General features: G+C 37.7%; 1 protein-coding gene and 1 pseudogene across 3 annotated transcripts; both read right to left on the reverse strand.

Annotated features, from left to right (window-relative positions):
* Positions 1–14,658: 14,658 nt before the first annotated feature.
* aqp4 (aquaporin 4) lies at positions 14,659–27,036 on the reverse strand. 3 transcript variants are annotated; one of them, XM_034920576.2, is made up of 6 exons: positions 25,261–25,681; positions 24,896–24,972; positions 23,441–23,855; positions 22,978–23,142; positions 18,710–18,790; positions 14,659–17,180 (listed from the first exon to the last, which is right to left on the reverse strand). In XM_034920576.2, the coding sequence occupies exons 1-6, from the start codon at positions 25,381–25,383 to the stop codon at positions 16,908–16,910; spliced, it is 1,134 nt and encodes a 377-aa protein (XP_034776467.2). In that variant the 5' UTR covers positions 25,384–25,681; the 3' UTR covers positions 14,659–16,907. The 3 variants fall into 3 exon arrangements, with proteins under 3 accessions (XP_034776467.2, XP_033857010.2, XP_033857011.1); XM_034001119.3 differs by lacking the exons at positions 24,896–24,972; positions 25,261–25,681 and adding an exon at positions 26,925–27,036; XM_034001120.3 differs by lacking the exon at positions 24,896–24,972 and having other exon boundaries at positions 25,261–25,342.
* Positions 27,037–31,105: 4,069 nt separating this feature from the next.
* Positions 31,106–38,049, reverse strand: LOC117972262 (carbohydrate sulfotransferase 9-like; annotated as a pseudogene).
* Between the last annotated feature and the right edge of the window lie 34,040 nt (positions 38,050–72,089).

Raw genomic sequence — 72,089 nt, forward strand, 5'->3', positions numbered from 1 at the left:
CTAGGAATAATAATTGTTAAATTTGAAAAAGATTCTGAAAAAAAAAGTTCCTCAGTTATTTTGGATCACATGCCCTTCATCTATACATACACTTAGTGCAGTGACGAAACAAAATAATAAAATCAATTGCACAAATAAACCGTTGGTCATGTATTTCCCCCTTTTTTCCATTACTTCAAACACAATGTCAAAGGTCTTTGGAAGGATAGACATTATTTTATCATGGTGATCAAGATAAGCTGTACATCACAGTTATGCAACTCATTTCTATAGGTGCAAAACTAGCCTGGATGTCAATTTAAACTGTCTGAATTATGCTTTTAAAATCAGCATACATGTATATTGTATTTGTGATTGAAAGTTCAAGTGTGGTAAAGGTGTAGTTGGCAGCAGTTTGGTACAGCATATAAAGTCTGAGCCAGGGATATAAAGGGTGTGATGCAAATTACAGATAACAAGTAAAGTACAAAATAGTTGGGATAGAATTGAAAATGGTTCTCAACTATACCTGTAAGACAGAGTTCCTATAATTTAAAACCTCAAGCATTAAAACACTGTCAGCGGTCAATGCTAACTCCTTTTCCATATTTTTGCGCCTGTCCTTATTTGAAAAGTTGGTTTTATGCCGTTCCAGTCACATGACTTCAGACTATAAGGAACATTCAAGTCTTCCAGCCCTGTTTGATTTCGTAAATAGGGTATCTTTGTAAACAAATTTAGTCCCCCCCCAAGCCATCAATTTGCAAAATGTACATGCTATTAAGGGTTTCTTTACTACTACTTAACAGCAAATTGCACTTTTTTATTTATATAATATTTTCTGTATTTTGTGGTGCTTTTGAAAAATGCTGGATATGCACCACTGCTGACTGAAGTCAGATTTGTTTAGTGTATAGAGCAGGAATAGCACATGCAGTTTGTTTCAAGCTTGCCCTGAGGAGACCACCTTCTTAGGGGGCGAGGGAGCATTTAAGTCTGTTGGCTATCCAATCCTTGGCCTCTCTTTAGACATTGACTTCAAAGTGACTAGCCGAATGTGGAGTGGGGTTCAGTCCACTGAGGGCTAGGTTCACAATCAGACTATCTTGAGATCCAAGCCCAATTCAAAAGCAGGGGTGAAAGGCAATGGATATATAACACATTGCAAGCTGTTTAATTCAAATCCTCAAAGAACCTTTTTTTTGTTTGTTTGTTTTAATTGATCAGCAAAATTCAATCATATGCATAAATGATTGTCTGATAATCATGGGATATTGAAGACCTTGCAGAACTAATAGAGTTTATTGTGGAGTTTTCACTTTAACAAGATCAGCAGAAAACATGATGTGATGGTTCAATGATCTGTATTTCTTGTCCCACCATGTGATTATGCCACCTTGTGGAGATATAGGAATTAGTCATGGCCCAAATATGAAAATAACCCCAATCACAAAATATTAAATACTGTGCTCTCTTGTTTTTTTTTTTTTTACTTAGATCTTTATTTGTCATGCTTACCAACTGTTCCACCTTTCTACATTACACAACTTTGTGTTGTGTACTGCTTAGTAGTGTAATAAATGTGCAGTAATATCCAATTGAAAGGAAACTTATTATTATTATTTTTTGTAATTTAATATGTCAGTATTTTTTTTCTTGACAATGCCTTTCTGTTTACTACAGGTAGTTTACATGTTTACAAAAAATGTGTCCCTTTAATGCACTGGTCTAATGCACTTTCTACACATATAAATTAACACTTGGCAGACTTTATTAACAGGTGGCAACAAAAATGGGACATACAGTAAATAGCCCATATGTTCTATATACTAGTCATCAGTGCAGATAATACGTTGTGCAAAGAGTTGAAAGAGCATACCTCTATTGTTCTTTACAACCATTTCCAACTTTAAATAAACAGGAAGAGAATAGATTTTGTGCAATAATTATCAGAAGGAAAGGAACAATAGCTGGCTGTGCATAGGAGGGTGATGTGGCATTCTAGAAGACGCTGTGTCTAAAACATTTATGAAATTTCCTTTTATTGCCTGGAGCAGTCCTCTTTATGGTTTAAATCAAAGTGGATGGAATAGGGTTAATACAATTAGATATTTTAATAGCTGCAGTTTTATTCTCTTCAGCATAACAAAGGGAAGAGCTCCAGCGCATAAAAAATAATATTTAAATAGTTCTCTTTGAAATGTCTTCCTCTATTTATTCCAGGATTCAGGGACATCCCCACAGAACTGCCAAACGCTTATTACAAATACATTATTTTTTAAAAATGAGTGCAGCTTTATTACAGGCTCAGTTAGGTGAGGCTAAGCCCACAAGTGTCTGCTTCAATGTGCATCTGTAAATTTGAAAATGTGTTGCTTGCGTAACTTCCTTTGGAATTATTTAAGACGTCTGGGCTCTATCACTCTTTACAACATCCAAGGTTGAACAACCAAAACAAAAATCTTGGTTGATGAAATATTTCAGTTTGACCACTTCTGTTGCTTACACATTGATTTGATACATGATACATGATAGTCTATCTGACCAGTCACAGAGATAGGTATTTCTTGGTTGGGAGCTACAGTAGCACCGTTAAGTGCACACAGGTACTTATTTAATCTGTGAATCATAGAATCCGATTTTCCCCCATAAATTCCTCTGATTTAGAATAATATGGGTGAAAACCAAAAGGGTAGGTATTTTTTATTTTTATTCCTTGAAAATGTATGGAATCATTCCAAGTGCAATTGCAAGTTCAAAAGAATACAACAGAATTTACATATTTGGAGTCATTTAAAAGTATAGTTACATGACAAAGCATATGCAAAAGCACTGCTGGATGCAAAAAAAAAAGGTTTAATATTCCAGAGATTTAGCCAGCTAACAAAACGGTAGTCTCAACAGACCTTATCAGCATGTGCTGATAATTTTTTTGGATTATGAGCTCTTTCACGTTTTAAACATTCTGTTGATTTTGACTGTGTATGGGGTTAGATAGCTTAGGTATAATGTCCTTATATTTTATCCAAATCTTAATTTAAATAGCAATCTTATAATAATTATTATTGTAAATATATATATAAAAATTCCTTTATCTGTTTTGATAGTAGTAATATATATATATATATATATACACACTACCAGTCAAAAGTTTTAGAACACCTCCATTTTTCCAGTTTTTATTGAAATTTATGCAGTTTAATGTCTCAATGTACTCTGAAATTAAAGCATAGAACAAATAAACAATTGGAGATAAAAAAGAAATCATGGAATCGTTTTGTTTAACAAAATTTAATCTAAATTTTTGACTCATCAAAGTAGCCACCTTTTGCAGATATAACAGCCGAACACAGTCGAGGCATTCTTTCTACAATGGAAATCAAATATTGTTCGGAAAGTTCTTCCCAACACTGTTGCAGAAGTTCCCACAAATGTGTTGCACTTGTAGGTTGCTTTGCTTTCACCCTTCTGTCCAGTTCATCCCAAACCAGCTCGATGGGGTTTAAGTCTGGAGACTGTGCTGGCCATTCCATGATTTGAAGCCTACCGTCTTGTTCTTTTCTTCTAAGGTAGTTCTGACATAGCCTGGAGGTATGTTTTGGGTCATTATCTTGCTGTAGGATGAACCCCTGACCAACTAGGCGTATACCAGAGGGTATTGCATGGCGCTGCAAAATGCTGTGGTAGCAGTTTTGGTTCAGGGTGCCACTCACTCTGTGCAAGTCGCCGACTCTGTATCCAGCAAAAGAGCCCCAGACCATCACGCTTCCTCCTCTATGTTTGACGGTTGGTGTCACACACCGAGGAACCATCCTTTCGCCTACTCGACGGCGTACAAAAACCCTGCGTGATGAACCGAAGATTTCAAATTTTGATTCATCGGTCCATAAGACCTTCTTCCAGTCTTCAGTAGTCCACTGGCGGTGCTTCATGGCCCAGGCAAGCCTCTTTTTCTTATTTTGCCATCTTAGCAATGGCTTTCTTACTGCCACTCGACCTGTCAAACCTGCAGCTCGAAGTCTTCTCTTCACAGTTGAAACTGAGACTTGCTTACTTCGACCAGCGTTAAGCTGTGCTTGAAGCTGTTGTCCTGTGAGCCGCCTATCACGCAAGCTGTTGACTTTCAGAAACTTGTCTTCTGATTCTGTTGTGGTTTTGGGTCTACCAGACCTCTTCCTGTCAGAGTTTCCTCCAGTTTCCAAGTGCCTTTTGATGGTGTAGGAAACTGTACTCACTGACACCTTGGCTTTCTTTGCAATTTCTCTAAAGGAAAGACCTACACTTTTAAGGGTTATAATGGTCTGTCTGTCTTCCTTTGTTAATTGCCTTTTTCTCGCCATTATGAGAGCAATATACTACTTCCTGCAGTACAATACTATCCAAATAATGCTTAAGAGGGTGTAGTAACACAGTCTGTTCCAACACTGCTTTTATACAGACACAGAGGGTTTGTAAGTAATCAACAAAAGTTGGGACACCTGTAGGAATTGTTAGCATCAACTTTCAAGGCTTAATTTACTTCCATTGCTGCAGAACAGCTGTAAGTTGTTAACCCATTACTTGTTCCCTGAAAAAGGCCTTTTTGTATAACTCTGAAATGTACATTATTTTTCAGTTTTTGGTAACCTAAACTTTTTTTTTTAACCTCTGGCAGTTTACCGCTTACCTTTGTACCATTTCAGGTTATTCACTGGACTTGAACTGCTTAAATTTCAATAAAAACTGGAAAAATGGGGGTGTTCTAAAACTTTTGACCGGTAGTGTATATATATATATTGTGAAGGTCTTATATTTATTTTGATTCTTATATATATACACACACTGCTGTACAAAAGTCTCTTAGACATATTGCATATTTCTACTATTATAACAACCTTGACTTGCATAAAGAAGGAAAAACATTTAGCGAAATAGCTCGCATCACTTGACTTTCAAGGTGTGGTATCCGAAGCATAATCAACAAGTACAGAGAAACATCTGTAATTGACAAACCCAGGACTGGAAGACCCAAAAAGCTGTCTAACAAGGATGAGCACTACTTGAAGATAATATCCTTAAGGAATAGAAAGAAGACAAGTGTTGAAATGACAACAGAACTGGCAAAAGGCACAGGTGTCTTGTCCATCCATCAACAGTCCAAAGCACCTTTGACCATTGTTCCATAGTCCAGTTTCTGTGTTCTTGTGCATATTTTAGCCTTTTAGTCTTGTTCCCCTTTCTTAACGGGTATTCTTACTGCAACACATCCTTTAAGTCCTGATTTCAAGTGTGACCTTTGTACTGTTGATTTGATGGACAGTGACATCTATTTCTTGTAACTTTTTTTCGTCATCCACAAAAGCAAAACTTTTGATACAAACGATTTTTCCTATAATTATTTGTTTTCGAGAAACTTCTGGAAATTATGAATTTCCATTGGGGTATGTAAAATTTTGACTACAACTGTATATAAAGAAAGTGCCCTCCGTACACTATATATAATGTCAGAATGCACTACAGAGTACAGATTATACCATTCATGCCAAATGGAAAAGGTGATATGTTATGTGAGAACCAATCAGTAGAAAATTATTGTTATACCCCTTTGGCAAATTACCCTTGATTTGTCTCCTCAAATATTCATCATACAATTTAACCAAATGAATATTAAAAAATACTGTTAAAGCTATGATTAATATAAATACTTCCTTGGTGAAATGTTTCAGCTCAATGAGAGATTTACATTTAGTTGAAGAAGCTAAATTTTGGCTGCATTACCTATCCCATGGTAAGAAACAAGAACTGGAAAATGACCGATCCTAATGGGACGCTAAAAGCATTTATATACTGAGCACTGGTGTGATAAACGGGTGATGAAAACACCAGGAGCAGTGAATCTGAGTAGGAGGATGCCCAAGCTGTTGTTCCACATCCTCTTTGACTAGGCTGCTGTGGAAAATTAATTTTTAAACAGACTAACTGGATTTTTTTTTTTCACACCAATTAATTTAAGTGGAGCAATTAAGTTTTAAAGTTTAATAAATAGCTACAGGAAACGGATGAGAACGGAATGAAAGACAGCACACATTCTTACACCAGAGTATGTCAAGGGATTTTAAGAACGTTTTTAATTCCACAGCATTTTCTAATTAGGAGTCTAAGCATTTGTATATCTAGCTACCTTTTAAATTAATCTAACCCATTTTCTATTGTATGACTCAGGAAATCATTAGAATAAACCTGATGAATGAGGCAGGGCTGGATCCACATCTGCTGACTGTAAATGCCTTCTTCACTGCAGAGGTAACTGTATATTCTAGCTTGAGCTAGTTAGAAATTTTAGCTCAGTTTATCCCTAAAATATCAAGTGTCCTTCACACTCCTGTGAGATAGTGACTTCACATTTTACTGAAATGAAAAAATGAACACAATAAAAATATAGCAAATTTACATGGATTTATAACAAACATATGCAGAAATAGTCATACCCCTTTAATATCACTTCAAGGGGACTGAACATAAATGGTGAGAATGAGTTTTCGTGAGTTTACCAATAGCCTAGCAAAATAAGTATTAAAACACTGAGAGTGACATTAACAGAAGTGATATTAGTAGGTTGGCCTTGCTCATAGAATGAAATACATACATTGACATGGCAAACAATACATATACCACAGTTTCATTTTAATGTTCACTCAACTAGTTAAAGAAATTACATTTTCCATTGTCACAATGTACAAGCCAGTGGTGTCAATAGTGTTGACTTCCACAACAGGCTAATACCTCTCACTAAAATCTAACACGTAATGTGTGAATTGTACAGCAGGTGGTGTGAAAGATCCGTACCTCACACGGGTTCGTTGCCCCTTTAAAAACACGACCCAGGACACTGAAATGGATTTTCTTGTGCGGTTGCGCTATTTTTAATAAACACAAAATAAACAAACACAAAATAAACACCTAGCTCTTCTGGAGCACTAACTCAACTTTCAGGAACACCCTGTCTACCACGGGACAGCTAAGCTGTTTCCCCGTCCTTACAAAAACACAGGTTTGTTACAGCACTTACTTCTTTAACTCTGGCTACTCGGAGACGGAGCACCTCTTCTGCCTCCTTCTACTCAGCAGCCCTGAGCATTCTGTCTGCTCCTCTTTTATACCCTGCACCTGGTTCTAATTTAATAATGATCTCCAGGTGCAGGGAATAATTAAGCAATAAAACAATCAAGCAAAATACAATTAAACAAATGTGCATTTTTTTTCCTTCAGGGAGGTTTTAACCCCCTCCCTGCTGTCTCACACAACCCGCTGTCTTACAGTGGCTATGACTAGAATAGATTATGTAGCTGCAATGTGTAAACACAGTGGTGTCCATTAATCATGTAAATGTACCACAAATATATAGTCCATCGGTGTCTTCTATAGTTTTAGAAAACAGTACTAAAGCAGAGAGTCGTTTACAAAAACAGTTCTAGTTTCAAGGACTCAAGATTTCCCCCTCCCTTGCAACAAATGTGAGGCAAGTAGACATGGTTCTTCTTCCAATAGTAGGCAATTATAAATATTTAAGGGATTCTCTTTTTTTTCAAACAGTGTATTTGTTATACAGAATACATTGATGGCTTTTATAATAAGGACCTTCCTAAATAAAATAAATAAAAAGCATTCAGCGCTGTAACATAGACACTGCACTACAGATGACTATAGAAAAGTTAGACATGGGTTATTTAACCACTTTTCCATATCATGTTTGTTAGGATTTTCTTTCCTCTTTGGCTTTGTTTGAAAAAGTCACTTGGCAGGGCTGTGATGACATAGCAATATGCAGTCATATGACTTTCCTTTAACAAGAAAAAGCAAAAGATCAAAACAAAATTACCATATTGCTATACATGAAAACCTTTTAAATGACAGCTTATGGGCAGATGCTGATCCTGGTGATAGAAGCTTTCACTTGAGACAGTGAAGCTCTTTGACTTTCCATAAGCCATAAACACAGGGACATGCTGCAGTGTCAAAATGCAAATTGAACTTTGAACTGTTATTCACATCCTGTTTATAATATAAACTTAAATCCAATTATTCTGATCTTACGAAAACCTGAAGGGTACATGTATGCTGTGAAGGAAATACACTGATCAGCAATGTTAATTAGTTAATTACTGTATTTTGATCCCATTGATCTAACCCCATGCTTAATATTCATATGTCTCTGTAAACTGTGCTTACATGGTAACATATTTATTACATAATATTGTTTAAACTAAGGGAGACCCTTCATTATTTAATGAGCTGTTGTAAATGCAAAGCATTTAAATTTTTGCATATACAATTCTATGACTAACTTAAGGAGCTCCGCAGGTGTACTCATGACGTTATTAGGTCTCATTAGCATCTGGAATGCTTGAACAGAAGACTTTCCCTCAGATTTAGAGAAAGAAAGCAAAATGTGGTCTTGTCTAAAGAAATATATTAAAAGAACACATTGTAATCTGTAGAAATTATTTTTGTATGCATTTCCATAGAGATCCAAAGATGTAACTTGTGTATTTAATATTTTTATGCATTCAAAGTTAAAGCCATCAGTATAAAGAAGATCATGACATATATCAACATTATGTATGGAATATGAATTAACAATGAAATGTTTAATCACAATTTGATAAGTGATTCTCCAGATATATGCGCAAATATAAATGTGACATACAGATGGATGGATGTACGGACAGACAGACACCCCCATCCCCAGAATCTAATATTCTTTTGCTAAATAATGTTAATACCAAATTTTAAAATGTGCAGTGTGACGTACATACAATGCACAGGTATCCCTGGTGAGGGATTATAAAGGTCAGCAAAAACACGCAGTATTATTGGACACTGAATGCTGTTGTTTTTTGAAGTTCTGGGTTTCCTAGCCGCAAATCACATTAAATATGCAGATAACATTCCTCCTAAGCAGTCTTTTTCACTGCTGTCATCCAGACAATTTCTTATGCAGAGCTTCTTGATTAACCAGTAGTCTCACTGAAGTGGAAGACAAATACATCTTCTATTTGTCTTCAATATGTCTTAAAAGACTGCACCAAATCTCTTCTTCTGTTATCCACAGACTAGAAATCTTCCCTTTCTACTAAATTAACATATTCTACCCTGCAGTAAGGATAAATAACAATCCCCTTGCATGAAGTCTTGAATTACAAAGCTGCAGGAATGCATGAAGACCACTGAATATAATGGATAAAGACAAAGTAACTGGAATATCTTCCCCTTCTGAGAGACTTCAGTTGAACTGCAAACCATCTGAAACCTAAATGGTGTTTTTGTAATGTCACAGAACTGCAGGAAGACATAAATGCAGCAGAGGTGTTGTGCAGTAAGATTGTAACATTCTTTTTTGTCAAATTGTAATCTGCAGTAGCAGTACCGTGCATATAGTTTCATGGTGATATCTGAAGCCAACTGCAATTTTGACACCTGCACGGGGAAGAGGTTATGCAGCAGTTCTGTATGATTAAAATAACCAAATTCGCCTGTAAAACAACAAAGATACAGCAAAGGGACCAGACTCAGGTACAAGGCCTTCAATTCTGACCTGGTTACACAGCACTAGTGTGTGTAACTTTCCACAACACTGTGACGCTGTGCTGGAGGGAATAATCTACCTTCAGATGCTGGTGGTAAACAAAAGTGGCACTGCAATAAATATTGGTAATATTGCTGCTGCTTATTAAACAAGAGTATAATATTTTCAGCCCCTTGAAATGATGTAGAGATACAATGTAATGTAGAAATGCCTGGCAGAATGTTGGTGAATGTTGGATAACGGTAATTCTAAAATCGATTGCATAAGTTTTTATTCTAAGTTGAAGGCTGAAATGAGAAATCTGGGTGTCATTTTTGATCCAGATCTTTCATTCGAGCCACACATTAGGAACGATACTTTTTGATGCTGAGAAATGTTTTGATTTATTTTTTAAACAGCAAAGGCGAGTAATTAGAATTCTTATCTCCACTTAAAAGTATAGCTGTACAATAGTGTTAATCTCCACTTTAAAGTATAGACGTCCAGTGGCCTAAATTAAAAAAAATAATATAAATGACTTGTTGATTCAAAACTAACATTGAACTGTTTTATTTTAAAGCTTGAACATGTTACACCTAAACTCTGCAGTAAACACAAACATACAGAATATACATTGCATTAAATCTTCAGTTCTTTCTGTTTATATTTTTGAATTAAAGTTCAGCATCATTAGTTGGTTCACTTTTTCCTCTGTTATGGATTACCTTACCCATTACAGTAAAAATCTGTCCATTATTATTATTATTTATTTCTTAGCAGACGCCCTTATCCAGGGCGACTTACAATCATAAGCAAATACATTTAAAGTGTTACAATACAAGTAATACAATAAGATTAAGAAATACAATAACTTTTGTTCAAGCAAAGTACAAGTGTGACAAACCACAATTCAATAATACAGCAGATAATAGTGATAGTTACATCAGGATATGATTAAATAGTGATAGTTACATCAGGATGTGATTAAATACAAAGTACTACAGGTTAAACACTTGGCAGATTACAGTATTCTGAAGTACAGGATTAAATGCAGTAAAATAGGGGGCAGATAAGAGCAAAATAAAGCACATTTACATGAAGGGTGATAGTGTCCCAGGATACAAACAGAGGAGTTCTACAGGTGCTCTTTGAAGAGGTGAGTCTTGAGGAGGCGCGGGAATGTGGTCAGGGACTGGGCAGTCCTGACACCAAAGCGCTTCGCTTGGCATCCACAGAATTAGGGACAACAGACAAATATCGCTTAGCCAGTTTTGCAATGTTAGGAAAGCGTGGTTATGCAGTGCAGACCTCCAAAAAGTAGTCAGAGAAAGGTCACTACAGTATTTCTTTGCATGAAACCAGTAGCCTTCTAAAGCCCCTTTCACACTGGCACTCCTACCCAGGTCCAGACCCGGGTTCTGGCTACCCGGGTCACAATCCCGCATAGTGTGAAACTAGTTACCTGGGTCGTACCTGGGTTGATCTGGGTCCCAGATGGGTCGACATGCTTAGACCCGGGTTGAGTGAGACAAAATGCATGACGGTCGTAAGCCGACGAAATAATAAACAGCCACGTCTGCATGAAGGTTTCAATTCCACAAGGAACTTTTCTGTTTATTCTGTTTAGCCATATTTCTGTTGCTTGAGACACACCATGAGCCAGACTGCAGCAGGGATGAAGAAACATTTTCTCTAATCAACATTTCGGCCGACGGTTCAATCCAGAGAAGCTTGGATGGAAGCGTCTGTAACAAGCTGCTTCTGGGGCATTGATTCGTGCATTGTTTACTTGCGTCTGCCACCTAGGTCAACCCTGCTTTATCAAAACCAGTGTGAAATCGTGTAGCTGATCAGCATGACACTGGGTCCTGACCTGGGTAGGTTCCGACCCGGGTAGAGCATGCCAGTGTGAAAGGGACTTAATTCAGTATTGCAGCTTCTGTTGAAACCAGGTATGGAATCCAGAGTGAGATCATCCAAGTTTAACGTACGTACTTGCAGAGGATCAAACACTCTTACCGCTTTAAGGAACTGGTGTGCTGGCTGGATGAAACAGGGCTTACTTTCACTGCAATCGGGATCATAGGAGCTTGTAAACTTATCTACAATTTCAGTAAATGTTTTAATACACTGGCTTTGAATCCCTGTGTTCCTAATTGTGACATTGTGCTGGATATTGTAACGGCTTGGAACACTGAAGGACCAATCAGCATGCAGCATTCTAACACACTGTTTTATAATGGGATTTTATTTTGGTACCAAATATAAATAATTCTGAAATTATTTATTTTTATTTCTTAACAATGTTGAAAAAAATGGTATCGGGCTAATTTCTGCGCAGTCCTTGAAATCTCTATTTACACAGGGCCTTACTTATAAAGTAAGATTAAAAACACATTGTTATAATTTAGTGTATGTATTTTAAAGGTACGATTTATCATTGTATTTTCCTTTTTTTTATATAAATGATGTACATTTTTGACACTGCTTTTTAAATATTAAAAATACATGTTTTATTATTTTAATATGTGTGATTTAAAAGGGTATTGTATCATCTTAACTTTTATTATTTCTCAAAATAGTTTTGTATATTATACATATTTTGTTATTTTTATTTGTAAAATCATAAAATGTGCTATATTAAAAATATTGATTGATTGATTGCAGTTCACAGTTTTAAAAAGTGGTCCCTGAAGAGACCAGTTGATAATTTTAAGAAAATTGACAAGGTGATAGTGGTTATTTTTTGAAAACCATAACCCTTTTTTTTTGTTAAATTAGTAAAGATTTCTTTTTTATAAATATTTTTAATGCCCAATGATATGTTTGGAGTGGGTGGTTTAATGGTTATTTTTTTTACAATTGTGTTAGCCAATCAGAAATCATAATAATGGTATGTATTATTCATGTACAATTTTAAAAAGATGTCTGTAAATGTTGGGAAATCATTTAAACTGTGTAGATTATTTTGTTTGTATATTGTATAAATATGTGACGGAAACAGATCAAATAATGCAAGGGGGTTACTGATACTCGTAATTGTACTTAAGAAGTATTTATTGAATTACTCTAATGTGTAAATTACTGCTGTTGACCGATAATTGCTTGCATTCACTAATTTGTGTATATGCCCAAACTACAAAAACAAAAAAAGTATTTATCAGCACGTAATAAATCAATCCATTCATTAATGTGTTGCTTTGAAAACAAGTAAATTGGTCTTTCCCTCACCTTTACAATTGAGTACCAACCAATGGCAATTAACTTCTGCATTGACTGTTTTAAAAGCACTGGAAATGCATTTTCCTCTCATCTGGGGTGCTGACATATCTACTGCTGTACCGAGGCCATAAACTGACAATGAAATCCACAGCAGTTAATTACCATTGATTGGTATTCCGTTGTAAAGGTGAGGGAAGGACACATTTTCTTGTTTTGAAATCAACACATTAATTATTTGTTTTTTAATACCTGCTGATAAACTGTTTTTTTTATATTTATTTATGTTTACTTTTTAACCTTGAGTAAGGTTATGTCATCATCTCATCAAACAGGTATCTTAATTAGATCAGGTCTCTGGCAGTAAAAATTAGTTAACTACAAACAGAAATAATAGTGTTTTGAAGTATAATTTACCACTACACACGGCTAGCTTTAAAAAAAGAACAGCATCTTTGAAAGCTGTTCACCCCCTCTGCTGGTCACAGTGGGAAAATACCACACACGGAATGCTAGTAAATTAGACCAATGTAGTGGTATTTACTTTCACAGTGTATTAAAACATTTTCTGTTGTCTGTTCATAGCAGATGCACAGAGGTCAGTCAATTATAATGATAATAAAATATTTATAATTTTTAGCTAAGTACTGACAGAATATAAAATCTACATTTATCTGAGATTAATCCTTTTTAATGAATGATTTTGATGCTTGAAATTAAAATACTGTCACCACTAATGTGCAGTAAATTCAGTTTCCATAAGCCATTACTACACATGATTAATTAATTGCTATTTTTCAATTAGCTGTAAGCATTACTAAACATCCTCAAATTGATATTTGGGCTAAATTTAGATTGAAAAGGCCTTCTCAGCATTTAATCTACAAGAGATTCCATTCTTCATTAAAAATACTGCTTTGAAAATGTAGAGATGGTGAAGGACACTCTTCGATGGCAATCACAGAGATTGGAGTAAAAAAAAAAAAAAAGATTTACATAATGTGTTTCCATTCTTGGTGGATTTCAATATCAATAGGCCCTATTTATAAAATTGAATGACGTTTGTGTGTGTGTGAACTCTTTTCTAAAGACAGTCCTTAAAAAATCGTTCCTTAACACAGTCTTTAAGGTTTTGTGAATAGAAAGGGCTTTATATCTTATCTCAATCCATTCATCCCTGTTGTGCAGCAGAGTTAGAACATAAGAACATAAGAAAGTTTACAAACGAGAGGAGGCCATTCAGCCCTCCTCTCGTTCGCCTCCTCCTCCCCAGCCTCTGCCTGTTTTTTGGCTTTGTCTATGGGGGAGGACAGCTATCCTACCCATGACTTCCTACAGTCAGCCTCTCCACTACCAGCAAACTAAATTATGGGCAGGGGTACCTCGAAGAGTGAAAATATCTTGTCTAAGCTTTAATAAATGTTGTTCTTTCAATCGCATGAGTTTTGCTGACTGAACCAGTTTTGCTTGATACAGTATACACTAGTTAAGCCCTGGCCTGTTTTCCACATTCTGTCTTTAAATACATTGTAACTGCCACTCCACTAAAACAACAATAGATTCCAGGGGTTAAATGCCTCAACCTAAATCTAAATGAATAATATTCAACTATTGTACTCAATTAGTCTATATTTAAAGTATGTCCTGTGGGTGGTGGTGCTGTCCAGTAAAAAGTAATGTCAAGTCAGTGCTGATGGCACGTCTAATGCAAGGTCACTTATGGGGCTTTCTATTGGTCTTTAATGCAGTCTTTACAGCAGTAATGGGTAGTGCAGCAGTATCATAGGCAGCCCAGAGGTTACATTGGATACATTTGAAGACACTTTGAGACATTTGTCAGCTTGACTTTAAATACATATGTATGTATTTATGTATGTATGCATATGAGGTTTAGAAAAACATTAAAAGGCAATCAATTTGTAAACTATGGTATTTAATATACAAGTTTTAAGACAACAATACCACACTTACAATACAATATACTGTACATTCTGTAATATTTCGTTATTTAAATCAAGTCAAGTGTACATTCTTATCTTTCTTGGATTCCATGCATCAAATGTATTTATATTTTAATATTATAACATTTTAAAATGCAGCAATGACTACTGAAGAAGGTATTGAAGAGGTGAGGACAATTTCACTCTCCAGGTAAAAGTAAAACTTTGTGAAAGTAAGGCTTGCAAACAGAAATTTCTTTAACCTAGTATAGTACCTGATATCATTTTTTAAAATGAAAAAACATAACGTGTTTCTTTCAAAACTGCACACCTGAGACCACATAATGAATAGACGTGCACAACACTGTATACAAGTGCACAAGATGTGTGGAATTATTTCATAGCTATAATCAAATTAAAAAGAAGAATTGTTGTCAGTTATGATTGCTGGTGATAAATATAGGCTCTAGAAACCTAATTATTTTAAAACCTATCACGGTTTCGTTTAAAATGACATCGGCACAGACCTACAAAACATAATACAAATATTAAAGAAGTGATAAACTAGGCATTTAAGAGCACTTTCTAACCCTACTTTAGCTTAACAACTTTCTCACCAGTACTATTTCCTGAATTCGTTTCCCAGACTTTTATTTTATTTGGACTCATGTGAAGCACGTTATCCTACCACAACACTAAGCTGTTAGGACCCCACCAGAGCCTCATACTCATCTGACTACATTTTGGGGGCAGGCTGGGTCCTTAGTCATGCTGCACAAGAGATTAACTTAAACAGGTGTTTAATATGCTTTAGCTCAATCAAAGTGAAAACAAAGTCTGGACAGTGAAAATATTTACAGCAAAATGCATAGGTACTAGGTGCTAATGAGAGAGAAGAATAGTTGTCACACTTTTAGGGTTTCAATTAGTACAGCCACTTCAAGGTTAACAAAACAATATGCTTTCAATAATATGGTTGATTCTCACAAGAAACATCATTTTCACTTCCAGGTAAGTTGTATTATTACAACATGTGTTCATTTAGTTTTCATTTTGCAGAATTCAACTTTATGCTTTCAGCTAACCATCTGACAAAGTAAAAGATAAAACAGTATATATTTCAGCATTCAAACATAATTTTAAATTAACAGTATAAAAACACATCCTTGGCAGGATACGTATTCTAATAAGAATTACAAAAATAATGCAAATCCTTACCTTAATAAAACACTTGGAAAACAAAGTCCTGCTAAGGACTAAGAACATTTCAAACTAAGCACTGGAATAGGAGAAAAGCCCTGAATATAAGAATTGTAAAGCATATGTGTGTACATTTACTTTAATATTTTAAAACCCAACTTGACATAAGAGAAGCTACTTCCCTTACCAAAAAATACAACTAAATTACTGTGTTTGTGCTACTACCACTAAGAAGTACATAAGTTGGAAAGTCAAACAGTGCAGACCAGCAGTGCTGTAATTTAAACGATTGATATTACTGTAGTTATTGCCCGCTGGTGTGCCGTAACAACAAAACTACAGGAAATAAATAACTTTCTGCTTGGGTCACTTAAAAGTTCCATACCAGCTTAGTACTACTAAAAGTTTGAATGTGACTACTTTCATTTGTAGCACAGCTGTAGTATTGCCATAGTAACTTTGCATTACTAATCAGTACCTTTTAGAAAGTGCTTTTGAAAAAGCTAAACCGGAAATAGATTCACAGAAGGGTTTGTTTTTTTGAGGCCTTGGTCAATGCCCTGTTGAATTAAAACACATTCATCAGAAGGCAGCTTCATCGTATTGAGAGTTTACTTTAACACCTTCAATCAACAAATACCTGACCATTGCCTCTCTCACACAGTAAACAATTGTTACTTGACGATAAAATAGCCTAGTACCAATTAGGAAAAAAAAGAGCATTAAGGAATTGAGAGGAATAATAAAACCATGTGATATATATATATATATATATATATATATATATATACACACACATCACTGGCACCTGCTGTGTTCTGATGGTATCCTGTTGGTGTTTACTGTGGAACTAGGTAGGCGTCTGTATGCACTAAACCCCAGTTAAGTATGCATCGGCTGTTTGTTGAATAGATGAGGCAGGAGGGCATTCTCTGTTTCTACAAAAGGTCTGTTTCCTTCAGGGTTGCAATAGAGTACCGAAGGTGTTCCAAAGGGTTATCTCCTTTTCCAGTGCTTCTTGCTAGTCATACTGAGGACAACACCTCACTGGTGGGGTCCTTCTCTTTGTTCTCCTCCTTTTCCACATCAATGACATGGATGCTCCCAGGCTTGATCACTAGGTCGTCTGCCTCCCCCTGGCTCTTGTTCTCATCCACTTCCATGTACTTCCCAGAAGGGTAGGAGGCCCTGGAAAATACCTCTTTGAGGCGTTGCTTCATTTTAGGGTCCGGGCAGTACAGGTATTCGTACATCGCAGCTGCAATAATGCCACCCATTATTGGGCCCAACCAGTATACCTATGGTAATACACAGAAACCACATTTGTCTTACAAAGCAACATATTATATAAATCAATCAGTTAATGGTAAAAAATTTTGTATTACATTTGATACCAAATGATCTACAGTGACAATGCAGCGGCAGTACACTAAATTAACTTTACTACTCTCAATGGAACTTTTCAAACATTTCTTATCATACACTGTATATTAGGCAGATTGCTGATTTGTCTGGTACTAAATTCTCTGGAAACATCTACACCTGAAATAACATCCTATCCACTCCTTATGAGACTTGGTATCAACATTAATTAGCATACGTATCAGATTCTGGGCATTTATGAAGCTGTCTGTTCATTCATACATCTGTCTATAGGTCACACTTACATTTTTGCATATATCTAGAGAATTGCTTATCAAATTGTGATTAAACATTCTACTTCTAATTCTTATTCTATACTATTCATCATACATTCATACTGGCAGCTCTAATTTTGAATTTACAGACATGGTGGGTGATGTATGTTAGTGACATACTTGTCCCACTGTGTGACTATTTACCAGTTAAGCAATGTGACAGTGACTTTAATGTTAATATTAGATTAATGTGTGATGTTCCAGGAAGCATGGATGTTCCTTTTGGTTTCAGAATTTAATTTGCAAATATTATGATAAAAAGGAAAACACATGAAAATGTTCCAAAACTAGAAAGAAATGGAAACTATTCAATTAAGTAAGAAAAACAAACCCAATGCAAAACAGAAAACAAGAAAAATAATTGGATACACTTCAAAATATAATTACATTAACTGCACTGTAGTTTCCATGCACAATATGCATGCACTTAGGAAGGAATTGAGGGAAATCCATGCATTAACAACTTGAATTTAAGTTTAATGCATGGTTTTTTTCCCCCAATAATAAAATGTCGGTTCGTGTACAGTACCTGTATTTTGAAGTGTATCGGAGACTAGGACTCTTGTTTTTACTAACGTTAGGATTCACAGGAATCTGCTGTACATGCTTTCATTTAAATGATTTCCAGGAGTGTCGCTATTTTAGCAGCTCTTACACGCTGAATTTTACATCTCATCACTCTCTTTCCTGATGAATACATTTTTTGACATTTAAAATCCTGCGGAAAGCTTTGATGTCAACTTCCTAAAACCTTCAGAGTGAAGTCTCCATCAAATGTTTTTTTTTTTTTTTTTTTAACAAACAACAAGCACATTTTGAACATAAGATGAAAGATGCAGGGAAGTAGTTTTCTTCATCATACATTTAAAATATACTGCCTCACAAATTGGCCTTGTTTACAAGCTGTGCAAACATAGTGTGGAAAGCCTTAGAACTCAGAATATTGATCAAACTACATCTACAAACAAATAATCCAGATAAATAAATACAGAATTAATTATGTATAGCTTACAGCACACATACTGGTTTCATATTGTTTTCTGGTATGGATGTTTGTTTGTTTCTTATAACTTGTAAACAATTGGAATGATTTGATTTGTAAAATAGACCACAAGCATAGATTATCTCACCCAGTGGTTTACCCAGTTCCCTGTAATAACTGCAGGTCCAAAAGAACGAGCAGGATTCATACTTGCTCCTGTGTAGTTTATCTGAAACAAAGCAATGCAGTTCAATCATTAACCCAACAAATAAACACATGCTGCCAAACACTGGCATTTCACTGCTAAGTAAGCATGAAAGCTTGGTGTCTGAATTGCCAACTGAATTTCTGCAAACTTCTCATTCAGTAGTTCGGGACTGTGACAGGGAGCCAGGTTGCTGGTTCCTGCGCAAGTGTGTGTGCCTGTGAGAAATCAGCTGCGACGCGCAGCCAAAGACACGTTGCTGAGCAACCAGCTGAGCGGGAGGCTCGCCCTGAGCTAAGATGATCGGGAGGTCCGGATTGGCTGGGGGGCGTGCCTGGGGATGCTGCGCAGAGCTAAAAAAGCAGCTGTGCTACAGCTCAGGGCTGCTGCAAGGCCATTGCTGTAGAGACGGGCGCTGAGGGAGAGAGTGTTTGTTTACATCTAGGAGGGAAGTGTCCGCTCTGCAGGAACTACTACCACTGAACCCTTTAACTGCAAGATGAGGCCTGTGAAGGTGATTGCCCAGCCAGCACTGTCGGAATGGCCCGTAGTCACTGAGAGGCCAGGACTTCGGAAGCAACAGAACAGAAGTAGGTCAGCTTAGGGGAGGTGGATCCCAAACTGGTATAGAGAGGGTTACCGTAGAGTACAAGGTTCCTGGAGCGGGACGTTCCTTTTAGTGTGACTAGCGCGCATCATTTTGTGTGGCAAACGTTTATTTTTAGCTTTTGTTTTTGTTGTTATTTCTTTATTAAATGTGACACCATTGCTGGTACCCTAGTGTCAGCTCTGTGTTGAAATTAAATCTGCGTGCCTGAGAGGCATATCAACACCAATACTCTGTGTCTGTCAGTATTTTCCAGTTCCTACCCACACATGTAACACGTCACCCTGTTACAGGGACAAACACCAATCACAACATGTTAGTACAAATATTTATTGGGAATAATGCGGAGTATGCAAAATTACACAGAAGCATGTTATATAAGTGCATTCATTTGGCATCAAACCTAACTTGGTTTGAGGGCTCGCTGCTTGGCCGACTGGCAGGTCTCAATGCCACGAGTAGTACTGGATATAGTACACTTGAAGGTTTAGCCAACCTTTAACAAATGATCGTCAGCGCGCAGGAGAGGAAAACAAAACCCCAGTTGGGAAATAAACCTCTGGGAATCCATGGCTGATCCGATTACCCTTCCTCCGGGCAGGCTACTAAAACTTAAGAGCACATTTTACTAAAAGCATTTTTAAGATCTGTAATATTTGTTCTAATGAGTGAAGCTGAAAAAGACTGAGAATCCAGGGTGATGCCTAGAAACTCGATGGAAGAGAGAGGACCCAGAGTCTTTTCTGTGCTAGGGGGATGCCAAAATTTGAAAATAATGATTTGAGAATCGTTTTTGTTCTGGGCAGGGGGAGTGTGGGGAAAGCTGGGGGTGGTGGAGTTATGGGGAGTGGAAAGGTTGATTATTAGTCTCTTTTTGCCCGAGTATTAACTTATTGCAACCCTGATGGGGTTAATGCGAAAGGTGGGAAAAGGAGGGGATTCAAAAGGGACCTATCATAAACTGGTTGTGTAATTCTTTAGTAAAATATTTAGGTGCATTGACAGTATTAGATCTGGTTTTCTGAAATTTGGCTGGGGTGGGGTTTTTTTTTGGGGGGGGGGGGGGGGCTTGCATGAACAAATTCAACTTGAATGGGCTTCCCTGCAGTGGCTGCAAATGTGAAGAGAATGGCAAGAGGAATAGGAGCAGTCTTCTTTATTGTAATTGTTGCAGATCTGGCGGCCGCAGGAGAACGTAATGTTGCAGCCCTGACCATCTTTTGATCTGGAAGGGATGAAGGAAAGGGTGGGAAATGCATGTGAGGGAGGGACATGAAGGAACGGGGTGGAGGGTCAGTAACGGAGCAGGAAATGGTGGGGTGAGCAGTGGAACCGCACACAGAGCGTGATAGGAGCCCGAGACCTGTGAAGAGGTAAGGCATAGAAGGGGGCTGCGGGTCCCTGTTGAAAGCCACAGCTCGAAAGGCAGAAAGTAGAAAAACATTTGACTGAGAAGGGACCACTATGGGGGCCTGCTGGACGCTCATAATCGCCACGGAGGTCACTGTAGGGGCCTGCTGGACGCCTGCAGTAAGGGGGGGTAACCTGAAAGGTTACAGTTGGAGGTACAAGGGGGGTTTATTGGACAACAGTGGCGGTCACATAGTGGCCAGGGAGGTCACTGCAAGGGCCTGCTGGACACCTGCAGTGAGGGAGAGGGGTAACCTGAAAGGTTACAGTTGGAGGGAACAAACTACTTGGGAATGGGCTTCCCTGCAATGACTGCATATGTGAAGGAAGTTACAGGCAGAGTAGGAGCAGATTCCTTCATTGAAATTGTTACAAATCTGGCGGCCTCTGGAGAATGTAATATTGCTGCCCTGGCAGTCTTTTGATCTGGAAGGCATGAAAGAATGAGGAGGATTGTGAGGGAGGGACATGAGGGGATGGGGCAGAGGGTTGGTAAGGGAGCAGGAAATAGTGCGCTGGGCAGTGGAACCGCATACAGAGCATGCTAGGAGCCGGAGACATGTGAAAAAACAGGAGAATATGTCTTTGTCCAGGATGTCCCAGTAGATCATCTGGTTCCATTGTTGGAGACGGGCAGCGGCTTTGGCAAAAAGGATTTGTGATATTCGAAAAAATGGGAACCTCCGAATCTAACTGACAGATCTAGAATTATGGACAAATAATCATCCAGCTCATGCCAGTGGTCGGGATAGAACTCGCAAATGATGTCCCTGAATAAGCGGGGGTCGGAGGTTTTGAGAGTAACTGAGAGGTCGGCGCACTGAACTGCCCTGGTACTGATGGAATCTAAAGTGTTGGTGAGTAAGGAAACTAGGTTAATATCCACACCTGCTAAAATCTGGTTAAGTAGGCAAAGGGATACAGGTTTGGGATTGAAGAGCAGGGCATTTCGAGGGCCAAGGCATTTTTTAAAGAATAACCGGACCCTGCGGAAGGAGGAAGTACAGGGTGGTTATGGAAAAACTGGAGCGCTGGGGTGAATTGGGGGGTGCTGGCTGAGAATGCGGGGTAGGAGAAGGGAGCGGCTATGGGGGCCTGTTGGACGCCCATAGCAGTGGGAAAAGAGAGCTGGGCCTGGCTGAGATGAGAGCAGGGAATCTACTGAGGGGGCTTGCTGGGAAGCCAACGAGGAAGTAAGAAATGCAGATGCTTGCTGCAAGCCTGGTAAAGAAAAGGATGCAGGGGCTTGCTGGGCGGCTGTTTGAGGTATAGAATAGAAAGGGGCTACGGGGCCCTGTTGAAAACCCGCAGCTGAAAAGGCCGAAGGAAGAAAGTCATTCGACAGAGAAGGGACCACTATGGGTGTATCTGTGCTTTTGTCATAACGGCTGCGACGGGAAAGATGCTGTAGAGAGGAGAGGAAGATATTGAACAAATTCTCCTTACGTGCTGCGGATTTTAAGGGGATGTTGTTACTACGGAGGCAGAGCTGAAGCCTGGGGATCGTCCAGTCTCTGATTTCGGGAGTTCTGCAGGAACGAGTGGTCAAACGGGAGCTGCAGCGGGCGGGAGAGCGAGCCGGTTGTTGTTCTGGGCAATGGAGGAGAGACGAGGGATCGGATGAAGGCGCTGGAGGAGTTGGGGTAGTAAACACCGCCAATCGAAGTTGTCGTGAAGGTGATTCAGACACTGAGGAGCTGGCTCGGGGGAATCGGCAAACAAGTCATCATCCGATGAGATGGAATAATCAGTGATATTCTCCATGGTGCGTGTAGGTACGATGAAATCGAAACGCAGTTGAGAGGTAAGTGAAGAGGGTATTTATAGTGCTAACTACCTTAATTAGCTAATGTGTAAATTGAATGATTCAATTTGGAGACGCGGATATTGGTGTGTCTTACCCTCCTCCTGAACTTTAGTTATAAACTTCATGTAATGTGTGTCAGAATTTCGCTTCCACTTATATTATTACATATATTTTGCATACCATTTACAACACATTGATGATCCTTAACCCTAAGAGTGGGTTAACAATCCCTTTCCAATAGTAATTGTCCAATAATTAGCAATCACTTCACTGCAGCAATTGTGCAGTTGTAAAGGGATTGTTCTAAAATAGTAAAATATAAAACATTCAGTATATTACAGACCCTACACTGACCCTTATGTCAATGAATCAACATAAGACACTTACAGCAAATAGGTGCCCAATTGTGACAGCAAAGCCAATGGCCAAAGCTGCTGAACCTTTAAGATCCTGTCGTTTTGAATCGCAAGTTGCAAAGACTGTGAAAACCAGCTCAAAGGTGATGAACAGTTCAACCAACAGCCCATGACCAACAGAGATCTTGGAGTTGACCTGTCAGAACAGAATACATTACAAATGTAAATACAGCAGCACCACTGGTATTCAGGTGTACCAAAATGGTTATTTTACATTTCAAAACTAGAAACTCCAATGCTTCTAAACAGATACAATGAAATAACAACTGGTTCAACAAACTAGCCAGCCTGTGTACAAAACTGTGCATGTTTTAAGGGTGATTTACTTATTCAGTGGGATCAGTTATTGGCTTTGCTTTTTTAGAAAGAAAAATAAAATCTGAAACAAAACTGGCACCTGATTTGAGGATTTATCATGGTTTTGAATACGTTACCATGGTTACACCAAAGTCACCTCTCACATCACTGGGCGTCACCAGGTACAGGATTCCTGCCCCAGCTACAGCTCCCAGGCATTGGGCCACCACATAAAAGAGAGACTTGGCTAGGCTGAGTTTCTTCATGCAGACCATGGCTGCTGTCACAGCAGGGTTAATGTGAGCCCCACTGATGTGCCCGAAACACTGCACCATGGTGGCGATGCTGAGTCCAAAACACAGGGAGATGAGCAGCAGGTCTGCTGGAGGGGGGTTCTCTTTTTCACCCCAGCTTATTGTAGAGCCCAGACTAAGGAGGACAAAGATCAAAGTGGCCAGGAATTCCCCAGAAACTGCTCTCCAGAAGGACTGGGTCCAAATTCCTTTGAATGCCACCATGATGTTCTCACGACTACACAGCGTCAAGCACCTCCTAAAAAAGAAAATGGGCAATAAGTTACTATGTATTTTTTTTTTTAAGGAGAAAAATACAGTGAATAGGAAATAACAAAATAATGCTTTGAGAACATTGCTAACTACATTATCTATAGTTAAATGTAAATGCAAGACATGAGGACATGTTTAGAATACTTGGACATTTTCTTTTGTTTAATGCACAGTAATGGGCATTTCTGCATTGTGATCATGTCCTTCATTTCATTCAAGGATAATGGTTCATCATTGTTTGGTGTTTGTATAACATCTTGGAAACTGTTTGTCTGCCTTTAACAAAATTTCTACATAAAAGTAAGGCTTGTCCACTAAATTCTCCTCTTGAAAATAAATCAAAAGTTTTAAAATAAAAACCATAAAGAAAATAACTTAATATGTACTATGAGATGCCCTAGCTATAAGTAAGTTGTATTATATGTTGTGACATTATAGACCTGATACACGAAACCAAGAACAAAAACGCTTCCATTTAACCATGAATTCGAATATGATGGTTATTAGTTGAGAGCTGCTTAATGGTGCATTAGCAGTCGGTGCCAACAGAGGGCACTCTCCATTTGAAGTGTTGCATTTTTTTATATATTCTTAACAGGAGGCCGTTAAATTACTTTTATTTGGTCAATAAAGTTTTGCCATTACATTTAAACATAAAACTGTATAGTTACATTTAATTATTAAAAGCCGTGTGATGAAATACTTACTTTTTATTACAAATACCTTATCAGTATTTATATTTGTTATGATATTATTTATTCCGTATCTTGTCATTTAGGATAAGGCGTCTGCTAAGAAATAATAATAATAATAATAACAATAATAATAATAATAATAATAATAATAATAATAATAATAATAATAATAATAATTATTATTATTATTATTATTATTATTATTATTATTATTATTATACAAACTGTATATCACGTTTGTATTATAATGTTCTTATCTGTTTCAAGCTTACACAATGATACAGAAACGTTAGCTTACATGTTTTTAATGTTCAAGCAATCTTACACTTACCATGAACATTCTTTGCTTTTTTCCAACATAACCTGGGTATATTTTCCGTTCATTTGTACAGGTAGGTTATATTTGCGCTAGATGAACATTTCGTGATAGTTACAAGAAACGACAGAAAATCGTACTACTTCATAAAACAAGCTATGGGCTATTACAATAATTACCATATTCACAAAAAAAAGGTATGTTGAAACATTTATAAATATGATGTTCGATTTAACTAAAACAAACAAAAAGCTGCCTTATTTAAACATCAAGCAGGGAAAATACATACAATTACCAACTAAGATGCAATAAATGTAGCTGCTTTAATGGCAATTAGAATTTTAAAGCCTGGATGGTTTAACTATTAAACCTGTACTTACAGGTAGGCAGATGCTGGCTGAGGTGTAAAGAATGGAGATGCAAGGAATGATCTCTTGTTGTTTGTTGGAGGTGAGCGGCACATTATGTCTCGTGTGGGAAAGTTGGAGAGTTTTAATACGCATCTAGTAATGGGGGAATATCTCCACCCCCAAGAGAAAAATACATGACAAAACCTGAATAAACCGGGAGTAGATTGCGTGCACTGCCAGTTTCTCCTCGATAGCATGCAGTGCAGATACACCCTTAGACTGCTACGAAATTCTCAAGTGACTGAGAGATGCCACAAACTGGTTAGCAGAATTTGGAACTCAAATTTACTGGTCTCTTTCTCGATGCTCAACTAAAGCCAGCACAGGTTTACAGCAATTAGACTGCGATTTAAAATTTACGTTTTCTGTTCTACAAATCTAGTACTGTCAGTAAGAAACCCCAAACGCTGCTGCTTAACATCAGGGCTGAAAGATAGAATGTTTTTTTTTTAATTTTAGGTGAAAGGTGATTACGTTGCTATGGAATTTGTTGTGCAGCTAAGGGGCAACGGAATCGGTTGCAGTAGCAGCTGAAATGCTGCTTTTACTAATATTTGCATAAGATAGAGTTATCTGGTGGAAGAGATAACTTACAAATTTAAAACACTATTCTATGCGTTTATCACAATCGCAATTGGATTTTAAGGGCATAATCACGAATTATAATTCAGTATTATAAATATGGATTAATATAAAAATGCGTGTCCTTTTAAAACGCAGCAAAACTGATAGGCCTATCTATGTGTGTGTTCCTATCACGGAATTTGCGGCCACATTTATGAAAGCCAGGACTGGATGTTGTTATACTTACATTTTGATATTCACTTTTAACATTATGCTGCGTGTACATTCTCTAGTAACATCGTATTTCACTTGACTTCCAACATATGTCTTATTTGACACCCTGAGGTATCATTTTACCACAGTTCTGATTCTACATTTTGTATGTGGACTTGCTTAGCCAACAGTTATAGCTATGTGGCATCGTTTAATGCTTAGCACAATTTAAATAATAAAATGTAAATATAATTTAAAACAGGAATAATAGCGTTTGTTTTGGGGTTTTTTTTTTTTTAGCAGAAACGTAGTGTAAAAAATGCAGTCTTCACCGAAAGTCTATGGAATTCATTAAATATATATATTTAAAAAATACTACACAATCTAGTAAATGTCCCATAAATGCAATAACAGTTGCCCCTTCTCCACCTTCAGTAAACGAAAAGGGTTACAATACAACATTAGTATTGCATTGTTTAGTCAGAACAGAGGAAAGTCTTTTTTTTTTTTTTTTACACTGAGCGCTTGTGCGCTTTATCCTGTGTCCCACACTGTCGATCTGTAACGCTACAAATTTCGGCAAATAAATTAGTCTTTGACCTGACACTTCATTTATTATTATGCACGTCAATCGTGTCTCTTGTTTAATACACCAAAATAACGTTTAATAACTATATCTGCAGTTTTATTGTATTAAGTAAAAGAAAACAAAACATTTGATACAGTAAGTTATTTCATTGTTATATATATATATATATATATATATATATATATATATATATATATATATATATATATATATATATATATATATATATATTAAATCAACGAAATGGCTTCTACCGGTACCGACTCACCCAAAGTATAGCGATGCTGGTCTGCCACTCATTCCTCTGTGGTGCTGGGGAGTGTGTGTTTATATAGTTCATCCAGAACTCATGATAAAGTTAACTGGGAGTCATATTTCTGAAGTGTGGAGAGTGGAGGTAGAAAAAAACAGCTTGAGACCATGTGCCAATCCCTTACAACTGAACTCCAATCCAACCAGAGTAAATAGCTTCAATTTATTATTATTATTATTATTATTATTATTATTATTATTATTATTATTATTATTATTATTATTACTTTACTTTAAACTCTTTTATGATGTTTGTAAATATTGGCTCCTACTATGTTTACTAAACCCTTTTTTTTAATATAAATCTGTGTTTGTTAAGGTGCTTTCAGGAGCTGATCTTCACTAGTTGCCTGACATACAGTAAATACATGTAACATAGGATAGATCATCCAAGCAATCTTTAGAGAAGTAACAGCCATACCATCTAGTGATTTGCCACTTTTGGCAATGTTTATTTTTGTTTTGCTGGCAATACACTGTAGTATACATAGGAAAAAAAAGTGTTATGTTTAGATCCTGAGATCATTTATCTTGTGATCTCGAGATAACACATTTCTATTGAATGTCTTCCCACTGTCCTTAATGAGACACATTAGTAGTACACAAAGCATAGAACGGCTACTAATTTGATGAATAGTTGAGGTAAAAATAATAAAATAAGTAAAAATCGGTTGACTATTCACCACTTAAAAAAATATATTAATAGATCATGTATTTGATAATATCTGGTGCTCTATATGTGAATGTACTGTTTGGTAATATTTTAAAACTTAATTAATGTTCTAAAATGTCATTTATGTTAACAGATTGCAACCACAAATACACTTCCGTCCATCTGAAACCTCACGCTTCACAATTACTTCAGAATCACGTGATATGGGATTGATCGACCACCAGTTTCTAAGGTACTACCCCTATAGCACACTACTGTATATGGTGCTGGAGTTGGCAGATCTAAGGGGTTTAAGCTTAGTCTATCTCCTGCGTTCAGTCGTTTAGACAGGCCTCTAGTGTAAAAGCAGTTTTCCAAAGCATCATATAGTTTCCCCTTAAGCACTTAGGTGTTTTAATGAGTGGATTTTAATGAGCACGAGACACCATAACCAAGTGTGACTATTATTGCATTTATATGTCACAAATAGTTTAGACTTCACCCATACTTTCAATCTTTAAAATGCAAACAGTTGCCTAACAGTTAGAAGAATAATGGCAGTTTACATTAGAGACACACAAAATTACCTAATTAATATTAAGGACAACATTCTGTGTGGCCTTTGGAGGTTGTCGAAGCTCAACAGGATAGCAGGTAGAATGGAAACTCTTTGAGGGCAATTTATTTGAGCCACCTTTCTCTAGCATAAAGGCCTAGTCACATGGGCAACTTTTGTTGACGGCAACGCATTTTGCAGTGGTCACACGAGAGACAAGCATGTGGTCGATAAGCTGGCAACACACAGACAACAACGTAATGCAAACCAATCTTAATGCATGTTTTTGTCATGAGACGCTGCGAAGGAAGGCTGCTGCCTCTGCAATGTTAGATGAGGAAAAGGAGGAGAGTAGAAATAAAAAAGAACGTTTTGGGTTCGGCCTGGGTTATAAGACGTGAAAAAATATTACATCACTTGTTTTTAAACTTGCACAAAAAACAAACCTTATGACATACAATTACCAACTAAGGTGCAATGAATGTAGCTGCTTTAATGGCAATTAGAATTTTAAAGCCTGGATGGTTTAACTGTTAAACCTGTACTTACAGGTAGGCAGATGCTGGCTGAGGTGTAAAGAATGGAGCTGCAAGGAATGATCTCTTGTTGTTTGTTGGAGGTGAGCAGCACATTATGTCTCGTGTGGGAAAGTTGGAGAGGTTTAATATGCATCTAGTAATGGGGGAATATCTCCACCCCCAAGAGAAAAATACATGACAAAACCTGAATAAACCAGGTAGATTATTATTATTTGTTTATTTAGCAGACGCCTTTATCCAAGGCGACTTACAGAGACTAGTGTGTGTGAACTATGCATCAGTTGCAGAGTCACTTACAATTACATCTCACCCAAAAGACGGAGCACAAGGAGGTTAAGTGACACAATGAGTCAGTGGCTGAGGTGGGATTCGAACCAGGGACCTCTGGGTTACAAGCCCTTTTCATTAACCACTGGACCACACAGCCTCCTACCAGATTGTGTGCACTGCCAGTTTCTCCTCGATAGCATGCAGTGCAGATACACCTTAGACAGCTACACAATTCTCAATTGACTGATGAGATGCCACAAACTGGTGAGCAGGGTTTTATAACACAAATTTACTGTGTTCTTTCTCGATGCTCAACTAAAGCCCCAGCACAGGTTTACAGCAAGGCAAATTCCGTGATAGGAGCATATACATATAATTTTTGCTGCGTTTTAAAAGGACAAACCTTATGACATTTTTTTTTTCTAAAATGTGGTGAACAAATGTCATTTTTTTGTAAACTGTTACAAAAACTCAACCATTAATACCTTTAAATTTTTTTATCTCATGAGCAAAAAATACAATTTTTTATTGTTTTTGGTTTTCATTTATTGTAAAAAAAAAAAAAAAAAGAAAAAAGACTGGAAATAAAGGAAACACAAAGTAACAGATGGCCTCCACGGGAACCTTTTATTTTCTTATATGTAATTATTTCTCAAATCATGCGTCCACATGCCATTTTATTATCATGTAACACTACTATCAAATAGGATTGGCTGATACTGAAAATGTTGCCCTTATGTCGTCTGAAAAATAGAACAAAATAGAGCATCATCCTAAGATGGGAGACACAAAGGGGTCCCTGAATGGCTCACTTGATAAAAGCATTATCGCGTGGCATGCAGGGTGAGTCACACAACCAGAGATCGCAAGTTCAAATCAATAAACTGAATTGTTATAATAGGCTACTGTGTTCGGTTTTTTTTTTAAGAGACTGTGCTGTGCTGCTTTGCTTTGCTATGGTTAAACGTGTATTTTACTATATCATATGTCCCAAATGTAACTTCCTAACCTTCCTGTGTTTGAAGCAGAGCAGCTGTATGAATAGCAAAGACCAGATTGGAGTTATAGCAAGTGACTAGAAAATAGAACATATTTCAAGTGAAAGATTGTGGTTAGAAAAAGTCTAGAGTGCATCGACAAAAGCCCATATTAAGCAGAATCAATCAAAAACTGGTTCAACTTCAAGTTGAGAATTTGAGTCAGCATTTAGATATAAGCAGTGATTGTTAATAGCTAGAGAGGTGATCCACGAAGCTTGCTGACAGCATTGGCTAGACTGTAAGAGCTTCACGCTTAGGACAGGGTATAGATTTGAACCTGCAAGAGGTATGCTTACTTCTTGACATCTGTAAGCGTTGAACTCTTGAGGAACTCTTAATTGTTTAATTTTTAATTCAGTCTTTTGTTGGTGATTGTTATATTTTGCTTAATGAGTAATGCTGTTTGCTACAATTGCTTTTAAAACATCTCTATGGGAGAATTATAATAAAGCATATTTACTTGATTCAAAGACTTGACTGATTTTGCCATCTGTGCCATCTGAGTGTCTTCTTGTAAATATCTTGCAGCCCTAGAATCCACTTTAAGCCCAAGAACTTTTAGGGTCCAAGAATGTTTTCCTCAAGGGGGGGTCAACAAAGGTCTGAGCTGGTCATCACCTGCTTTTTGACAGTGGTGGCTATTTAAGTAGCCATCTCTTTAGCCATTCTCCTAATGTATTTTTAACGCTTTAAAAAAAAAAATCAGACTATGCTTTTTGGGCTATGTAAAAGGGACATGACAAGGAAGAGTAGTAAGTTAAAAACTGCTTTCCTATTGTTTTCAATAGAGGTCATAATGGAACTCCCTTGTTCAAGTTATCTCGTTGACCTCCAGCCTTCCGAAGTTCCATTATTAGATTGTAACATGCCACAGCAATGCCCTTATATAAAGTAGGGTTAATTCACACAACTTTAATTTACTTTACAAGACTAGTAATAGTTTTTGCATGTCATTTTCACTGATGAGTGGCACTAGGTTCCACAACACAGTTGGTCATGGACTCAATGGGTGTCTATAGCCCACATTGGTTTGTGTTTTGCCACATATCCAGGAGAACTTCCTTCAATTCCTTTAACGTCTCAGGGCCTAGTCCTGGTCCTGGATTTGAGGAGGGCCAGAGCAGCTGTGCCCTCAGTGCTGGGTGTAGTCCTGCACTGCCTGGAGCAGACACAGGATTTATTCAGGGGTGTCCTAACGATTTTGGCAGAGGTATTCTGAAAACAGTGTCACAAAATAAATCAAACTATTAAAAAAACAAAACAGTGTAGCTTTGATTATACACAAAAGCCTTGTGTAATTAAGAACATAAGAACATAAGAAAGTTTACAAACGAGAAGAGGCCATTCGGCCCATCTTGCTCGTTTGGTTGTTAGTAGCTTATTGATCCCAGAATCTCATCAAGCAGCTTCTTGAAGGATCCCAGGGTGTCGGCTTCAACAACATAACTGGGGAATTGGTTCTAGACCCTCACAATTCTCTGTGTAAAAAAGTGCCTCCTATTTTCTGTTCTGAATGCCCCTTTATCTAATCTCCATTTGTGACCCCTGGTCCTTGTTTCTTTTTTCAGGTCGAAATAGTCCCCTGGGTCGACATTGTCAATACCTTTTAGAATTTTGAATGCTTGAATCAGATAACCGCGTAGTCTTCTTTGTTCAAGACTGAACATATTTAATTCTTTGAGCCTGTCTGCATACAACATGCCAGGATAACTCTGGTCGCTCTTCTTTTCACTCTTTCTACAGCAGCAATATCCTTTTTGTAACGAGGTGACCAGAACTGAACACAATATTCTAGATGAGGTCTTACTAAAGCATTGTAAAGTTTTAACATTACTTCCCTTGATTTAAATTCAACACTTTTCACAGTATATCCGAGCATCTTGTTGGCCTTTTTTATAGCTTCCCCACACTGTCTAGATGAAGATATTTCTGAGTCAACATGAACTCCAAGGTCTTTCATAGATTCCTTCTTCAATTTCAGTATCTCCCATATGATATTTATAATGCACATTTTTATTGCCTGCGTGCAGTACCTTACACTTTTCTCTATTTAATGTCATTTGCCATGTGTCTGCCCAGTTCAGAATGCTGTCTAGATCATTTTGAATGACCTTTGCTACTGCAACAGTGTTTGCCACTCCTCCTATTTTTGTGTCATCTGCAAATTTAACAAGTTTGCTTACTATACCAGAATCTAAATCATTAGTGTAGATTAGGAATAGCAGAGGACCTAATACTGATCCCTGTGGTACACCACTGGTTACCTCGCTCCATTTTGAGGTTTCTTCTCTAATCAGTACTTTCTGTTTTCTACATGTTAACCACTCCCTAATCCATGTGGATGCATTTCCTTGAATCCCTACTGCGTTCAGTTTGAGAATTAATCTTTTATGCTGGACTTTGTCAAAAGCTTTCTGGAAATCTAAATAAACCATGTCATATGCTTTGCAATTATCCATTGTCGATGTTGCATCCTCAAAAAAATCAAGCAGGTTAGTTAGACACGATCTCCCTTTCCTAAAACCATGCTGACTGTCTCCCAGGATACTGTTACCATATAGGTAATTTTCTGTTTTGGATCTTATGATAGTTTCCATAAGTTTACATATAATAGAAGTCAGGCTTATTGGTCTGTAGTTACCTGGCTCTGTTTTGTCTCCCTTTTTGTGGATCGGTATTACGTTTGCAATTCTCCAGTCTGTCGGTACAATCCCTGTGTCAAGAGACTGTTGCATGATCAATAAGTAGTCCAAAAGATAAAAGTCATGTGCCAATTGTCTTTCTGCATGGGACAGTTGTAGCATGTAGTAGTTAACTACTGAAGATATAGTCCTTTCATAAGTTGAATGTCTGTCTTTAAAAGCGGGAAACTTTAGACCTCCCGGTCCCCCTATTAAGCTTAAGAAGTAGTTGACATCTTCTTTAGGTTCTTAGATTTCACAATAAAATCATAATTTCTTATGCAGGCAAAACAGAGCTTGTTGACAGTCTCCCAGTGAATGTCCATACCCACTGGACACTTAGAGTCCAACAGATACTGCACAAATTCTTTAAATGTAACCCCTGACCCAGTGGTCAAAGTCTCTTGGGTGACATTCTTTCTGTATGTCTTAATAGTAGCTTTTCCTAGAACAGCGAGGTAGTAATTATTTGTCCCCGAAAGGCAGACACCAGTCCTTCCATTGGGTTCCTGACTACAATGACTTTGGGGAAAGAGTCAAGGCACTCATAGATACTTTTAACATCAAAGTTGTCTAGTTTATGGAGGTAATTCCCACAATGCACTGCATCATGTGAGATATTATCTATTGAAGGAGCATGACCATTCAGAACCATCAGTGTTCTCTTCCAATTAGAGCAGCCTGCTTTAGGAACCTCATAGTAGAGGATTCTGTGTCTCTCCCCCACGTATATTCGGGATACCATCCAGCTGAGATTAGTCCTGGCTCGTGGGTTGCTGTTGTATTTTTTGCAGAAGCTTTGAAGAAAAGATATTCTCTTTGCTTGGACTTTGTGCGTCCACTTTGAATCTTCAAACAGACTGCTGTTGAATGAGTTTGGTGATTTGGAGGGATTTAGTCCACAATTTGTTTTAGGAGCAAGCTCTGCCTTTGCTGCTGTTCCACCTATCTTCTCTGAACATGACCGGTCTCCTTGTTAAAGTATGTAGATTTTTTGCTCAGCATCTGGGCTATAAGTAATGTCTCCTTGTGGCTGACTGATGTTTCTGTGTATCAATCCAGAGGGCTTGTTTTCATCAATCTGCGAAACAATGCCCTGTTACAAATAGACATAAGAATTAGGTATTGGAGAATTAGGTATTGGAGTAAGTAGAATTTAAGGAACAGCCAATAAAAAGGCATGTTTATAAAATGCATTAAGGAAACCATTAAATAAGCGAATTGCACACAGAAGGTTTTGGTACAACAAATGTAGGCAGCCAGGGCATTTTGCTAGCATGTGACACCACTTTATTAAGAAACTGTTTGCATATTGGTTTTACAGTATCTCATTATTAATGGAGAAATGGGTTGTTTTTAAATTGTAGCTTTTCCATTAGAGTGTTATCAGCAGTAAAGTCAATGACAAGGAACATGACGTTTGTATAAATCATTAACTGGCTTTCTTCTTCCGAAAGTAAACTACACTGATCACCATCACACATTTAATAATCCTGAGATTATTGATTTTACAGTAACAGGGCATAACTTTAAATAATATGATAATGTAGTGTGCAAGGTATATATATATATATATATATATATATATATATATATATATATATATATATATATATATATATATATATATATATATATATATATATGCATATATATATTGGACTAGTTTAAGTTGTAATCATATAATACCTTATTTGAATTCAAAATCATGTAGGACCAACCGTTATTGAAATAATCAAACTGGACAACACTTCTAGTGAATATAAAGGACCAGTTTTAAATAAAATAAAGGTGCAACAACTAAACTAAAGTACTACAGAAAGGAAAAAAATAACTAAACTAAGCAGTACAGAAAGGAACATTTAAACAACACCACCCCACTCCTGATAGCAGAAAGACAATGATTCTCAATGACAAGGAACATGACGTTTGTATAAATCATTAACTGGCTTTCTTCTTCCGAAAGTAAACTACACTGATCACCATCACGCATTTAATAAATCTCCCTCCCGACCTGTGAGGGCGCTAAGTAACGGGAACAGAGTACTCTGGACTGCTTAGCCTGACACTTCGTTCCGAGGCTTAAAAGGAAGTCGGTCATGTAGAAAAGAGACAGAGCTTCGGTACACTAACTCATTGACCCGGAAGGGAAATGATGTGGCAGACATGGATTGGAGGAGCGGCTGCAATCGTTTATCAAGGGTCATGAGTGATGGTATAAATAGAGGCCGAAGCTATGTTATCTGTTCCTTCGTTTTGGTTATTATAAAGTGACCCAGAAGGACCTGTGTTTGTTGTGGAGAAAATTGTGAGTCTTTTGTTTTGTACTGTCTATTTGTTACTTGTATCACTAGACAGCTACCATGTTCCGTAGCTGTCGCCAGAGGCCAGCACAAACCCGGAACAGCACTTCACTTGTCTCACAGTAACTTGTACTATTATTTCGAGACCAGATTATAAACGTAAGTAATACACACCACTGTATTACTTACCAGCATTATTATTTACTGTTTGATTCGCCGTTAGGCACTTGAAAAAACAAACCTTTGCACCAGAATTACAATTGTCTGTCTTTTCTTTAATCACCTGCACACTAGGGGCTCCCGAGTGGCGCATCCAGTAAAGGCACTCCGCGCGGAGTGCAGGATGTGCCCTATAGCCTGGAGACTGCAGGTTCGAATCCAGGCTATGTTACAGCTGACCGTGACAGGGAGTTCCTAGGGGGCGGCGCACAATTGGCTGAGCGCTGCTTGGGTAGGGAGGGCTTAGGTCGGCAGGGGAATCCACGGCTCACCGCGCATCAGCGACCTCTGTGGCCGATAGGGCGCCTGTGGCTCTGCAGCGGAGCCGCCAGATCTGTGTTGTCCTCCGGCACTATAGGTCTGGTGGCATTGCTGTGGATCTGCAGTGCGAAAAATGACGGCTTGGCAGGAGCACGTTTCGGAGGACGCGTATTCCAGCCTCCGTTTCCCGAGTCGGCGGGGGGGGTTGCGAGCGGTGAGCCGGGGATACAGATAATAATTGGGCATGCTAAATTGGGGTGAAAATTGGGTAAAATAATTGGCGACGACTAAATTAAAAAAAAAAAAAAAAAATCACCTGCACACTATTAACCACTTTGCCTCAGCGATCCAGAGCAATTTATGACAGATTCCTTTAACGATTACGATATTTGTGTTACTAACAGGGGTATCGTTAGTAACACAAATATTTACTTCCGTTAATATCTGATAATCAAAGCATCGTTAAATCAGTCTATTACAGATGTTTTGGTTCAGAAGGCAATTCTCACTCTTGCGAGATAAAGACGCTGTTCGCGTCCAGACAACCTTATGAGAATTATCTACTATCAAGACAGCTACTTTGGATTCTAGGATTCTAGCTTTAAATGCAGAATGATAATTGCCTTGTGAAACCCACATCAATTTGTATAAATCACATACAAAGAAACAGTTACTATAGTGTTCATTGACTCAAAGCATGAATTGAAAGCAATAATACTTTTCTTACATTCTACCTCAAACAAAACGTTAATTTTACTTTAAAGTCTGCTTATTCTCAAGTTCATAAGGGGATAAAAAGAAACTACGTGTTGAATACTTAACAGACTTTCGCTGCCTCTTCCAGCCGGTCCGTATTTCATCAAAACAGGCGCTCAAAGGCAAGGAAAGTTCAAATTCCGGGGCCTGTTTTCCTACGTTACGTCTCCACACCAGGGGATGAAAGAAATGTTTTTGCAAAAACAAGAGTTGTTTACTATTTAGATATTCCACTGAAACAGCAAATCCTCCATGCATCGTGCACTCTTCATCCAAGTACATCTGGGATATTCTAGCACAGACTCTGGCACTGCTAGCTTAATAACAGACTGAATATATTTCATCTGTCAACTTCAAATGATATGTCCAACTATCTTATCCGGTGATCAATCGGGGCTAAGTTAGAGATTTGATTCCAAGTACTTTTAGGATTTTAGACATCTTATGCGGTGGCCTCCCACAAACACTGGGGTCAATATCCCGTATCAGAGTTTCCAAAAACGGTATCTCTGTTCAAGCCGATCGCAGGCTGCAGGTCTTCAAATTGTCAAAGTTCAGAGCCTTGTTCTGCGTGTCAGGGAGCCCCGATTGAAAGTTGCGCTCGTCCTTTTCTAATCCTCTTTTCACCCCAGTGATTGGATAGATTGTTTATTTGGGGCTGTGCCCGAGTCCATGTGGGGTGTTTTCCGATTGGCTGTTCTCATTCTGAGACGGCCCAGTTGGTCCGCTGTTTTGCCCCTGTCGACTGGATTTATGAGGTGGACTGTTCTCTGGCCGTGGTGTCAAAGCATTCAAAACCATCTGTTCCCTTTTAATTCGAAGATGACCACTAACATGACTATGGGATATCCCTGCCCATTGAGTAGGTATTACTGAGCTCTTTATACCAGAGCTGCCGATAGGCCCCTTCCTGGGATGACGCACTCCCGTCCACTGAGGGATTAAAACCGTCATCCTGAGGAAGCCATTTCTCTTTTTCTTTCTGAAGACTGTACGGTAAGACCTCTGTCTAGCTGAATGTGTTGATAAAAAGAGCTTCTGAGTCACATCCCCGCTGTCGAGTGATTCCACCAGCCGCCGTCTGGCAGCTGAAGTGGACCTTGTTGTTTGGCTGCCGCTATGTGTCCCCCGTCTCTGTGTTAGACCACACGGCCCTGTTTCAAGGTCATGCTGTGGATTAGCTGCAGCGCGGTTGTTACTACAGCCATCTAGCTGTATATTCCTCCACCGGGCTCCGTTACTTCATCCTGCTGTAGAGTAGACCTCGCCGGCTGCGTAGGCCACCCACCTCGGTGAGTCGGGCCTTGTAAATAAACAACGGTGTGTTCTCCCCCACCTGTTTCTACCGTGTTTTTGTTGTCTGCCTTCAACTCGCCCGTCGCAGCTTCCGCCCTTGTGTCTCCCTGGCGTATGCCATGCGCTGACCAGGTGTGTGACCATGCGGTTAGGGTAGGCACCGTTGCATAGCTGCCCCTGCTGCTTCAGTACCTCGGTGCACGCATAGCCTTTGGTACTTTTGGTATCTTGGTGTACACTGTGCTCATTGAACATGGTGCCCAGCGCTACAGCGCCAATGCACTGACACGGTGCCGCACAGTGCTCGGACCCAACTGCTACAGCGATAGCACGGTGCTGCACGGTACACGGTGCACGTAGTGCTCACAGTACTTGGTGCGCACGGTACTCGGTACCCACGGTGCTTGGTGCCGACTGCTACAGTGCTAGTGCACGAACGCACGGTGCCACATGGTACACGGTGCACGTAGTGCTCACGGTACTCGGTGCGCACGGTGCTCGGTGCCATCCAGTACAGTGTTAGTGCATGAACGCACGGCGCTACACGATACAATCAGTGCTTGAGCGCACGTTGCAACCAATGCAAGCGGTGTTCAGTGCACGCTGCTCAGCCGATGCAGCATACTGAACTGATGTCGGTTAAGTTGGGGTTCCACCACTGTACGGCCTGCAAGGCTAAGATCCTGCATGAGGATAAGCATACCCTCTGTGCGTGGTGCTTGGGCGTCCAACATGCCACCTTGGCCCTCGAAAGACAGTTGGCCTGCAGTATCTGTGGGGAGAACAGGTTGGAGAGGGCCACGAGGGCGAGTTCTGCGTCCTCGGTGGCTGGACCGTTGGCAGCTCTTGGAGCCCCAGAGCCCCTCCTCCATGAACTGTCCCAGGACCCCGTGCCGGACATCCCCAATGCACAGGCCTGACCAGCTCTTTGTCTGTCACAGGACACAGACCCTAGGACAGCCCCTCTCAAAGCAGCATCTGTAGCATTGGATTGCAGACACAGTCTTGACTGCATGTGATGGTGCCGGCTTGCCCCCACCTGGGAGGGTAGCTGCACACTCCACTAGAGGGTTGGCTACATCTTGGGCCCTCTTCAGAGGGGCCTCGCTGTCCGATATTTGTGCTGCAGCTAGCTGGGCTACGCCACATACTTTCTCCAGGTTTTACCGACTTAATGTGGTAGACCCTGCCCTGCCTTCATTAGGCACGAGGGTCCTTGAGGGTGCAAGCTCACACCGCTAACCTCTGGGTTATGCTGTGCTGATGCGTCCCTCATATGCTGCCGTTCCTTCTCCCTCGCGATGGCTCTGGTATACTATCCCATAGTCATGTTGTTAGTCGTCTTCGAATTGAAAGGGAACGTTAGGTTACCTACCGTAACCCTGGTTCCCTGAAAGAGAAGATGACCGGTCGCATCGGTCGCCCTCACGGGTTCGATGGAAAAAGAGAAAAGGCTTCCTCAGGATGTTGGTTTTAATCCCTCGGTGGGTGGGACCGAGTGTGTCATCCCAGGAAGCGGACTACCGACAGCTCTAGTATAAAGAGCTCAGTAATACCTACCCAATGGGCAGGGACATCCCGTAATCATGTTAGTGTTTGTCTTCTCTTTCAGGGAACCAGGGTTATAGTAGGTAACCTAATGTTTTTACCTTTTGGAAGACACCCCTGGCGCCACAGGATATATTCAGCGATGGTGAAGATAAACCAGTTGTCCAGTATTTAGTTTACAACTCTTTATAAAAGCATTCTTTGTCAGTGGGGGAGTTCATGACAAGAAACCAAGCAGATACAGAGAATGGCTTAAGACCCCCCCTGCAGCAGTGTGGAGTAGTGGTTAGGGCTCTGGACTCTTGACCAGAGGGTCGTGGGTTCAATCCCAGGTGGGGGACACTGCTGCTGTACCCTTGAGCAAGGTACTTTACCTAGATTGCTCCAGTAAAAACCCAACTGTATAAATGGGTAATTGTATGTAAAAATAATGTGATATCTTGTAACAATTGTATGTCGCCCTGGATAAGGGCATCTGCTAAGAAATACATAATAATATTCAATTTCTGTTAATTTCACAAACAGAATGATATTATGACCCAGCCTGACGCTACAATAGTAACATGGTTTCAAGTAGAGAAACAATTATGCATTTATTCTTATCTGCTAGTGCACCCTAAGGCAACGTATACATTGGGATTAAATCTCAGCAGGACACCTAAACTGATCTAGGATCATTCTGACTTGCCCTCAAGTTGTGAGCAACTTTGACATTGAAGTTATTTTACAACGATCAAGCTACTCCATATTGATTGCGCTGCCAGCAATTGGTGATGACAGGATGGGCCTGTAGGTGAAGCTCTGGTTGCTCTAGTCTTGCCTCTCACAGCTGGGTTTACTGTAATATGTAAGAATGATAGGGATATCAATAGGACAAATATTAAGCAGCAGAAGAACATATGAATATGTTTTTTTGTTTGTTTTGTTTTTATAATCAAAATCAGGTTTATTCTCAATAGTTGTTTTTACTTTAAATGTGCCTGCACATTGTAAACTTATCTGTAGATTCCAAAAATGGCATATGATCAGCTTCATACAGCAGTGCAGAAGTAGAAATGCCAGGAGGTACAGATTTTTATTCAAATAGCTTCTCCGAAAGCTTTGTAGTACACAGCAGATTATTTTTAAAAGTGAAAGCCGTAATTAAGGCATGTAATAGTTGTTCAATAATGATAAAAGACAGACTATTCCAAATAATTTGTCCACACAATCTTTTTAGTGAGAATATCATTTGAACTTTAGAGGTGAATCACAGCCCAGATCCTTACCAGTGCACTACAGTGAAAGAAATCAGTACATACCCAGCATTTATTATATTTGATACTTAACATTGTACTCAACTAATTAAGTGAAGAGACAGTTTATATGCTTGCTACAGTATAATATTTAGAATAATGTTAGGTCTGCCGTATTTATTAATAAATCCATGTTATGTATGAAAGCTTAAAATACTTTGTAACATAAACAGATTTTGATACGGCACACATGTTCCGGCTATAGTTAAAAGTTTGTGTCCCCCCCCCCCCCCCCCCCCTTAGTTCTTACTTGATTAAACAAAATGAATTTATACTGTATTTGTCATTTTATTTGGCTGACAGAGGACAAAGAATGACTTGGAGTGGGTTCAGCAGTTTTAAACAATGCACCATTATGCAAATACCAAGTACATTTCTGTACTAATCAGGGCTATATTTGAAACATTGAAACAAAGTTGTCCATTTAGATGCTACATTTCCCATGAAATTCCTGTTAACCTGAAGTAATAGCAAGTGGGAGTCTATCAGAATAGTAATTGATCTCATTCTCTCTGTAAGTCGCCTTGGATAAAGGCATCTGCTAAATAAACAAATAATAATTCTTTAACAAGTTAATGCAATGTCCTACTTGTGTATTTACTACACTGTGGCAATGTGCCCCGTCCCTGTGTGCATTTGTGTGTTATATGTTGTACGTGTTGTGTGTTAATGTTGGTGTATAGAGATGGCAGCATGGGATATAAATGGGTGTGTGCAGCACGAGTTATTTAAGATGTAATTGTATTTAGTCACGGGATTGCACATCACTTCACGTGCATTTAAAGTATTTAATATGTGAGCACAAGGTTGCACGTAATTAATTCATGTGCTGGGATTCAAGTGAATAATTAATTAGTAATTGAATCCCAGCACAACAGTATATATAGATGCACGTTTGACTCACTCAGGGTTGTGTGTTCGGTGAGTGGAGAACGGGATTGGAGACGGAGGTAATTGTGATAATTGTAAGAAAAATAGAAGCTCACCGTGTTTGTCTGTGTAGTCCATTTTGTTTGTTTGTTTATTTTGGCTACCAGTGCCGTGCCCTGTGTTTTTGTATGTTACAACCTTTTTATTTTGCTGTTCTGTTTATTTATTAAATGCTGAGCGAGACCATTCGCTCAGCTCCACCAAACTCCACTTCTCTCTTGTTGTTTTATTTCCTGGCTCTGGTCTGATGCCACCCACTCCGACCGTCTTTGTGACACACACCAAGACACGTTTCATGTTCCTTTAGTTAGACATTCAAAAGCGAGTGCTCTCCAGACAGTGTAACATACCTAATATTACACCCCAAAGGACAATGCCACCCAAAAAACACAATGCATGTTTAGCTGTTCCCTAACACAAGGAGTTAAATCTCAGGCCTGTGTGTCTCTAAACTCCTGCTACTGTAGACCTGAGTACAGGCCTGCCTACTACTCCTGGAATATTGCTCTGACATTTTGTAAGTCGCCCTGGATAAGGGCGTCTGCTAAGAAATAAATAATAATAATAATAATTTTAAGTGGATATTACACAAATGTTCAAAGAGCTATTTCCTCAGCAATTTACCAGTTACTGCTAAATCATATTATGCATGCAGCATATTAGTAAGTTGAAAGCTATTAGTAATCCATGCAATGACAGCTACCATTAAAAATAGAGTATTTAAAGTTAAACATGAGGAACAAACGTACCTGATGCCTGGGCACTTGCTCAAGTTCATATTTCAGCTCTGAAATAGAAAATACATAAGATTTAGTTCATTGTCATTTACAATTTACTCCCCAACTTTTCATCATGTTGAATTAAGCTTCTATCTTAAGGGGTTTTTATGAACCTCAGTATTGTGTAGTAAACAGTACTTTGCTCAATTTGCTACCATTTAAGTTAGTGATTTAAAGCAGATTATCCTGATGGAGAAATATAATCATAAAATGCAGTTTTAAAGTGTTTTGTATAATAATTGGTTTTAAGGTGTTTGCAATAGCATAAGGCAAACTTGTAAGAGTCTGGAAATATGATCTGTCACCTGAAATAGTTTATCTTATTAATATTGGAGTCACGTGACTTTTTAGTTTCCGGATGATAAAAACACTTCAAGATATTGGCTTCATATTGTTGTTTATAATACACAACTGATTTACTGAACGTGAAGTGAACTTCTATCGTGGGATGGCCATATATATATATGTGAAATACTGTACTATTATGGCTTCCGGTAGATTTTTGCCATATCATTTTGTAGTTTCTTTGATTACACAATGTTAAATAAAATATCCAAATTATGTTCAGATATTTTTCTTTTTCTTTTTTTTTTAAATAATGTCTCAATCCTAAAATTCTAATTGATGCAAAACTTTTGGCCATAGCTGTAGGTGACTTAATATGGCTGCTTTTTTAAAGTATCTTCTGTACAGAGACAGTACACTGAGTTTTTATTTTTATTTTTTTTTCATAATGTTTGGTGCACAGTTGTATTCTTTTATATGTTCAGTTTACTGTGTTGTTCAGTAAAACACATATATAATTTCACTGCCTCAATGTTTAAACCTCTTACTTCATATAAAGTACTCAGGATTATAGTGGAGGCCTTTTTAGGTGTGCACAGTCAGTATACATTTCTCATTCACATGCTGGATTTTTTAGTACATGAAGCATTTTGCATATTAGAAACAAGTGATAGAGTAGGAAGTCATCACCTTCTTTGGGCAATGAAGACAATGTGGCTTCAAATACTGACTTACAAGGTATATAATCTGTCATTTAATATTGAAATAGTGTAAATGCTATATAGTATAACACTGCAAGGATTTTTGTAATAGCACCTTTCTTTGGCTGCTATACTGTGGTCATGTGACTTTTTGGAATCCAGATGACTTTCCAGTTGGTACATAACTGTATTCTAAAATCTTGTTTACGGAAAAAGAAGTAATGTTATCTCTCAAATATGGTCCATGGATAAGAAAAACAACATTCAAAGTAATATAATTCAAATATAATTGTTTTTAAACAAGATAACAACAAAGCATGTCATTAATACTCACACACAAATGCAAATAGTGGTATGACTTTCTTGAGGTCACTACAACTGATTAGAAAAGTGAATAAGCACCATGGAATTTTAGCATTCCTGATAACAATAGTACAGCACTTGCAACCCTCTTCAATCTAGCTGTATGGTGTAACATTTTAGTTTCACTGTTGTCCTTGAAAATGCTGCATTAAAAAGATTTGTCAAAGCGTTTCTCTTGTGGACAAGGCACATTGAGTTTCTTCAGGTCCTGATTATACAACCTAATAACCTTAAGGTTATTAGGTGTAAGGTTCTTAAGGTATCTTCTTCCACCATCATTCCATATTATTGTTCTGCAATTGAAGTTATCAGTGTGAATTCTTACACTTACAAATAATATATACAGTATGACATCATATTATCCCAGTCTAATCTTCATCTCCTTCTGCTGGATTTTTTCTTTCAATAGTCCTTACCTGTTTAATATCCTTTATGGCATAGCTATAGTCTACTTCACAAATTTAATCCATCTCAATGTGTCTGGTTATACATTTTCCCCTCCTCAATTTAAAATTTGACCACAAGGAAAGTCCAAGTAATCTTGTTATTGGGGTCACTGGAACAGTCTCACTGGATTAAAAGACATTTTTTTTTAAATCTGGAGCTGATATTAATAAATCAATATAACAAATAATTAAAGCCATTTCTGTCAATGTACTACAAGATTTACATTGTCTTGTGCCTATAGAATAATAAAGAGAGGTTTAAAAAGTCTAGAATGAATGGCAAAACTCACTTTTCAAAGTAGGGGCTTATGTCTTTGTGGGATATCATTGAAATGGTTAAGATGTATTACACTAAGTTAATATGTACTGTAGAGTTGATAATTTGCTGCATGTTGCTCTTGAACCATAAGATGCAGGGTCCATTGTACAGCTATGTATTCTACGTAAAGATTTAAGGATCCTCAACAGTGCAAGCACTTTGTTAAAAACGTGCACTGTTTGTGTGGGGAAGGAGGGTCTACACATCTCATATGCATTTATTCTCAGAGCAAAAACCCTACTTGATTCATTTATAGTAATCATTTAATATAATACTGTTTATGTTGGTCTCCAAATCCTCATTACAGATTGCTACAGTATATTCAGTAAACACTCTCAGCCAGGGCCGCATTAAGTTTAATGGGGGCCCCTCTTTGCATATTCATTTGCTTCCCTTTACTGTTTTACTACCACCACACTCAATTAACATTAATGTCAAATTATTCAGTCTTAGCTGATCCATATTTTACCTGATTCGATGTTTGAATTAGCGCCAGTTTTGAAAATGAGCACTGGCCACAGCGTTAGTTACTGGCAGTTTCAAATACAAAATGGGAAGTGCAAACTGCAGACTCTTTTTGTCGTAATAGCAGGTTATCTGGAAATGTGTTGTCCTTATCTCTTACGAATATGTAAGTGTATAATAGGTTTGTAGTAAATATATATATGCTGTCAAAAATGTTTAGCAAATAATACAAGGACAGTACACAGTGCTTTCTTATGTAGTGTTGTTTTTTATTATTTGTGTCAGCAGAATCAGTAGAGCTGCACACACAGGAACGATGTATTTTTTATTATTTATTTATTTATTGTTTTTTTGGGGACCAAATGAGGAAGGCTGTGTTTTAAGACAACCTAAAAACTTCATGGAAACCCGGTTTAAGAAAGCTGTACGATATCAGTAAGTCGCACAAGGCCAAATTGGAACTCAGACACAAACATAGCCTCCCGTATTTTAATATGAATTAGGTTATTTGCATTTGGAACAAGAATTGCTCAGTCTAAAAGAAAACTACATGGAAACACACAACCCGAAAGTACTACCAAAATAGAGTGAGAAAAAGGTGAGACTTATTTGTCTTTTTCAATGGAAATCACTGTCTGTAAACACTTTAATACTAAGGAATTTACTGACTGGTACATGATGCTTCCAGTCAAAGATCATGATACATTATTTGCAGCACTCTCATCACAATTACATTGTTTTAAATTATTATTATTATTTGATGCAACAAAAGGGATAAGTGAAAAGTATACTGCACTCACATTCAAAAATATGCATTCTACTGCAGATTAAATGAGAGAGGACTCCTACGTGCAAAGTGACTCAAAGTTATTCTACCAACACTGCAGCCCTGCAAAAAGAGAGGGTGAAAAAACCAATTTAGCCTCTCCCAAGAGACACACCATTTCTGACAAAGCAGACCTCTGTAATACTTAGGCATACGTGCCTTCTACCACAATAGGTACAAATTGTGCTGTCAGGCTGCATTTCTATCATAGAAGTGGTCACTTTATCATTGGGGGGAGGGGATCTTTTCTTTCAATAAGCTTTTTTCAGCTAGAAACAAAAAGTAATGAACATGGTCTTCACTGTAAGCTTGAAACAATTTTTTTTAGCACTTGGATTTGGTTTATTTTTAAAGCTGGTTTTAAAAAAGAATACAACATTACAAAACTAAAACTTCAATTTGTGCACTGTGAAGTTGCTAATAATTGAAATATGTTTTATAGGAGTAAAGCAAAAAAGCAAAGCAGATACAGTAAATAAACAGACATGTAGATGATAAGAATTAGGCATTCTGTGGTGGAATTATACAGAGATTACTTGGCTGCGAGACAAGACAAATATGTTCTACATTTTTCAAGTTGTATCTTTCTGTGTTTTATATGGCCATTCCAATATTTTATAAATGTACTTGCAAAGAGAACTGGGTAATTTGCTGACACTACCTTGGAGATATTTTATATGCAAAAACACTGCATTTCTTAATAATTTCTGTAAGTATTTACTGTATGTAAACCACAAACCTTTCCAAAACTGTAGTTCAAAGTAAGAGACTCAAGCCAATATTATCTTGGTTTTAAATCCCATTTTACCCCCTTTCATGGCTGATTTGAAACCAGCTATGCCCCAGTACATTTTAATTGTGGGAAAAATCTATCTAGACATGTCAACATATAGTAGGAAAGGTACATGCATCGTAACGCGTAACACAACTGCAAAAAAAACTATTCAATTAAGCTTTGCTTTGCTGCCACAGGACCAGCTGTTTAAACTACAGGCCTGACCTGGTCTGCCATCTTCTTCACATTTAACCCTGCAGAGTAATTAAGGAACCAGTTCCCTGTCATACTGTATACAGACCCTGTCTTTCGTTTCTTAAGTTCTTCGTAGGAACACTGCACTTCCAGTTAGGCAGTTTGTAATAATTAATCCATAAGGATTAAATCTTGCTCTTGAATGTTATCAGGGATGACTTGTTTTTCCCAGATGCGACCAATCAGAAATAACATCCGAATGAACAGTTGAATCGTTATGTGAATCTGGCTCTAAGAGTATTCTTTACATCATCTGGTGGGCATCTGCTGCCACTGCACCAATAAAAGGGTACATTTGATTCATACAAGTGCACCTAATGGCTCTTTGAATGCTTCAGTTACCGGTAAGTCATGATTCCTATTCCTGTATATGTATTATAGGATTTATTTCCTAACATTGAAGTACAGCCCTGCACATTCCCATTCTATCTATTTTGTTGCATTAGGGACAATTGATGTGGACACAAAAACACATGAACAATACAACTGTAGGTGTAGTTGACTTCTAACTGTTTTACCTTGGACACAAACACAGCATGATCTGATGGTCAGATTGCTAAATCATCTCATCTGATTTATGACCAGCATAAAAAAGTGAATACAAAATATAAAAACAATTTGATTATGTTCCAAAATGTTATTATCGCAATAAGTGCAACACAAAAAAATAATGTGTGTGTCGTACCAAAAAAGTTTTTTTTTTTTTTTTTTTTATTCTTGTCATCCTATCACAACCTTTATTATTAATGTCAATGATCTAAGGAGCTACAATGCTGGCGGATATAGGCACATGTATATCTAAGCAGCCAGTCAATTGGGAAATATGCTACAAGAAAATAAGCTATTTAGCTATTTGTGGCTAAGGTCGCTGTCAGGTTGCTCCAGGGATTATTCTAGTACTTTATATATAACAGAGTTCACAGTAACGTGACATTTATTTTTCCTTTTTTTATTGTTAATTGACGATTTAATTCTTTCTTTAAGATGGCGACCAGTACCAGTAGAAAACGTTTTATTTTTTGGAAAACGCTCAAACACCAATGGAACTGCCAGGAGGTTTTCTGGATCTCACTGTAAGAAAGGAATACTGCTGGATGGACTCCAGGTTCTTATAAACATGTTGTCGTAGCTACCATGGTCAATACCAGTAAGTAGCACTTCTATTTTGGCAAGCATTGCCTCAAACTTGCTGTTGGCTTTAGTTGATGTTTTTCTTTGTAGGTTTCACACACCATTCTAGCGAGCCAAGCTTATTTCCCACAAGAATTTTTTAGCATTTGATTAGAAGGTGATGAAATTACTTAATCAGTGAATATTAATTGGTTTAACATCTCAACACAGACAGTTCCCTTCTCGGAGCACAATTTCTCGATTGCTCAGAGATAACAAAGCCCTGACCGTATTATGGTACTGTTTTAGGGTTGTTGTTTTGGATAATTTTATCAGAAAAGGTTTGATTTATTAGTGTTTTCAAATCTATTAATTTGTTATGTATCAATGTGCCAAAGCCATCCTAATTATAAAGCTGAAGCCGGTCAAGTTTCCCACATTATACTGAAGGCAGCACCCCTACAGAGTTGCATAATCTCTTCATTTGAAATGGTGCCAAATCACTGGACAACCCCCCCGCTGCCCGCCCCCTGCCCCCCTTGATGCAGGACATGAAAGAGTGCACCAATTTGGCCAGATCTCCTTGTTTTTTGATTGTCAGGGAATTCAAGGCCCTCTCCCACTTGTATCCAGTAATTACCCTTGAAATAAAACAGACCTTTAATTGTCAGTTTGACTAATAAGGATGCACAATAATTTCCTTTGTGGGTCAAAGGATCCTGGGAACTCAGATTTGTACGCTTGGCTGCACCTCCTGTGTTACATTATTTATTAATAGCATTTTGTAACACAAAGTGTAAAAAATATCTAAGTTGTAGATGCTAATAACTGTAAATGATCTTCTTCTGTTCAATAATGTCACCTTGCATTCCAATGCACTCACAGTGACCCTGTTTTGTTCAGAGATCACATCCCGTTGCTGAAAAGACAACGGGATGTGATCTATTGTTTAGGATCAATATTGGACAGAATTTTTTTTAACATCGTTATGTAAGATGCTATAAAAAAACAAACACATGCAAACTTCATTAATCTTGTTTAGTCAGTATCAAAGCGCAATTCTAGAAAGTGCTTTTAAAAATTTAAATTTATGAAAAGAGCTGGCAATATACAATATATAATTCTATATAAAAGTGAAATACCCAAATACACTGTCACACACATCTGTTTTATGGATTACAAAATAACATTGAACATAAGTGACTCACTATCTATTAGAAACTAACAGTCATTAATTTAGGCACATTGTGAACCACGTACCAGATCTGCACGGGGGTGGGCTTAGGTCGGCCAGGGGGTCCTCGGCTCACCGCGCACACTTTTCAATCTTTGACCACCAAGACAAAAAACTGCCTGCTTGTCATACAAACTACAGAGACTCTATGCTTATATAGTTTTAGATTGTTATTTATCCACCTCCATCTGTGTCCCCTTTCAAACTTGATCAATTGGATGTCTCAAAAACTGTTTTCTAACATGTTTTGGTTTGATAAAGGGGTGAATAAAAGTTTCTATAACATTCTAAATGGTGTAGATAAAGGTAACCCAAGGATAGTGGGTGTCACAAGTGAATGCATGGAATAGGTTACCTGGTTACTAACCCTCTATCAAAGTCTGTAAGATCGGCTCTCTTGAATATAGTGGCTGAAACGGACTAGAAATGTCAGTGAAGTGCATTAACTCTTTCAGGGAATGTCCTTACTAAATTGTCCTGCTTTAATAAACAGCAGCATTTAGATCCACTGTCATTTAGATCAGTTGAATACCCCTCTTAAGTCTGTAGCTGATTTTGATAAACCTTAAAAAAATCTACTTATTCGGTTATTTTATATTGTATATGTTATCTTAAAATGCCAGGTGTGCAATATATTTTCTGATATGATCCTGATCTATCAGTTTTAATGTATGTAGATCATAACATCTCCAACAAGAAGAAAACAAACAAAAACAAGTGGCTCTCACACAGCTTTCCAGTAACACTCATATTTAAAGGTTGTGAGGTTTATGTCTCTCTGTGCCTGTATACTCTTAACCCTTTGTCACAGATGGTTTTGTGTGGCGTGTGGGAGGTGACGTCAGACGAGGAAATGAAACATAAACACCGGTAGTACGGGGCAAAACAGCGCTGCTGTGCTCGTATTTTATTAATTCCAAAATAAAGATTTAAACAAAAAACACCAAAGAAAAGGGCACATTGGCCAAACCAAAACAAACACAAACGATAACGATATTGCTAAAATGAGTACCTTTCAAATCAGGTAGCATTCGCTCTCTCTCTCTATTGTTATGTCTTTCTTCTAGGCTCTCCAATCTCTCCAATCACGCTCCTGTCAATGAGCCTGGAGTGGGTCTTTTATATTCTGTGGCTGGAGCCTTAATTACCCATTAATCAAATAATTACCTTATTAAGGCTCTAGCCACATTCCCACAAGATTTTAATCGGGACGGGGATTTAACCCCATCCACGTCAATTATACTTTATAAGATTGGCTTTTCGCTGGCCTCAAATAATAAATAATAGTGACGTGTGGCTCCCGTCTGCCTGCATAATACAATAATAATAATAATAATAATAATAATAATAATAATACATAAATAAATATGCACAAGGGGTGGGCGCCCCGTCACACCCTTCCAGTCTTTTTATTGTCCCGTTGGGTTTTTCTACCTTGTATTGTGCTCTAGCATGCTGTTGTCTCTATCTGGCCTTAGTTGCTGTACCGTGTGTCTTGTGATGAACACTTCTTATCCCATTGCCTGCCTCTGAATCCTTCTGTAAGCCTTGCTCTCTGTCAGAGACACCACAACATCTGATCCAAATCAGACTAGACTAGACCCTTTGAAAGCTTATGTGACTGGAGAAAACAACATCATTAAAAAAATTACCAGACTTCTAGACAGTTCCTGAAAATCTGTGCTAATAGTTCGAGTCTGATAATGGCCTTCAGCAAGTTTCATTAACAAGTCAGGCCTTTCAAGAATCAAAACTCTTGTTACAGATTTCCATCCATATCCCTCAATGTCAGTCACAAGCACATGTAATATTGCAGTATTTGTCCTGTAAGTAAATGTACTCTTATTTAATACAAATGTATCCAGTTGGAGGGAAACAGGGTTTGAAGTTGCAACGCCTTGGTTCTTTTTAAGCATATGATTTCTAGAGCCCCCTTTAAACCGTATTAGTTGCATTTAAGCCGGCTTTAAAGTGCTAAATACGGTTTGCGTCCACACTACGCAGCATTTAATACCGTACTCGAGACCACCTCAGGAGGTAGTCTCGAGTACGGTTCTAATTAAATCGCATCAGGTAGTGCGGTTTATCAGAAGTGTGGACACTGTAATACCAAACTATTTTTTTGTGTATCCTCCAATATCCCCAAATTCTTTGTGGTATGTTTGGCGAAATACTCAGAGCAGGCGCCTGAAGGACTTGCTATCAGTGTACACTCCGCACTAGGTATTAATTTTTATGCTTCAAAAAATCTGTCAGGACATCTCTGTTAAACTAGTGGGGAAAATAACAAAAACACAATGTTAAATTAGGCGACTGCAAAAATGAAATGCGTGTTAAAAGTAGGATCGGTGATGAACAAATTACATAATGTGTCAGCTCTGTTTGAAATAAAATTAAGAGGACCAGAATTAGGCTCAGACAAGATATGAAGGTAAAAACAAACTTTTTCTGAGTTTAATTATAAAACAGAATCAGCTCAATTTGTTTAAAGGGACTTCACCTCATTAAAAATAAAACCTGAAAACTTCAAGCCCTACTTGTGTGTGTGTGTTTGGATTTACTTTTTCCACAATACTTGTTATATTTCATTTATGCAATATGGACCTCTGTTAATATGGGGATATTGTGCATAACACATTATTTTAAAATAAAATACAGTGCATGGTGGGATACTATCGTATTAATTTCCATGGTTCGTGGCGCTGCTGGGAATTGTAACTGAACTATTCTAATAGTGTGTGGACGCATTAAGCCTGACTAAACATGAAACGGTACTTCAGTGTGGACGCTATGAGCTGGATTAATTAGAGCGGTTTTGAGTACGGTTCTCGAGATCGGTTATGTAGTGTGGACAGGGCCTAAAAGTGATGCCAGTCCTAATGGAGTTTAGTAAAACATAACATACCGGTAATGCAGTGCTAAGAAGATGTTAATACAAATTCTATTATGTGTCATTCAGGTTTGTTTGGTTTAGTTGTGACAAAGGAGCACCCACATAGGAATGTGCATACAATACTGACTGACTCAAATCTTTTTCAGGTAATGATTAAAAAAAACAAACAAAACAACACATATTAATTTATATAGTATACATACATTTAGTCCCTTCAGATCTGTAGACTTGTGTAACCTTTTTCAGTACTGGATACACAGAAATAACAATAATGATAATAATAACAACATCTCAGTTTAAATACAGTTATTAATGTTAACTGTGCATCATGCTACTGGATTCTTTGTGACATATATTGGCCATATTCCGCTGTTGTTAACATGGCTGTTATGTTTAGTTTTAAAATTAATGCAGTAATACAGCACTGCTGTGAACTGTCACAATAGCTACCGTAAATTGAGCCGGCTGGGTTTTGACGGGAGTCGCAAAAGTCACATGTGCGTCTGTTTGGATGTAACAATAAAGTGCCGTTCCTGATTCTAAATTCTATCTTGTGAATACATAGCAATGGCATCCAAGCAAAACATGTGTAGAATTTCTTTACCAAGCAGGAGAAAATGGAATTTGCAAACTCTGCCAAGGAAATATGTCATGAAAAAGGAGGAAGCACACTTACTTGATGTGCTCCATATTATTTTATTTTGATTTTATTTATTTCCTTATTTATTTTTAAATACAGGCTACTTATTTTATCTTTTTGGTAAGAAACTACATCTGCGCAATAACTGTAGACAAAGCATTCCGTATTGGAAGCCACAAGGTTATTATTAATGGATCAGAGTTATCACTGACGTAAACCAACAGGATGCTGTTTTGTTTCTGATGTAGTTCTAGAGAAGAATAGTCGCCGCAGTTCTTATTATTGAGGTGTACTTGCCGCTCGCTGTGTGTTATTGTTTTCTGTAAAACTTTGATATCCTTCAGTTAAAAAAAGGCTTAATGCAAAAGCATGTTTTAACATTGTCTTTATTACACTGGCCAGAAACCTGCACTTACAACTGTATTGTCATATTTTCTAAATTCTCAAATTAATAAATAGTAGGATAGTAAAAAGAGACCCGGATAGCGTCGGGTCATTTAAAACTTTCAAGACTGCAACTCACATAGTGATCCAACAAAGCATCATGTTATGGGGATGCTTCTCTTCAGCAGGGACTGGGGAGCTTGTCAGGATAGAGGGAAGAATGGATGGTGCAAAGTACAGGTGAATCCTTGAGGAAAACCTGTTTGAGTCAGCCAAGACTCTGAAACTGGGCTGGAAATTCACATTTCAGCAGGACAATGACCCGAAGCACAAAGCCAAAGCCACACTGGAGTGGTTGAACAAGAAGAGAATTAATGTTCTTGAGTGGCCCAGTCAAAGTCCTGACTTGAATCCAATTGAAAATTTATGGCGAGACTTGAAGATTGCAGTCCATCGACGATCCCCAACAAACTTACCAGAACTGGAGCAATTATCCTGTGAAGAATGGGCAGAAATTTCACCATCCTACTGTGCAAAGCTAGTAGAGACCTATCCAAAAAGACTCATAGCAGTAATTGCTGCAAAAGGTGCTTCTACCAAGTACTGACTTAAAGGGCTGCAACCAGAAAATGTCATTTTGTACATTTTCTTTGCAAGTTTTGCTGACATTTAACCTCCTCCTCATATAACAGTGTTCAGTTTAACCACTACAGCTTTGAATAAAAAAAGGTTTGTTTGAAAAACTGCATACATTATTTGTAATTCAACAAAATGTGACATTATTGGTAGGGGGTGAATACTTCTGCAAACCACTGTATATAGTTGTAGTCAAACATACCCCAATGGAAATGTATGATTTCTAAAGATTTCTCAAACAAAGAATTTTAGTAAAAATCTTCTGTAGCAAAAGTTTCGCTTTTGTGGATAGGACAAAAATTACAAAAAATAGAAAATGCTAATTCAAAAGTATTCATACCCTTTGATGCTAATATAGTACTGTCTACAAGGTGCTAGAAATTAATACGATAATGCAGAACCTAATTCTGGAAAAGTCTGAATTGTAGGTGAACATTCTTAGAGAATATAAAAGGGTTAGGCATAGGATGATAGCTGTCATTACCAATAGGTCAATATGGGACAAAGTAAAGAGCTATCTGAAGACCTTAGGCAGAAAATTATTTATTGTCATAAAGCTGGAGAAGGATATAAGAAGATTTCCAAGCATCCGAGTATCCCAATTTCGAATATTGTTTCAATTATCAAGAAGTATAAGGCTCATGGTACTGTCACAACGCTCCCTTGGTCTGGAAGAAAGAAGGTTATTTCACCAAGAACAAGTAGAAGAATTGTGAGGAAGGTCTGAGATTGACTGCCAAAGATATTCAATTGGCTGCAAGTGTGACTGGGGCTTCCATTTCAACCATAGGTCAAGTATTGCATGGTGAAGGTCTCAATGGTCGCAGGCCAAGGAAAAAGACACTCACAGGAAATGTCACAAGGACAGTCGTTTAAAGTTTGCAAAACATCAGTTGCATAATGGATATGAGTTGTGGTCAAAAGTTTTATGGAGTGATGAAACAAACAAAAAAAATCTAACTATTTGGTCACACTGATAGTCGTTACGTTTGAAGAAAGTCTGGTGAGGCATACAAGGAAAAGAACACCATACCTACTGTCAAGCATGGTGGTGGTAATATCCTTCTATGGGGTTGTTTTTCCTCTAATGGCACAGGAAATTTGGTTCCAATACATGGTAAAATGGGTTCCATAGCATACCAAAAGATATTGGCCAATCATCTGAAACCCTCTGATCCAAAGCACACATCAAAATCTACTTCAGATTCAAGGTTCTGGAATGGCCTAGTCAAAGTCCCGATCTAAATCAGATTGAGAATCTTTGGTATTATAATCTGTGCATAAGAGAAGTCCTCAGAATTTGAATGAACTGGAACAATTTTGCATTGAATTGTCAAAAATCACTACAAATATCCTAATCGTTTAAAAGAGGTTATTATTGCTAAAGGTGCCTCAACTAGCTATTAATTTAAATTTTCCTTGTCAGGGTATGAAACTTTTGAATTAGCATTTTTGGAGTTTTGTAAAAATAAATTGTTGAAATAAATAACTGTAGACATCAATTTCTTATAAGTTTTTTCCTCATCCACAAAAGATTTTTCCTATATCCCCCACCCCCCAGGATAGAAGCTTGTTAGCAGGATTTAAAGCTGTGTTAAAATACAGGAGATTTAAACTAGAATTGTGGTGAAATGTATAAAATGCCTACACACAAAAACCCCAGAAGGGATTTCATTGTGGAAGACAGCAAAAGAAAGACAGTACAACTTAAGTGTGCAAGTGCTCTCGAGAGTTACTACTATACATATTTTCACAGAAAAAAAACAAAAAACCTCTAGAATTTTAAAAATTAACCGAACATTAATTTCATACAGTATATAAAAAACAAAAAAGCCCCCCAAAAAACAAATTTACATAAAACTCAAAAATAGCTAAAAAATAAGCACAGCTGATGATCGCTTTGCCCTTTTAAAACACAGACCCAGACACCAGAATTGCACTTCAGCACTTGCGTGCACTTTTATTTACAGACAAAACAAAATAAACTAAACAAAACCTAACTCCCATATGGAGTACTAACTAAACTTTGAACAGTCCTAAAACAAATACACTGGACAGCTAAGCTGTTTACCAATCACAAAACATTTCTTTTTCAGGTTAAAGACACAGACAAGGGTTTACACACTACCTTTCTGTTACTAACAGCCTCTTTCCTTCACACTGGCTGCAGACTACCCAGAACAGACATTACTGTCCTGTTAAATGCCTGCCTGCTAATCACAGGCAGGTGGCATTCATTAACATTTAGAGCCAGGTGTACCTCATTATGGCTCCTTCCTGTGGCATTCTGGGGAATGTAGTCTTTAACCCCTCTTGGACTACATTTGTTTCTCCTTCTCCTCCCCCTAGTCTGCCACAATATATATCAGTGCTTAGAGATTCTGGCCTGTGAGTGGTTAAAACCTCATCATAGGAGCAAAAATAGATTTAACTATTTTGCCCTAACATCCTTACACCACCAGGCAATAGTCTCCCTCTGACATGTGATTGGTTCACATTATTGTCAGTCCCGCCCCTTTTCAAAGGAACGCCCTTAATTTCCACTCCTCACAACAAGAGAAAATGACTGAATGCCCCCTGTCAGTAACAACAGTCTTCCTTCAGGGCAATAATCTTCTACTATGGCCCCCCTCTCCATATTTATAATTGTGTTGTTACAAGAAGCCCATCCCCCCAAAAAAATCTACAAACCTGTAAATTTTAAATCTGACAACCCATTTGTGAAAATCCAATAAACTCATTTATGTTTGCAGCTCCTACTCAGGGGTAGATTGTTTTTCCAATATAGCTGCTTTATAGAACATGGAAGCTAAAAGCGCTTAATTCTGCTGATGTGAAGCAAAATGGGCCTCAGAAACTTGGGAAAACTTAAGTTGTAACATTGATATTATTAAAATACAAATACAAAAAGTACAAATTGATGAATGATTGGAGTGAAGGTTCAGCACTGACTGGTAAAAGAAAATCATTTAAATTTCTATACCGGAAAGTTTTTTTGTTCTATTGATTGATTGATGTGAGAAAACTGCCTGTACTAAAAAGGTTGAGACCACAGGTCGTGTTCCGTTTTATATAGCTTACTGAACTCGGACAGACCAAGAGCCTGGATGGAGCAGTTAATATTACTCGGCTGCTTCACAGCACTGGCATTTTGCCCCTGGCGTGTGCAACTGAAGCATCCATCTCGCACACGCGTCAATGAAGGCTGCGTGTGTCTCATCTGGACGGGGTTCAGCTGGGCGAAGCTAAATTGATCAACATTTAGTGATTTTTCAATATTTAATAGTTTACAAAACAGGTACATCTTACTGTATCTGTTACACAGTAGCCTCATTTTAAACATTGGCAATACAGTTCTCTTTCAAATTGCATCTTTAAAACCAAAAAAAAAGGTTAATAGTTAAAAGAAGTGATCTCATCTGTTGTACAGTATATTAATCTAAAATATGTATTATATCAATTTCAGGTTCATAGAGAAGACAACATTATGTACTGTATGTTAACTTCAGGTTCGGAGTTACAGCACTGTGTATCAATTTCAGGTTATATATATATATATATATATATAAATAATCAGAAAGACGGAAGATCTCTGTTTGCTATCAAGCCAAACACATCTGCTCAAGGAACAGATGGCACCAACCTAATAGGCAAGGACCCAGCCCTTGCAATCTCTGCCTGGACTCCCAGGTGTCTTACCAGTAGGAGCGTCATTAGGTGAACAATGCCAATCGAATTCTCCTTCCCAACCCATGGGGGTGCAAAGATTAATGCAATCCCCGCTGTGAGCAACCAGCCTAGACCTGCAACTCAGCACAAAAAAGACTTGAATCAACAAGCTCCTGATCGATGACTCCACCTGCATGACAGCACGAGTGTACCTTTGATTTAAAAAAATATATATATGACCAGAACTTTTTCAGAGTCATTTATGAGAAATAGCAGTGGATGGGAGAAAAAGCACAACTAGCAGAGGTGATGCTGATCAATACAAATATTTTTCAGCTCTAAACGTAACGTTACCAAGTAACAAACTCCCTAGAGCTCCTCAGAAAAGCAGAAAACAGTTGTATTCCTTGTAGACTGCATAGGTCTACGCCTCATATTTAAAATGAGGCATGTTGTCACAGTCTTCTGAGACCATTTTCATCAGAGAGCAAAACCATGGAGAGATGAATGCACAAGTTGGCACAAGTCAAGTAAATCCCTTTTTTTTTTACTGTAGGATAGAAAACCATTTTCACTATTCCTGAAATGCAACGTATGCTGTCCCCCCTAAGGAGAGGTTCCAGATATTTCAGACCAGTAACCACCAATGAACCATTAGCTGAGGGAAAAAGCAGTTTAGGAAAATATAAATTCATGCAATAAACACAGAAAATGTACATACATTTCTATTTTGATTCAATTAACATACCATCAATGATGAATCAAAGGACTCTGAAGAGACCCAGAGATGAAAGACCTGGAAAGAGAAACAGTAACAAACTTCCTGAAAGGAAGTCCAGCAAACCAAGAACTTTCTTTAACCTAGTTTAGTATCATATTTCAAGTTTTAAATTTATACATGTGTTTCTTTAAAAAAAATCTGAGACCTATATAGCAAACGTAAGGGCAGGTAAGAGTTTAATAATTATTTTGTTAGCTGCAATCACAGTCAGGATGAGGAAATGAGACACAATGATCACAATGATATCCTCCCAAAATGAACTGCACTGTTTCAAATTATGATCTACACCAAAATGTGGTTAATTATTCATCAATATTTGAAAGCAGCAGATATAACGTTTCAGATGTGGTGTCTGTGAAGTTTAAGGCTTGCATTGGAACTTCATGTCATTAGCATATATTAACTTGTATGTTAATGTATGTGTTGCGTTACTTTGGCATTTATAAACACCTGCCATTGTATATTTAGCAGCATCTAAGAAGCATGTCAATGTGTGAATGTTTCCAAGTTTTAAAATTAGACCACTAACCCTATGAATCACTGCTGAACTTAACACGTACAAGCCCACAAGTGACAGTACTGTAAATAAGTGAGTTGTTAATGCAACTGTTAGCACCATATTAAAAATAGGGTTGTAACAACAACATGAGTGGGGCAATTCTCATGTTCCTTTCATTTAGAGTTTCTTGATCATTGCTGCTGTTCTTTTGTACCTAAACATTGTTTAAAACAACAGAGTATCTGACACAAAAAGAGGAGCTGGGGGAGATGCTGCATATGGCCTGGATTCAGACAAGTGAACAGGAGTGCCAATCACAGAATAGTTAGCTAGTATGACCACTGGTGCCAGGTGGGCTGATTGAATAAACACAGAAGCTGGGTCGTGACCATTTAATGTCCCTGGAGAGCATGCATTAAGTACACAAAATGCCAAATGTACAACACCACAGCTAATTATAGACTGTAATTATATAAATATAGACATGACAGTCAGAGATCAGTCTGACAGTGTTAGTTCACACAGTGTAAAAACAAACCAAATTGTTACTGTATGTGACAAAACATATTAACCTTTCCACAGTGTCCTTATATCACATTCGTCAGGACCCAAATTCCAAAGTATATTGTCAATTCATCATACTTGAGTCTAACGCCCTTAATATTCATACTGGTATATTACTCTTCTGAGTGAAATCAACACACTTAGTGTTACACGGCTACAAGCAGAAGTGCAACATATGTCAAGCCTTGAAATGTTGAGGTTCACATTTCAATGACACCAGGTCAGCACAGGGGCTGACTACTCATTTGGTCAGATATAATTTTTCTCCAACTGATAGCCAACAGCCAATGTGAACTAAAGGACAGTTTACAGACAGATCGTCTTCCTACTGTCCATTTGCAGGGTATCTGCCCTTCGTCTCAGGGGCTGCACTGGGCTGGATCGCTTGCATTCATAAGTATAAGGTAACACACACTGGCATTTTAAAAAGGATTCCGGATCAACAGATGGAACATGACATTTACAAACATGGAGGTCATTCCATGTAAAATCGTCAAGATCTTCCAACTTGACAATTAAGATATCAGTATATCAACCAGGAAAGTATTCCTGTAGATAATGTGAATACTCATTGAGATTAATACGTGACATGAATGACCTACATGCAACATGTAATGTATTTGTTAGACTAGATGTATGGGAATGCAAGTCAGTTATATCAAACTTTGTACTTCATCTCTACCCTTTAAACATTGCAGGGTCAATATCATTGTTCACATCTAATGCATACCCGCTGGATCAAATTTCACATTATGGTGGCTCTCATACCACTGCATCTGTCTAGCTGTAGACTGGCTTACAGTTTTTGTTATAGTGCAGTTGTTTCTGAAAATATAGCTGGGGCCACTGCTGTTTTGTACAGCTATTGCCAAAAGTTAGTATCACCTAGAATTTTAGAATTGAGACATAATTAAAAAAAAATACATATATATATATATATGTATATATTGTAAGACAGCAGGGAGGGGGTTAAAGCCTCCCTGAAGAAAAAAACATGTGCGGAATGCACATTTGTTTAATTTAATTGTATTCGGTTCATTGTTTAATTGTTTTATTAGTTTAATTATCACCCGCACCTGGTTAATTGTAAATTAGAGCCAGGTGCAGGGTTTAAAAGAAAGACAGCCAGTCTGTTCAGGGCTGCTGTGGGTAGAGCCTGCTTGTGAGGGTGTGCAGGCGTACAGAGAAGAAGGTATTGAGAAACCATGAAAGGTTGCGTGTGAAAACTGTGTTTATTTTGTTTTGCTTTGTTGTACAGGGAAACAGCTTAGCTGTCCTGTTTGTAGTTAGGTTCCTGTTTGTTTAGTTAGTGCTCGTAAAGAGCTAGGTGTTTGTTTTGTATTTTGTTTTGGTGTTTATTAAAAATAGCGCACCAGCGCTTAAAAATACATTTCTTGTGTGCTGGGTCAAATTTTTAAAGGGGCAACGAACCCGTGTGAGGTGCAATCATTTTACAATATATAAACCACAAAACTATACTGCAAAAGTCTACTGGAAGCCATAAATAGTAGTACAGTATTGCACGTTAGATTTTGAAAAGTCACATTTTTCAATTTGTCAGTTTTTTGTTATAGTATATGGAAAACTACAAAGCAGTATGTAATTCAATATGTTAACGTAACATTATCTAGCAGGTTTCATTTGATGTCATGCAGCAAGATTAGTTCTACAATGTGATGAAAAACTTTTGGCCATAACTGAATATTTTAAAGGTAATAGAGCTGTCTGGTGGTGAAAGAGCGGTAGTGAAATTGTATTACATTTTATTAAATTGTTACCTTGCTTGTCTAAACATCTAAAATACCAGACCAACTAACAACATACTTATTATGATTTTTCTTTTCTTTTTCTTTTTTTTTTTTTTTTTCAAAAACAGAGGGTTGGCTTTAAGGTACTGAAAGAGTTTGAGCAGGGCAATGTCTCCTAGTATTCTGAAATATATCCTGAATAAAGATTTCAATGGTTATTTCAGGTGAAGAACAAGAAAAAAAGGACTATATACTTCGAACAATCAGCCAATGCTTGTATAGTCAATATATTATTTAACAACAGAGATTGTATTGGTATTGCTGAAGAACACAAAACTCTGTTACATGGTATAATGATAAAAAAAAAAAAGTCTATGATACAGTATGTTTCATCACTCCCTTTTTTCTTTGTAATTAAATTTTTATTGAAAGCATCACTCCCATTCTAAAAATGAGAACGCTTGTGAAATACCAAATGCAGTGTGCAGTTGTTACTTCTGCTAAACTTCACAGTTTTCTACAGTACCTTCACCTCTTCTACAATTATTTCAAATGGAGAACATGATTGCAAAAACAATAGTGACCAAAACCAAACATAGTTTAATCTGGTAAATTACAGAAAAGGCAGCAATACAAAGGCTTTTTGCAAGTGTTCACCTAACCAGACACTGATTCAGCTAGACTGAAATGTAAATCTGCATAACTTCTCAATTGATTTCATTGTATATTTGATTTACCATTGGTGTCAGGCAGCAGCAGCGACAAAGGAGCCCCTTCTTTTAATTTTAAGAGAATAAAAGCTGCTTTTGTATGACACAAACATTAACATATTGCTGAAAAGTACAATTAATTTCATGATTACATCTTCTAGGAACAAATTCTATACTTATGTATCTGACTGTGAAGAAAAATGTGCACTACCACACATAGTTCAGAGCTACAGTCATTTAGTAATCAGAGTAAACAGTGAACTTTGTGATTTTTAAATCATTTTACTTGGCGTCGCCTTGGGTTTAAAAACGCACCCACTGTACTACTTTCATAACTACAGCACACCCTGTCATGTGTTATAATAACATGGAGCATTTTCAAAATCACATAATTGGTTTAGCATTCTTTCATGTTAAAAGGGCTTTTTAAAATTGTCTGTGACTCCTGGTGACTGCAATACCATATATCTTGAAACCAAGAAAATTATTTACTAAAAAGGCCATTACAAAGGACTTGCTCCTCAGCTGCAAATCACAGCTAACACTAATCAGTTTGAAACCTGCTAATTCCAGCTGACACTTGCATAGCAACAGCCGTCTCCCCTGTTCTAACTAATCATCATCTTGCTCACTTTGAATTATGTGACGCTCTTTATGAGCGCATCTGTTAGCTGACAATTAGTTTTATTAGCATTCTTTTTTTTAATTTTTTTTTTCTAATTTTCTGCGGAAGTCTTACAGGCACAATACAGAATTATGTTCTTGCGTTCTGAATTAATTTTGTATGAAATGGATTATGCAAGAATAATGATTTACCAAAATACTTTGGTTCTATGCATGTTTACAAATGACTTGAGACAGACGCGCAGCTGCAAATGTGTTATCACTGGTGGTCAGGCAGTTATTTAGCTGATATCGGAAAATACAGCCTGCTTTGCTCTGCTCTTATTTAAATTAGAGATAGATTTTAATATTATTTAAATGTACCGATGTACACTAACATACTAAATGTATTTTTGTTTACGACTAAGTCGCCCTGGATAAGGTCGTCTGCTAAGAAATAAATAATAACACTTTACATTAAATAATGTTGTTCACTTCTAATAAGTCCACAATAAACTGTTTTTGCTGATACTGTAAAAGTGAAATGAACATGGTAGCCAAATGGAGATATCAGGAAGTAATAAATAAGCAAGAGGATTCACTAAGAAAACAGTCAGTCATCTGCAATACAGAAATATGAATTAATGTATTTTTTAAATCTCTTAATAACAAATACTGTCATGAAATGTAAAGAGAAATTTGATGTAGTAACAGACAAATCAACGATTGGCTGAGGGCCTGCGGGTAAACCTGTGAGTGTTAAACGTATGGAAAGGTATTGTGTATTGTGTTTAACTTGTCGTTGTGAACAAGTGTTTTGGTAAATCGGTAAACAGCTTAGCCGTCCGATTATTAGTTACAACTTGTCAAAGTTTAGCTAGAGCTCCTTTGTTTGTCTGTTTATTTTGTTTGGTATAAATAAATATACAGGCACCGCCCTGCTTTTTATCAATGATAAAGGTCGCAAAAGCTACAAAGCAAATATATATATAGTGATTTCAAAAAAATAAATGGGGTGGCAGAAAAAGACAGAGGGCTTGGGGGTCCCTGTAACACCTGTAAAGCACCTTGGGTAAAGGTGTCTGCCAAACATAAATAATATGAAAAGTGTTGTCAGTCAGAATACAACAATAAGATTCTACTGTTGCTGGGGGCTTAAGGTCCCCCAGCTAGCTCTCTGCCTTTTTTCTGCCCCTCCCCCCCATTTCTTTTGGCCACCAGCTGCCACTGATTATATATATATATATATATATATATATATATATATATATATATATATATATATATATATATACACCTTTTGCTCTCAGGTTTGTTTTGCACAAATTACTTGACCCAACACAGGAACTTTGCTTTTTCAACGCACAGTTGTGCACTTTTATTGACAAAATGACAATTGACAAAATCAAATAAACAAACAAAACCTACTCCGTTTTGGATCCTAAACCATTTTCCAGTCACAACAACAATTGTAACACAATTTATACAACACACGGTACCTTCACCGATTATGACCAGCCAGGTCTCCTCACAGCTGCACATGGCTGTACGCAGCCCTCCAAGCAGCAGCCTTGACTGCAGCGTTTCCCCTTTAAGCAGGGCCTCATTAAAACAAATTCATTATTATTTATAACTGGTTATGTACCAGTAATGATAATAATTGTATGTCCTGTCATGTATCATAATCTGTTCCTTTTGTTGCAATAAAAAAAAAAAGAAATCAATAAAACAATTTAATCTAAAGAAAATGTGCTGGGAAGTTTACCAGAAGAGTTTTTTTTCTTCCTTGTTAGATATTTGCTTTGAAACCCAATATTGATGATGACGTAGGCTGTAGTGTGATGCCATGGCGACCGCTGCTGCTAGTTTCCATAAGATGTGTGTCAGCAGAGTATTCTTCTCTAGGTAGGAGACAGAATATGCAGTACTTTGAAATTGATTTAAAGGTCATCCAAGTTTGAATGCTGTTGGAGATGTAGGTAATGTTATAATTGTTTAAAATTCTATTCAGTTATATTTCCACTGATGCCAAAGACATGCATCATATTTTAAAATGATGTGCAATATGATAACAAGTATGTCAGGTATATACACCCCGTGCCACAGCTGTAAGTACAAAATCAGAGCTATCTGCATTGTTGAAAAATGAAGCAGACACTGTATGCACGTGTTACATACATACAGATCTACAGAAGCGTTCATATATTCCAATAATCTGATAGTTTCTTTAACACCAAGAACGGTTTGATCTCAAATATATATGTTTTTTAGATGTCTGTACCTTGTAATTTCAGTATATGAATCATTATTGCTTGCCATGTCTTTGCTTAATTTTTTCCCCCCCAAAATCAATTGATTATTTACTGTTTAATATTTGAAAGAAAACACCACTGCTTGAAGTGTGTTTGGTGGCAAAACCATGTTCGTGTTCATTCATATAGCAGAATAAATAAATACATGTAATCATAAATGATGTCTGAAATAAAGAACACAGAATATACTGTGTACAGAAGTGTGCTTCACTCCATTCTCTAATAAGTAATTTGATGCTTTCTCACTGTGCCCTGGCCCTCTGGAAGGGTCAACAAATAGCCGACTTGCAAGTGGGCAGCACCTTATTGTTGAATGACTCAACGCTAAATTTAAATAATGGGAATGACAATGTGCAGATGTACTGTACACCCTCAAATTATTCATTTCAGCCTGGTTTTTCAAATCAGTTTTTATGGTACTGCCAGAGACAACTGTATTTATCCACATTCTTTGCAACTCATGGGAAGGTTTTATGGTGACAGAGAAGGATCAAAACTGTATATTTACTTTAAATATTTGCACGATATGTTGAAAATCCTCCATAACAGAAATTACAATCGGATGCTTGGTAACAGCTTGTTTCTGTAGCATCATGTTTAATATCTGCCTATGCAATGTGGCTTTAACATGTAGTGTTGGTGCAATGGTTAACTGCACAGGACCTTAGCAGCAAGATACTATGGGCCTGATGTAAGGATAGGCGCAGTGCAAATAATTGTGGCTGCAAAATCCAAATTGCCTAGCGGGAAGGTAATTATTTTGCACTGCGACCTATGTAAGCTTAAGAGCAATGCAAATTACTCAACACGGACAAATAATGAGTCGCAATCATGATAATGAGGGTCGCAACAAGCTCTGCCTGTGCATCGGGGTATTTAGAGGCCGCACTTACAGCCCAGAGTTGAGGTGAGTTAGGAGTACAGAGAGCAGTAGGTGCTGTGTGAGATTTGTGGAGCACATAAAACAAACCAAACCAAAAAAAATGTCAGAAGAAGGGCAGCAAAGTACTCTTGGCGCACGGAAAAGATAAGAAAAGTTTTCTGAGGAGGAGCTGAAATTGAGTTATTTGGAAAAGCCTCAGCCAACATCAGTTATGCTACCAAAAAGGCCATATAGTCCTCTATAGTGGAGAAAGTCAATCGGTGTTACCAGGAGGACAGTCAATCAGGTGATGAAAAAGTGGCAGGACCTGCGGTGGCGAACTAAAGCGGGACAGGAGGAGGGCCTCCATCTGCATCACAGCTGACACCACTGGAGAGGCAAGCAGAGTGGACAATCCATCCCAAACAAAGTGACCCTGAGTTTGAATATGCAGGGTCTTCCCTGTCTTGCCCTTCTCCTCCAAAGCTTTTCCTGCCTGTCCTCAACAAGAACCAAGTGTTGCCGCATCAGGAAGTGTACCACAGCAGCCACCCTGAGGTCAATGACAGGTCTCTGAAGGTGTGTGGTTTTATACAGCTCTTAATTTCTCGCTTCTACAATGGTTTGCACCTTGTCAGAGGAGGTGCAACGTTTTTGGAGGGTCAGCAATTGCCCAAGTGCAAGGCAAAATCCTTACATCACATTATAATGTTTGCACCCGCTTAGTATTCCAGATCCCTGCCCAATGCCATGCTCTTTTCTTCATTTGAATACATTTCAGTATCATTTAAGTGGATTAATGATGGCAAAGAGTTAATTTGATAGTGGGTGCAGAATCTACTGACTGCAGGAAAACAAGAAACATGACTTCTACCTAAATCAATTCTTATCGTATCTCTGCCAGAATTAGAACCACTGCAATTCAGCAAGTTCCCACCATTACTCACTGCCACTTTGGACTGTTATACAGAAAGACAGCAAAACTATATAGAAAGAGCTGGTGTTTACAGAGGCTGTAAATAAAAAAATAAAATAAAATAAGAGCCAACAATAGTAGATATGGAAAAAGTGTTGAGACCAGATACATACAGAGTGAAAACAGACATTTCCCAGCATTCAAATGACACCACTTATTTGTTTTTCATTTTTCAGTGTTTATCTTAATTATCAATTACAATCTAAATTCTAGAAAATATGAATTAAGTGTTTCAATGCCATTACTTGCCAAAATGCAGAGGCCTTCTGCAGTTTTTCTGGAAAAAATCATTTTGAACAGTTGCCTGAAGAGGGCACCAAATAGCTGCTAAAAACATGCCCACATATTGATGGTCATCCTCTAAAGTGCTCATACAAACTCCTCAGAAGCAAGGATTTTAATGTTTTATCTAATGTAGAAATGGCAGGTCCTATTTGTACAGCATATAAACAAGAAGCCATTAGCCTGGAAGGGCTTGAGGATTTTTATTAAATATGGTTAGAGGGAGTTCTTTAATAGAAACCAACTGTTTAAATAAACCTTAGATTCTGAAATGAGAAAGAGTATAAAATGCTCTCAAAGAACAGGAGCTTTTACTGTTCCCCTGTGGAGAAAGCTTCAATTAGACAAACACATCTTTTTAAAGAATTTTTCTTTATAGATCAAGCAGCTCTGTGATGTCTAAACCAAAGGCACCATTGAGACATGTTTAGCCAATGTAACTAACATCTGCTGTTACAATCTCCAGCCAGTCAGTAAAACACCAATGCTAAAAATGAGGAGCAACTGTGGTGCCAATTATAAAAAAATAAAAATATGAAGAGATTTAAGAATACACCAGCATTAGAAACATCCCACTACATTTTTTACAAGCGGCTGAATAACTCTTAAGGTTATTTATCACATTTTCAACAAACACAGAATCACCTGAATCTATTCTTCAAGTGTCAACATGGACAAGATTCAGTTAAGATACAATAGTAGCACAAACAATTATAGTAAACTCTAGCTGTAATCCACAAATCCCCAAACCACAAGCACTGAAAACACTTCCCTTTCTTACTACCTGGTCTTCATTGAATTGAACATCTTTAAGTAGGTTTTGTTGGCATTATGTCCAAAATACCTTAAGGTCAATCCCTTTAGGCTGGAATATACTGACAGTTGCTGAACAGTGACATTAAGCATACACCTTTAATCTCCCAACACATATTATTAAATTGTGCCCACCATTAAATGCATCAACAAACTAGTTTCAATGTTATAATAATAACTATTTAAATAATTAAAGTTAACTGATGAAGTCATTACCACACACAGAATTGCCAAGCCAATCACAGCAAACTAAATGACTATCCTGTAAAATCATTAAACAAATATTCACTTACAACTAGATTACAATGGCTGTGACTCTTATTTTAAAATTTCAGACACAGAAATAAGCACAGGTGTTGGAGCTGAGACTAATAATCAAGTTAGTCCCATGCTCTTATCTTTAGTCACACATTGAGGATGCAAACAGCCCTCGTGGAGAACAAACTAGAAGCCTGGAGTAATGGGCTTTTTGAGAAAATATAGCTATGAACCTTGCTCAGCTCAAACGTTTTAAAAATATGTTTCAAGGATGTAACAAAAAACAGAAACAGCACACAAACTAGAAACCAAATAACATGAATGATGCATAGATGAGAGAAGTATTTCATTTTGTACACCCTATTTATTCTCCAGTCACCTGTATAGTCATCACAAAGCAGTGATATTATTATAAAAACACATATTGTATGTCTGTTAATGTTTGCTTAACACTAGAGTGTCCAGTTCACACAACTGTGTCAAATGTATTGCTACCCCTATGAACCCTCCCATGTTACACAGCCAATTCCTGTAGTAGAAAAAGGTGCCACTTTTACTGTACTCCCTTCAGCTTGCACTAGATGGCAGCATCAACAATCAGGTCTCTCTTTAACAGAACCAGTAAGAAATTGTAAGTGATGTATGTTCATTGAAATCAGCACAAGATGGTACTGTACCAGTTATCTAACCATCTTCTAGATCTTCAGAAAGATTGTGATTTATTTTGGTAATTTTGAGACATTTGACTGCAATGGCGAAAAAGCCTGATGAATACTAGTTTAAAATCCTCTCTTAAGGGACTATTGTAAGCTTTTGATTCTACTTTTGTGTGTGTAGTATAATACAGACCCTAATATTGATATGATACAGCAATCTGAAATTTCTTTGTATCAGATGGAAGTGACATCACTTTTTGTGGGGTGGATATTAGCAAATACAAACACCTGACATTTCAAGCACAAGATTGTGTGTGAATTAGCTCTCCTACATGTTCATTGGTTATGAAAAGGACATTGCTGAAATGCAGTTTACACTCATTTGCAAATAAACCTTTATCCAGACCTGAAAAGGACCTCCAGAACAAAATGAGTCCAGCACTAATCCACTCAATACTACCAGTGAGGTGTCCACCAGGGACTACCAAACTGAGGTTAACAAAGACATTTAATCTATGACCAGTCTAATTTAAAGTCAGGGCTGAAACAGCAATGTTTACTCCCTGGTGACCAAAGATAAATGGAGGTATTTAAGATAATAATCCAACCAGGGCAGAGGTCGACATTAACACAATGCTGACATGGCTTTAAGCAGTTGTCCAACTACAGTAATGCCAGTGTATTAATCACTACTCCTTCAGGGATGTACAAAGCAGCCACAACACCATGAACTAGACTGTAGTGATATGTGTGCAGAAAAAGCCCTTTCTTAGTCAAAGCAGTATGTATCACAGTATTGAGTGAAAGTACTGCCTCACACTACCACCCCCTAAACTGCCCTTCACAAGGAGGGAGTCCACTAAATCAACAACAAACCTTCTCGCTTAAATGAGAATTGGCTCCATTATTAGGTTATTTTGCATGTATACTACATGACAGTATTACTAGGGCATTCCCATGGATATCAGTGTGTGTGTTTTTTTTAATATTTTGTCGTTTGTTGGTCTTTTAAACACGATTTATTGAAGTATTGAGCAAACAAGCTTAAAGGATGATATGTAGGACAGTCCCCTGTACAACACACTGGTGTGATTTTGTTATCTTGTGGTTATAAATTACTAGTGGGAATTAGCCTATTTATAATCGGTTAGATTTATATACCTTACATCGATTGTATAATTATTAATTAAATAAGTAAACGTATTTCAATATTAGAGGTTGATAGGAGGAAAGGAAAGGAAAGGCGATTAACCAATGTTGTTGTTTTTTGTTGTTCTCCACAGGCTCATGGTTTTATATTTTACAAAATGCATGTCATGGATTTCATTTGCATAACATAATTAAACAGATGAACCAGTCGTGATAAACCAGTCATGTGAGGGACCAGACATGTGATGAACCAGTCATGTAATGAACCAATCGTGTGATGAACCAGTCATATGATGAACCAGTCATGTGATGATCCAGTCATGTGATGAATATGTCATGTGATGCATCAGTCGTGTGATGAACCAATCATGTGTTGAACCAGTCATATGATGAACCAGTCATGTGACGAACCAGTCATGTGATACACGAGTCATGTAATGAACCAGTCATGTGATGAACCAGTCATGTGAGGGACACCAGCTGTGCTGCACATGGCAGGTGTGTCCATTTGGTTATCCAGCCCCTGTAACAATATTGTTGGTTTGGCCTATGTATGCTTGTGGGGTTTGTTCCTAAGGTACCGTATATGTCAAACTATGAGGTTGTTCCATATGAAAACAACTGCTTCAAGCACATATGGAAACACATCTTCTTCATGGTATGTACAGAATCTATTCCAACTACTTTGTGCTTCAGGCGCTTTCCATTGAATTAAAACTTTTAGCACCTGAAACAGGTTATGTAGTCCTCCTTTGTTATACTGCAAAGGTCAAGACAGGTGCTAAACATACGCTGTAGTGATCAAAATGTGTTTTTTTGATAAATATCTCTGACACTGTTCTTAGATCATGGGTTAGTGTTACACAAGCCATGAATAACCGATATAATTTTTGGGGAGGAGAATAGAAATAGCAGCATTGGAGTGGTGTAGCCGTGTTCGTGTTTTGGGCAAAGAAAAACAGTCCAAACACCATTTCTTGCAGATTTGTTTTAAGGATCCAAGTGATACACTATAAACACATTTACAATTGTGTTGTTAAGACACTGCTTACCTACTTTACTGCAATCTACACAGCCACACTTGGCTGCTCACTGCTCTCTATCTGAACAACTGCTGACAGGATTTCTAAACCTAAAACTTCAGACTGCTGTAGTTTAATAGTTGTTCATATCATTAAATACAAAATACCATAAAGCTCTTTACTAATATAGCTTGTATTGTACAATGCACACAAATATTTAGAAGTTTGCTGGTCAGCAAAGGAGAAAAGATAACAAAATCAAACAATAAAGAGTTTAATTCACAATACTAAAGTAATACAACCATTCCAGTTTTATATTTTCTAGTCTTTTATACTATTATGAACAAGCATTTCCTGTATATAACTGAAGAACACTGTCACAAGTGGGAAAATAATTTCCTTATCAGAATTGTGTTTTTGGCTTGCTCAGCTGCTTGCCAGCATTGTAATTCATAGTAAGTAAGTAGCAAAGGTACACATAAGAATCTTAATAAATGCTGGATCACCACAAAACAGCCTTAAGCTCTGAGAAGCAGATGCTGCACTGGAACAGTGGAGTGTTCATGCAGTAGTGTGGCTCTTACTGATTCTATTAATAATAAACATGGAAACCGCAGCGAGATGTTGGCATCTCATACAGGGATTCTTAGATGTTATTTCTAGAGTAAATTGACAGATGGTCTTGTAAGGGCATGTGAACCTTGTCCTAACCTGTGTTGTAATCCTGAGCTGACCTTCTGCATTCAACTTGAGTGTAGCCGCGCTTGTAAAGACCTGGGTCTGCCTGCAAACTATTTGAAAATGCTACATCTTACGTTACAGCATATCTGTCAGCGCTATTGGTTTCTGTGTTTCTGGCTAGGTTATTAAAAGCAGCTCTTGTACAATGGGCAAGACTACTGTAAAATGCAACTGCTATGAGAGATCAATCAAATCATCAATTAAATTATGAAAAAGCCCACCAGCCCGTGTACAGTATGGTGTTTTCATCACCAGTGAGGAAATGTGAAATAAATGAGGTAAATGTTTGTTGTTGGCTTTGAATTATGTTGTGTAAAAAATGTGTACAGCATTACCATATTTTAAATACATATGAAACTGATTTAATTTACAGCAGCCCACATGGTAACCACTCTTGCTATTATGCTCATTTTTAGGGTACAGAATACACAGAATCTACATATTGTTCAATTGGCTGAAAGCTGCATGGGCTCGTCTGTCATTGCATTTCTATTCATGTGGGCGTCTTTCTGCAGCCTGTCTCACTGCAAACTTTTATAAATCAAGCCAAAGCCTTTGCCTCTTAGCTTCTCACGCTATACTTCTATTACCTGGTTATAAAATGCCTCTTGGTCAAGTATTGTTATCTCCCTGTGTCCTGAAGATGTTGACACTATGCAGTGCAGCATCAGCTTTCTTTCTCTTATTCGTGTTACTCATTTATCTGAAAAGGCTTTATTCAGAAAATGTTGGTTTCAGAAAACACACGTTGCAGCTTTCGTAATCTAAAGTATGTAGGATCATATTCTTGCTTATCTGATAAGACATGATCCAAATGCACAAAGCAAGGAGCTGTGGGTGGTGATTTAACGCACCCTGGCTCCTATACTTCTAGGAGTTTTAGCTTCAGAAAGGCACACAAACCTGCAATGAGAACGAGGAAAGTTCAGAGATCTGAATTGTTACGTCTGGGAGAAAGCAGATTTTGTGCACTAAGCCAGAACAAGCTGCTAAACTGGGAGCAGACACAAGCAAGAAAA

This window comes from Acipenser ruthenus, chromosome 4 (assembly GCF_902713425.1).
Source record: "Acipenser ruthenus chromosome 4, fAciRut3.2 maternal haplotype, whole genome shotgun sequence".
Lineage (NCBI taxonomy): Eukaryota > Metazoa > Chordata > Actinopteri > Acipenseriformes > Acipenseridae > Acipenser > Acipenser ruthenus.

Coding starts and splice junctions, on each gene's coding strand:
- aqp4 (XM_034920576.2), bottom strand. CDS start 25,383: ATGCGTATTAAAACTCTCCAACTTTCCCACACGAGACATAATGTGCCG. Junction 24,973..25,260: donor CAGCCAGCATCTGCCTACCT/GTAAGTACAGGT, acceptor ATGTTCATCTAG/CGCAAATATAACCTACCTGT. Junction 18,791..22,977: donor CAATTGGGCACCTATTTGCT/GTAAGTGTCTTA, acceptor GCTTTGTTTCAG/ATAAACTACACAGGAGCAAG.